This window comes from Lottia gigantea, assembly GCF_000327385.1.
Source record: "Lottia gigantea unplaced genomic scaffold LOTGIsca_2, whole genome shotgun sequence".
In the NCBI taxonomy this organism is placed as follows: domain Eukaryota; kingdom Metazoa; phylum Mollusca; class Gastropoda; family Lottiidae; genus Lottia; species Lottia gigantea.
Genome location: NW_008708400.1, coordinates 4603168 through 4675256, shown reverse-complemented (window position 1 = coordinate 4675256; position 72089 = coordinate 4603168). Strand labels below are relative to the sequence as shown.

Genomic DNA, 72089 nt, shown 5'->3' with positions numbered 1-72089 from the left:
ATTGTTCTTTAATTGATTACAAAGTTTTAAGATGCGATGGCCACAATTTCTACATGCTGTTATCAACCGTGTAACGGACGAGGTTCTCTTTCGTTCCGACATAGGGCAATTTCCGCTTTGCACAGATAACAGAGAATATTGTGATAAGATATTTTCTTGACAAATCTTTCATCTCAAAACCTCAGACATATCAAGGGCAATAAATCTTGGTTCATTCGATTGAGGGGAAGCTGGAAAGGGAACCGCGCAGCTGTGCTCTTGAGTAATGGCGGCTTGGGCCGCTTTAATGTGACAGCATTATGGTCAGTTATTGGAAAAGTGTCATCGGAAGTTTCTAATGGTCAATACTGATGTTGATTTGTGAGTTTTCTGTTTGCCTTGTGATCGTCCGTACCAGTTCATGATAGAACTTATTCTGATAAAGTTTTCTAGATTGTAATAAATGATATAAACGTCACTTGATGAACCCCTTTACCTTTTTATAGTAATATAGTCCAATTTTATGTGGTTATGTGTTTAAGGGTAGAAAATTGAAGGTTTTCTTTTAGAATTTCAGCTATTGGAGGTGGGCTATCATCCAAACCAACAGACCCGGAAAATTATGGGAATGATAAAGAAACTTGTGTTTGTCTCTGACAAACACCCACCACGAAAGTTCCACTTCGCTCTCAAACACATAGCTTTACAGCAGTTGACGAATGGAAGCACAATAAAGTAAAATAATAATTGTATTTTGTACATTTGTTACTGTTACAGACAAGTTTCACTTCTCCATATTATATCATCAATCAGGGGCGATTATGATTTTTTTTATATAGTTTTGGAAATCGTAAAAAGAGTAGTTAAATTGCTGTGTCTGTATGACACATCCTTATTATCCTTATAAGGCACAAACCCAATACACCACGAAACGTTTACTCTAAATGCACTGAAATTGCACTGGTTTAACCAGTAATGACTGGCCATTTTTAATCAAAAGAATTTTTCAAACTTATTTAATACATAACAAACAATGACGTCATATAAAATAAAACACACATATAAACTGCTTTAAACGTCAGTGTAACATCATCAAAGTGAAATATAATAATTCATAATGATGACAGTTTTGAGTATTCTCATGGAGACAAAGCCTTTGATCAGGTACATATATTTCTTTTAAGAATGTAATAACAAAAAATGAATAAAGGACATCTTGGTCTAGTGTTAACCTACATTCTAAACAAACGTGGGCGTTGAATTTTGGGGCGACATCATTTGTATGCATCTTTCAAAAATACAGGAAAGAATGTCTTAGCAATTTGAGCTTATATACTACCAGTCCTGACAAAAACCTCTTCCATTTGACTTAAATTTCATATAATTTGTTTTGTTGAGAATGTCGTTAGCTAGCACGCCCTTTCAGAACAGACAGACTTCAGAACTTCAAGTCTATAATGAGAATTCTATTACTCGGTCTTTGTCTTATTTCAAGGAAACAGATCCTAAACACAACTTATATTAGACAATCTTTCCAAGAACAGATCACTTACACACCCATTCATTCAGCATTCATGGAAATACCGGATTATAAACACGTGTCAGCATTTTTGGCGTAAACAGATCACTAACAAAAGTCAGCAATTTGGAGTAAACAGATCACTAACACATATCAGTATTCTATCAGTCTTGGAAAAAACAGATTACCGGCACAAGTCAGTCTTCAGCAATCTTGGAAATAACGGATCACTAACACATGTCAGCACTCTTGGCAATAACAGATCACTAACACATGTCAGCACTCTTGGCAATAACAGATTACTAACACGTCAGCACTCTAGGCAATAACATATCACTAACACATGTCAGCATTCTTGGCACTTCAGACATCTTACACACGTTTTCATGCAAGTCAGCATTCTGTATGGATGTCCCTGCTCGTAGTATTTCGGTGTTTTGAGGAACTGCACACTCCATTTCAAAACGAAGTGTCGATACACATGTTAGCACGATTATTGTAATCTTCCCGATGTCGCTTTAATCCCACTGCTTTCATTTTAATTTCTTCTAAAGGGTTCATATTTTCTTCAATAATAATTTTTTTAAGTGGATAAATGTAATGATTTCCAGATTTTTCTTTCACCGGTTCACTGTTATTTTTGGATGTGTTGTACTGTTCAGGTTTAGGGGACGTTGTGAAGTCATCATCTGAAGGGAACACTTTATCAAATCCCTGTTTACCTTCCAAGAAATACGTTGTCATTGCTCCCTTTCCTTTGACTTGAATTTCACCACGACAATGTAAATAATACCCACTCTCATACGCTGACAGTTTCTCGGCAGATAGCGGACTAAGATGAATCTTCAAGGCTGGAAATATAAAACTTGCCTTTAAATTTCCAAAATGGTTTGAATTAAAATTTTTGTTAAGTTCAGTAATCTTTTGTTTGGCAGTTTTAACTAAAGATTTCAGTAAGTTCTTGCTGGGGATCACGAGGAGAAAACGACATGTACCCATTCACACCGCAATTAATAGTCATCCTTGGTCAATTGTATCCGAAATCTGCGTCGACAGCATAATATCTGGTCCTAGACCTAAGTACATGTATTGAAGATCCTAACCGTGAAACGAGACTGGATATCCAGCCAACAGATTGGCAATAATAGATTATATAAGTTACTTACGCACTCCCGTTGATTCCATTCTAGATCCCGTATTAACTGTATCACCGAATAAACAATATCTAGGCATAGCTAATCCTACTACACCAGCAACTACTGGACCAGTATGTATACCTAATAATATAAAACAGACAATTTGCCAGACAATGTAACATATACGCCCATGGCAATTTTAAGCCACGGGAAAAAAATAGTTCTAGTTTGCAGTATTACTTGATGGTCGTCAGTACTTCTGAAGGCTATATACAATTATTCAAGATCCAAATCAACCCCCAAAAATGCTGTTCCCTATTAATAGAGAACCATACTCACCAATTCTGATTCTAATTTTTTTATTGGGTTGATGAGGAATACTGAAGGTAGTTATAGAAGACAGGATGTCCATAGAACAATCGGCTATTTCTTTGATATGTTTATCGCCGTTACGTTTAGGTAGACCACTAGCTAACATGTAGGCATCTCCTATTGTCTCAACTTTATATACATCATAATTGGTTATAATATCATCAAATAATGTATACAGACTGTTTAACAAGTTTACAACCTGAAAAATATTAAAGGTAAGATTTAAATACAACGGAGTGGTAATAACACCATGTAAAAAATATTGTACATACTGTGTTGTATATCACTTGACCCGAATTTCACAGTGCCTTCTGTATCACGATATTAGCATTTGATGAACAGGAATGACAAGTATCATACTATATAATACAACGATACAAGTGAACAAGGCTGTCAGTTCCTGTTCGTGAAGGAACCATAGACATTTTCGAGAATAAATAGCCAGGTACTAATGGATAAACAATTTATTTGAAACTGTTTTTGAGAGAACTATACAGATTATACTCAAATTTTGCACCTATGTATAGTATTTTTAATTTGCCATATATTTTCACTTGAAAACTTAATAATATCGCCTCACATTACGGAATAATAACTGTGCTATTTAAATGAATGTGGACGACAATTTATGTGCTCTAGAAACATACAGAGAAATAGAGAAGTACATGTAATACTCTGTTGCATGTTAAAATGCAGCATTCAAAAATTTGAATTTGATACATGGAATCATAAAATAATCTTCAAGAAATCACATAAAGAATACAAAATTTGATATTTTAATTCGTTTAGTAATGTCGGTCAACATCTGAAGCTCAGTCAAACTCAAGATAAGTCATATTTTCTAACACAGCTGTAGGGTTTTCTGGGAAAGTACCTTTGTCAAGAGGTTGGTCAAGAAGTTTCTGAATAAAAGGTTTCTCAAGAAACCTTTGTTTTCCTTCAATTCTCTTTTTGTCCCAAATTTCTTTCACTTACCTCAATCGGGGTACTTTCAGAACAGATTTTAGTAAAACCGACAATATCTGAGAAATATATACTGACTTCATCAAATAATTCGGCTTTCACTGGTTTTCCTAACTTTAAATCTTCAGCTACTGATCTGAAATGATAACATATACTGAGTTACAGAAACTGTTACTAGAGAAAAGAACATCTGCAAAACTGTCAGTCAGTGAAGGCGAAAAAAACCCCGGACATTCAAAATGCCACCATCCATAAACAAGGCGATGATTTTGAAGTCGATAATTTTCTTCGCTTTCACAGAGTAAACGATTCTTAAAAATCTCTATTTCTGTTTTTGAGACACAAAGAAATCAAATTTTATGTTTTCGTGAATATCGGCTCCAAAAGCCATTGCAAACACGATGTATTCTATTACATTACATGTCATGTATACGCATACATTTCCGATTCAGAAAAGGAGTGTGCAATGATTGCAATGTGTAATTATTGAGCGTGCATGGCCTCTTTCATAATATCAACCCTTTTTCAGTTTCAGATTTTTATTATAACAAAGTTATTATAAAGTTACTAGTACAAATTTGTACTCTCGATTTTGATTAACGGAAGTGTCTTGCTTGAACAGATTGATTTTGTATCACAATATATACAATTTTGAAAAACATAGGAATTAAATACTTCAACCAAATGTGGAATCGATTAAAATTTTGTTTAATTCATATTGCAAGACTGTTTTAGTACCACTTCTGATAAATCGTGATGAACAGACTTTAAAGGATCCAAAAAGAACGGCATGAACATGACTGAAAACTTACTGAGGTAACATTCTATATAGAAGATTTTCAGTCTTTTTCTTCTCTACATCTAGTTCACTGGTTCTTTCTGCTACCAATTCTTCTAAATGATTGGCATATTTCTCTAACATAGCTATCATATTATCTATCATAGTTTTATGTCTGAAATGGAAACGAAAACATGATTGAGTTATAAATTTTTCCAATTATTTATTCAATGGCTTTTTAGGTTTAGCTTAAGTTTCATTTCGATTTTCGATCCCATCATTGCTGATTGCTGATGGCCATGTCTCACACATGAGAAGTCACTCTAATTATAGAGTGGTTCTGTAGGAAGTAGGCAATGAACTGACACGGATATCAACAATCAAATCGTGACGGTAGAGAAAGACAAAGACCAGAAGGCGGAACAAGAATGCTACGATCGATCCCCTAATCCCCTCGGCGTCACCACGTAATTGGTCTTGTGCGAATTTTTGCAAGACGGAATTGTGAGTATTTTTATAACTTGCCAACGTTTAGATCCTCCCAGGAAATGTATCATGTGCATTTTCTAAACGTATCGCCACAAACTGTACAAAGCGGAAAGATAAATGGTAATATGAAACGTGAAGTATAACAGAAGCATACTTGGATGGATTAACTCTATGTAGTGTTTTTAAAACTCGTGAAGCAGACGGCCTAACACCAGGATCTTCTGACCAACAATCTTCAATCAGGGACGTTAACTCTCCATTTTGACGTATTTCTCGGGTTAAAAACGGCCGGAATAATGATCCATGTGTAGAGTATCGAACTTTGTCAAGAATTTCTGAAAGGAAATAAAAAAAAAATAACTATTACGACTTTTTCAAATCTCATAGTGCGAAAATAAATAAGTCATTTTAGTACTTTATCTTGACCAAATTCAACGATCAGATAAGCTGAATCCTATTTGAGCTGTTTTACTAGACCTTTATAACTGCTTGAACGTTTACTCTTCTGACCCATATCTCGACTTTTCACTTGTGTTTATCTATCTGAATACAATGTTTATTTATTTGGTATATTCAGTACTCACCAGCCGAGTTCAAGAATCCGAACTCTGAATATGGACCAGATCTCGTGAACACCTCTTTAACAACAATACCTAACGCATAGATATCAACCTTCTGAAAATCAACATTTCTTTCACTTCTTAAAACTTCTGGTGCTGTCCATAGCTTTTCTGAAAGCAACAGATTAAGAAGTTTAAGCAATCACTCAGAAAACAGAATTCATAAATGGCAGAATATAGGGTTAAAATGGGATTGTGTAGCTCGAAAACCTTTCTGAATGTAATATTATGTGGCTACATGTGTTATTCTCCCTAAAAGATGAGTAGCCTCCTCTCAATAAGATGGTGTCGAAGGTATTCTTAAAATGTTCTTTACTCGTTCCATAAGTTTGCTTGCAAAGCAATTCTTACCTAATTCGTAAAAAAGAGCTGTCTTATATCTACAACAAATAAACATGGTATTGAAATGCACCGGAAGTACTTACTATCACTCGCTTCTTCATTGGGTATAGAAGCCTTTTCCATGGCCCTGAGTCTAGGAACACCAAAATCAGTTAATTTACAGGTCCATCTACTGTCAACTACACAGTTACAGCTCTTTAAATTACCATGGTAACCAACACAACTTTTATGGATATATTCCAGACCCTAAAACAATTGAAAATAAATTCCGTAAAAATAAATTTTGAAGATATAATATTGAGTGCTTATGTTTATATTTTCATCAACTCAATGACATTCTAAGACTAACAGTAGGGGCTACTATTCTAAGGCTGATATTCCAATTATCATCAAAATAAAAAGCATACAAAGGAAAACGAATCCAAAAACTTTTAACGTTGCATAGACAATAGCAGATTTCTCATCTTAGCGTTTGAGCATTTAAGGTGAAAATTTTCAAGGATCCGAACCACCAGCTTTTGGCTATGATATTTGTTATACTATCCTATGATATGAGTATTGATTAAAGAAGATATTTCTAGGGCAAAGAAACAAAACGTGAGACTTTTTAGAGCTTCGTCAAAAGTATCTTCGATTTCAAATCATTGTGATCAATCTGTACTCTCAAAAATACGGAAAATGTAAAGCTAATTACAACAAAAACATACCTTTGCAACATCTTGACACAATGCAAATTTAAACAGCTGATCTAGTTTGATATTTGCATTCCAGATGATATCCTGTAGCAGAAAATGGATTTAAAGACTTACAAGTATATCACATGGGTTAGAATTACAGATACACAATAATTTGTCTCTTATAATCTTAAGGTAGGCGAGAATATATCATTGAAACCATACAAGCATACATACATGTATATTTTGTCTATTCTGAATGTCATTGAGATCGTCAAGGATAATTTTACGGAAATTTTCTTCCCGTTACCGACAAATAAGATACCATGAAAGGTTTGTCAACTTGCCTTCCATTTCGTCCAGTCCGCAGAATTAAAATGCCCGTATTTGGTTATACTTCGATAGGAAATGTGCATTTTCACACAGTTATAAACCCCGAGAGTAACTGACAAATCAATTGATGATGCTATTTGTTTAGATATACCGACCTGTAAACTACCTTTAGGGCAATATTCCCATATGACTATTATTCGACCAGGATCTAAACAAGCTCCAACAAACGCACAAACATTCTGATGCTTCAATTCCATCAGCTAGAATAGAAAGTGTGCGAAATAATATTTTAGAAGTTTGTTTATTTCTGTAGAGATTTTAGGCAGATGAACTTGTTGCTATTGAACAGAACACGATTTCGACATCCTCTTACTAGGGTCAGCCATACTATAATTTGTAGGCTATAGACGAGGTTATCATAAATACTCACATGTACTTTCAAAAAATCCCAAATAGATAAAAGTTAAGGAATTGCCACTGTGAGTGTCATTAAGATCTTTTGATTTCAAAATCATTAAATATAAATATATTTGTCCTTTTCTTGATTTAAACTACCATTAATTGTAAATTGAGTTCTAGATTTGATCTTTAATTTTCTAGGTTTTAAAACGCGATTTTTCCTCACTTTTATAATTTGAAATTTAAGGAGAAATATGACGGTATTAAAACATGTGTTCAAGCCCCGAGCTATAGTAATATATTGTCTGAATGACAACAGTGAAAACATTGTTTCTGTACCTGATTTAATTCTTGAAGAACTTCTTTTGTTAAACTGACGTTATTTTTAGACAGTCTTTTTACTGATACCAAACTTCCTGCAAAAAATACGATTTTCTTAAGCTAAAGTGACAGAGATTTCACTGATTCCAGAGCCACGTTTATAGATAAAAAGAATAAGAAACAATTTCAGATTTATTGGCTACATTACTAAGTTCCAGTTTCCATCGTTTCTTTTCTAGTATGTTGATTACTAACCTCTGATATAAGCTACCGAGCCAAACATTGTAGTTCCAGTTTCTATCAGGTGATTCGAACGCGGCGAGGCCTCTGCTACAAAAGTAACTGACGTTCTGCTTTTAGTGATCACCGAAGTCTTTTTAGAACTTCTTCTTCTTTGTAAGTTTTTGAAACTGGCCTACAATATTTTAAGAATGTTGATTTCAAACGATAAATCTGAAGGTTGTGCAACAGCATTACATATATAGATGATTGACTATCATGATATTTCTTTCGAACAAAGATCCTATCCATTCTTTTGATTGATTCAAGCTAGGATCGGTAGAGTTTGCTTTATTTGTGAAACGAGTTAAAATTTTGCTATAACAGATGTCTTTGGTATTACAAGACTTATTATAGAAAGTAAATCGTAACTAAATTTTAGGTGTTCTAGATGACGACATTCTTCTCTAATAAACCAAGTTCATCAGAGCGTCCTTGACGTGATTTATTTCATAAACTATGCAAAACTATCAAAAACCGCAGTTAAAAACTATCTTACAGTACCAGTATGTGGTAAAATGGAATAACAAAGTATTTGTTGTTTACATTATTACTCATCTTATGACTTAAAAAAAATATACAATGCTATAAATAAAAAAAAAAATTCAATCAACATCTAATTTAGATTGTGACCAAAATGTTTAAACTTACACGAATACTTCCACATAACAGAGCTGTGACGAAATCGATCTCTTCAAATTTAATCTGCCAGATCATACTAGCTAATTGACGTTGGCGCCGATATCTTCTAAAAATGAGACATATACCTCGTTAAATATTTAGATAAGTTAAAATGTACACATTTAAAATAATTATGATCATCATAATCCGTTAAGTGAATATTATAATGAACATGTGACCTAGAATATCGTATAATGTCAGTATTTCGACGTATATCAATAATCATTATGCATTATGCCAAATTGCCAAATTGACCGAACAGCAATAGGAATCATGTAACATTTTAACTGTAAAATATATACGAGAGTCAAATTATGTATGAATGCATACTGGAATAAGTTTTCATAAAATTCATTTTACAAGATAATCCCATTCGCAATTGCTATGTATAAAGAAACGCACGGGTCTCTTATTTTGTATTTATATGTATATGCATCCAGGTAAGAATACAAAATACTAGGTTAGTCCCCTCGTGGTTGTCTACCATAAAGGCTAATATGAGGTCATCACCATGAACAAAATGCTGTACAGCCAACTTAGTTCTATTGCAAGCTAAGACATTCAAAGAGTTGCTCAAAACTCTTCACCCGACCTACGTAGTTTACGAAGTTCATCAAATAGAGAATCGTATCTTTGTTTCTTGACATCTCTCAAAATTGCCGTGAGTAACAACTGTACAAAAATCAGGACCATGGTGAAGAAGTTTAGGAAAAACTGACCTAAGCAAAAACTGGACACCAAGCGCTACAAACAGAACAAATGACGAACCGGCTGCAGCCCCAATAATAGTATCAGTATACACTGTTTGTGGTTCTGGATCTGTAACATACAAAGTAAAGTTTCAATTAACATCCAGTACAAAGAATGCAATGCCACAGTATAACTGAAACACTGGCAAAATGTTATTTCTTATTAATTACACCATAAAGCTGTTAGCAAAGTATAAAAAGAACGAAAAAAGCAAAAGGTTTATTTTATCCTGTCTATTAGCTGGTTTTGCTGGTCGTCGTGGCCAAAAAGTGTTTAAGATACTGGTAGAAATGGTCAGAACCAAAATAAAAGACAATAAAACATACCCTTTTTACAGAATTCGCCTTCAAAACCACAGGCAGGAGTATCAGGTGGTGCGTTTTTTCTTCCAACCAAACCATTAGGCCAACGTACTTTTATATTTTCTGTCATGGACTAAAAGTAAAAGTAAAGGGTAAACATATTGTGTATATTTACTACAACGATATATATAGCTTTATTTTAACGTCGCTATCCCAAGCACTATTCAAGTCAACTGTTTTTGCGAATTAGTGAAGTCACCTCTTCGTAGGGAAATCGGAGGGGTACTGATAGAAGCTATAAATATTCCCTATACACATACTAGAAAATTTTAGAAAACCGCTTTAAAATCACTCAAATATAAGACTAATCTCACCGTATAAACCATTCCACCATTCAAAGTATTAGAGATTTTGACAATGGCTGTAAAGTTGCCACTTTCCTGCATGTCTAGAATCCAGATGTTGACCAACCTATCACAATTCTGATCTAATACCAACATACCAGTTACACCTATAGATTGAAAAGATGAAAAATGATAGTAAAATAGGTCAATAAGCCAATACGTTTTTAGGCTTTATTATTTTTCATATTTCAATGAGCAATGCATGAACAAAAAGACAGCATGAAGATGCTTTGGAATCGTACAATTTGTTTTTATTTAATAAAGCCTCAAAGCATTTTCACTAATTTCGTATATCAAAGAAGATACAATTTCGCAAATATGAAAAAAAATGTTTTTCTAGGATCGGATAAAGCTAAACATCTGTCACTGCAATGTTAATTCATAAAGATAAGGCTTAAGCAATGATCATCACTCTAAACATAATAACCTAGCGTGATTAGGATATCAGTAATGTGTATTATACATGTATGTATTTAGAAATAATAAAACAAATATAAATGCATTGAGAGTTTCACGCTGTGCGTTTTTATTATATATCTTCATAACAATAAATGTATTTTCAATGAATATACAAAGCATGGAATATTCTGATGTTTCTATATACATATATTGTTTGTATATTTGGATACTTGTGGTTAAAATATCAGTATGACTCACCATGTGTTTCTGCCATCTGTGCCTGTTGAAAAATATGACTACCATTCCTAGGATTCAAACCAGCATGAAGAGTTTTATTTACTAGTTGAGCCCAAACAATTGATGCATCGTAAATAAATGGAGCATAAGCATCAAGCTGAAAATTAACCAAAGTACAATATAATCATTTAACGGACACAAACAGACTTTCCAGTTCAAATCACAAAATCAGAATTATAGCCGAAGAAAACACAATACAATGATACCACCGAAATCTATCAGGAACTCTAATTGAAATGTAATCATAACGTAAACGATAAAATTAAGGCGGGGAAAGCAGCAGATGCAAATATTTCAAAAGGAAAGGTTGATGCATATGAATCTGGAATGAATGTGCTGACAGCAGGGACTGAAAAGGTACGAAAACTCAGCTGATTCCAATACGAACTGACAGGCCCGTGGCAAGAGTTGATTGGTTGCAAGGGCAAGTAACATACAGAGGGGTATGGTTATAGATTACCACTTCCTTCGCTCCTGTGGATACGAGTCTTCAAACTGATGATCTATAATTACCTCGTCACCTTCCGGTAACTCCCAATGTGGTGACGTCAATCCACCAGTTCTGCTAACCAGGTTTTTGAATGTACGGAACGTTGTAGCATCTGTAGCCGCCATTATGACCTGGATAAAAGGATCATGCTCATACATCAACTACATTCTATCAAATTTTGTAACATCAGTTGATCACAGAGCGACCTTCCGTGGACGTTGCAAAGAAACGCGTTTGTTGTTATGCTACCCTCCCAAAACGTGACATTCAAGAGGCTCCGTTGAGACCTAAGGATGCACAAGCTGTATTATAACAAGAATACCATTTCCCTCTTTTGTTTTACTCCTGTATGATTGTCTAAAGATTCATCTCTCAATAAATATTCAATAAATTCCAATAATGCCTCTGCATTGTTGTAAAAACCCAAACCTCCACACCACAAAAGCACGAAAACTTACGTGGATAACTGATTCAAATGCAAATCTGGCTTTTTCATCGAACTCGTCTCCTCTCTTCCAACCGCGGTTTGACATTACGTCATTTTCTAAAGCTTGTCCGGTATATACCTACAAATAATATAAAAATAATAATCTGCAATCACAAATTAGTCTACTGGGACCAATTTTCAGCTGTGGTTGTCACAATCCGTTGTAATGACTTTTTGTTATGGATTTATTCTGAAGGTTTGTGGCCAGGCTGACCCCACGCTCGTAGTCTTCAATAGTTCTTATGTTTAGATTTGACCATATCTGAGTCGGTAATTGTACACCAAATTCCAAAATTTTAACGTTCTTCAAGGGCATTTCTGAATCATTTTGTTTGTGCCGCTCCCCTAATTAAGCTATATCATTAGAAGGTGCAGCCAGACAACTTTGATCTGACTTTTGTAATCGTGAATAACCATATATCATAATCGCGGTATTCCATTTGACAAAACTTTGGACATTGAAATAAAAGGTGTAGTCCTAGCAAAATATAGCTTGTTTGTATACTTACATCTCCATTTATACAAAGAAAAACAAATTCGCCATTGGTCATACCAAGCCTATGGGCAACTAACATATATTTTCTTAGACTTAGCCACGGCACTGCCAGTACTATCACTAAAAAAGAGATGACTTGCAATAATCAATTCATAATTAAGATAATTTAGTGGAACTATGTCAGAATCTCGTATGATTAAAGATATAACTAGGCTAGGCCTATGAATTAATTTCTGAAGCTTTAGATTCTTTAGAATGACGTGAAACTATTTTTGGAATTTTAATTAAAAACATTTTTTTTTTTCCCAGAAAAGACAATTTAATTTGAAAACAGATGGTTTTTGTATGGTGGCCAAAACGTGCCTCTTTCTGTTGATATAGCTAGATTCCGTATGGTTTGTCCAGGGTTGTAAAGAAATTTTTATATTACATTGCGCTATAGGACCACCATACACTTAAAAGTTTTCCAGAAAACAATAACATAGATTGTTTCTAGACAATCTAGACGGTTAAAGCGGATAAAGAGGATTTGTCATTATGACTTTTATTGACTCATCTATAAATATACAGATTTTATAATGATATAAATTTAAGGAGTAAAATTGATGATGTTAATATCGTTTATAATAGTAACAGAAAATATTAGAAATAAACCAAAGCCATTTGAGCGTTGCTGCGCAGGTGACATCCATGTGGTTTTAAATCAGCTACCACACTATAGGCTAAGTTTAGGGTTTATTTTTATATTGAAAAACATACAAGTGCCCTACCTCTAGCATATTTTCTGATCTGCATAAATATTTCTTCAACTTCATGATCTGGCATGGTCTGCATGACCTTATGTGTCGATGCTAGAGTATAGTTATCAGCATCTAGAGCGTTAGATATTGCGACACCTACAGCACCATAGGCATCATCTTCATCTTTTATCATTGCAAACCGCTTCCACGAGAACATACTCGATACATATCTCATTAGAGTGGCTACAAAAACAAAAGGTTTACATGTATACTAAAATGAAACACAATAGAAATATGTATAATTTATAGAATTAAACATCTAAATTGTTGAAGGGTCAGTTTGAATTTACAGATCAGGATCACTTGCTAATATCCTCATTCCACCAAGAATTGTTTTGGTTTTTTAATCGACCCTATCTCGTTCCCTATGACACATTTCTTAGATTGTCATCTCGGATCGCCTCTTGTCGCTCGAACGACCCAAAAAATAATCGGGTACCAAAATAATGCTTGGTCAAATGGGGGTATAAAACAAGATTTTGGTGTAACCACAGACTACTATTTGAAAACAAAGCATCTTGTGCATCACATCTAGAGCAAGTATGTTAGATTCTAAAGTATACTATGAATCTAAATCTCTTTATCAAAAAAATGAAGAAACTGCGAGGTTCGTGTCTAAAGTATTGTATGGAAGAGTTTTAAAGTAGGTTTTAAGTAAATGTAAATAGCGGAACAGAATCGATGTAAAGTCGTTTCTTCCGAGCATGTTTTATTTATCATGTATGACTGACATCAAACTTTTCTGTTATTTTATTCTATTTGTGATAATTGAAACTTTGCTTTGTACTTTTAATAACAAAATATAAAGGTTTAATGTTCCAGAATAGATAATGAGATCTAAAACGTGAGATAACGTATATAAATTTATAAAGCACATTTCCTATACATAACAGAAATATTCATTTCTAAAGTGATATTTAGAAAGGTTCTCTACATTGTCGTTTTCTTGATATATATATATGTGTGTTCAGAGCGATAAAGTCAAGTTACCTTAATATCGAACCCGGCATGAAGCCCGACTTGGGGGAGAAAGTAATATATCCAATGATGCATGATGTTTAGTTGCAGTAATGGAATTGATGTAAGTAATGGATTGTCAGAATTTTTTCAGGGATTAAATCCATTTTGCAGAGGAGGGGAGAATTGCCCACCCTTGCCGCCCCTTGCCTCCCTGTAGCTACGGGCCTGTATCAAACTGGAAGTATGCATTGATTCACGTGATAAATAATTAACAAATATATGTTTAGTCTCAACGCAGACTTTTACTGCCAGAACTTTTGCTGACACTCTTCCTTAACATTGTTCTTTGAGCCTATAATGGAATATTTGATAAGATGCATCAATACTAACTATATCATATTGTTTAACAATGTATGAGTAGCTGGTACGAGCTCTCTGATGTATGTTATTTTGAGGTTGCAAAAAGTCTTTGAGCAGTACCTTGTATTCTTTCGTTTACAGTTCTTAAGAACTCCGGATTGCTTGAACGGACCTATAGAGACCTAAATTATTTAGCTTTTATTACACAATAAATAATGAACCACTTACAAAATTGATTTAAAGGTCCTAGGAGACGAACTAGTGTGGAATATGTCTTTCTATCTCTCAGATCCACATCGTTTGACACCCAACCAAATACTGGAATATTCCAATGGGAAGCCAACTGAGCTACTCCCCTCATTCCTGAAAAATAGGTCACATGTCACTCATCATCTTCAAAGAATTAAGAGGTTTGATTAATCAATACGCGAGGGGCGGGACTGTTAATTTAATTTTTTTTTAAATTGTTAACGGTGGGTGGAGGGGGGCAGGGTAGAGTGGTATTGTGGTCAACGAGAGAGAAAGCTAATTCTTTATTTGTGTGCCCGGCCCTTTCCGTAAATTGTAAGTACACAAAAAAATCAGAAAAACGTGAACAGTTTTTATTCACAAAGAGGAAGATAACTTCAAAAAATCTTATTCTGAGGGGAATTTTCCTAATTTCTTTTAAAAAAGAAAGTTAAGGTCATGTTTGACACATTATGTCAAGCAATGACAGGATTGTCACTCTGTAAAATATAGATAAATCAACATAATTTATACTTTTAACTCAAGTACTATTTATAGACATTCATATCACCGTAAAGAATCTACCATTTACCATACACACACTTTTACACAATCATACAACCACACCAGGTGTAGCCCTGGATAGTCATAGTCATAACTTGCAAGGTTGCTTATTCAAAATAACATATGATAAAATAACAAACTGTGCTTTCATATTAGGCAGTACTTCATAATCTTTGAACCACGATTAATGCATCTTACAAATGTCAAGGTATTACGAACTGCGCCTTATTCCTAGACTGCAATAGCCACCTTTCTTGTATGTGCATGTATACAGCCTTTCTGTCTCAGTTGTATCGGCTAGCGTAGGCCCTACAGTCCAATCATTGCATTCAAGAAAGGTGTCTATTGCAGTCATGGTGTAAGACGCTGTTCGTTAAAGCTTGAAATTGTGAAGATGCGGTCAATGCCATGTCCAATGTTTACTTATCATTAACTTTCAAGATCTAACGTAGTTGACACAATCAACATATTACATCACAGACAAGCTTAAAACGGCGGGAACGGTTTGTCTCTGAACACATGCTATAAAAAGTATTTCACATATTAGTTTGGTCTCTTTAAATAATAGCCTCAGGGTAGTCCTATCTGTTAACATTTCAAATTTCAAAGCCAGTTTTGTCTGTTTAAACTTTTAAGATTCAACATAAAAACATTCACGAGTGATAAAAGACTTTATAAAATGCAGTAAATGCATCATACATACATTAGCCCTAGGCTTGAGGTTAATTTTGAAAGTTTTGAAAATAGGTTAAAATTAAAGGTAGTCAAGGAATAAATCCGGTGTCTATATTCTGGTGAAGATATCCGTTGAAATAGCATGATAAATAAATAAATAATAATAAAGAAGGGGCGCAACTTATGCGTTCAAGACTCAGTCAGTTTATCAACCAGTGAGTTAGACTTTTGAAGGCTTTGAAACTTGGGCAAAATGATGCACCTGCTAACTCGTGGAAATTTAACTCTACCTACTTAATTTGCTAATGCCTTCAGTAAAGAAAGAAAAGGAAACTGAAATGAATGAACTTATACGTCCTACAGTGAGGCGGAGAAGTCAATGTTCCTGGATCCCATAAGCAATACAAAATATAAGACAAAACGCATCGACCGAACACAACTTCTACCTAAAACTCGTTAACGCTGTCCACTGGAGATCTTTATTGTTTATAAATCCAAAACATTCTCGAGACGTTTTCTAGCAAAGGGGTGCAACTCGTATCTACAAATGTGATTAATTAAAAAACGACAAGTGGGCTAGACTTTATATTGGAGTCAAGATTATTAGAAATAATTACTAATCTTGTGAATCTTCTCTGATATTTTAAGTGAAAGGGAATTTACGTGATAAAATGAAAAAAAAACATGAATGATTAAGTGTATAGCACCAACCAGGGAGGTGAGTCTATCGATTAATTTCACCTGTAAACCACCTACATGTATTTAAACATTATAATATAACAAAAACGAAACCATTAAAATAATAAATGATATTTCTTAACTAATGAAAATTTCTTTTTTGTTATTTTCTTGTTTCTCATTATAGTTAACTCATTATTTTTTTCCTTTTCTGGAATTGTAAAATACTTTTCTTTTTGATTACTTAAAGTGCCAGATTCGCCATTTTCGGTTGTTGATTTGGGTCTTAAATATATATCAAATGGCGAACCTGTACCTTTAAAAATGCAATGCAAGTAAGAGAACTGGTATTTACCTGCTGAACATGGTGGTCCAAGAAAAAGATCAGGATCGAAATATTCCTTGGCATCAACAGCTGCTGTTAAAGCAGCTTTAGAATTACAATCTGAATCATACCATTTTACTCTGAAATTTAAAATACCGATATTAGCGCGTTGACTTTCCAATTGGGAATGCGTACAACCATAGTCGCAATAGTCGAACCGTGACAACAGTAGATCTTCAAATTTCGAACTGGAACACACTCAAATTTGTTCTCTTTTTAACTAAAGACGAGGTCAGTGACAAAGCCGGAGTATCAATTCTCTTACTTCATTCAGAGACAGAACTCATTTAAGCGTAAGAAAAACTTGGTTGAATTCGAATAAATCTGAGAATAAAATACAGATCCAAGAGGACATTTAAGAAAATTGACTCTGATTCTGTTTTTATGGAAATGCCTATAAAGCAAGACATACAGTTGGCTAGATATTGCTAAATAATTTCTAATTTCAGTTATCTATATCGCTTTTCGGAATAAGTTCCAAGAGCTGTGAACATCAGAGAATAATGTTTAGTTTTCTTGACTACGCTGTAGCCTTAAAAGATTTATAATGAACAGTTGTCATAGCTATAATGTACATTTAGAGAGTTTCATCTTTTGTTCGGTGACAATGGTACCGTCATACTTTCCAGCAATATTTTTTTATTTTTTACTCTTTTTCTGTGACGCAGGTCCGATAATGAAGAAACAGTCTGTACGTGTCACGTTTTTAAGATTTCCAACTTCATAAGCCCAATAAAGAGCAGAACAATAAACTTCTCATTGTTTATTAGAAAATCTGATAAAACACATGTATAATTATCACATGTCTATTTATAAATACAGCTAAACAAACAACTGATTTGTCTCGCTAATTTTTCCCGGGGCAGAAATTTTCCTCGGCACGTGACATGTCATAGAAAATCTGGTGAAGACATATTAATTGTAGGGATTTAATATATAAGTACCATCAGATATTAGTAATAAATACCTATTATGTAGGCCAATATACCTTGACATGACGAGGGCACTTGGTCAATGGATTCATTGTTTTTACGGTAATTTATGTCAGGACAATCCCATAGACAAGTTTCAGATTCTTTTTATCTTCCTTAGTGACTTGATAATGTTCATAATACATACATTTTGATGTAAGAGTCAGGTCATATATTTGCATATTTACTAGGTCAAATCTAGGTATAACCAAGCCCAATTCTGCTCGTAACGATTGACAAACCTTACATCCAATTTTCAAAGCGTAAAGTAAATGTAAAGTTCTGTTTATTTAAAACTAAGACTCAGTAAATTTTTAATTGAATGAAAAAAACCCTATCACCGATTTGTCGACGTCACATATCCCTTAAAATAAGAGAAATTAAAAGGTTAAAAAAATGTCATCATTACCCCAAGATTAGCATATACTAACTTTAAAGAAACTCGCTATGATTTATGTTTAATGCCAAAAAATTGGCATAACTAGTTTAAGTTATTGACAAGAACAATTATATTTGGATCAAAAAAATATGCTAAATTTCAAGATAAAGAAATAACTGCAAATGGGGTCAATTTGTTCTGTTTTTCATTATGCTAATTAAGAATGGCATATCCATGCTGTGTACTTCAAAAAATCTGTCTAAGTCAATGGCTATATACCTAGATCGCATATTTGTCCTCAATTACCATTCAATTGCGCATTGCATAAGAAATACTAAATTTGACATATATTGTAAAAACATTTGTGCTGTTGGTTTCTCATACAGCAGGATTCTTCCACATTTGTTGGTAAGGAAACACCCGTTAAAACTCCATCAACGTATCAGAGTGTTCACAATTTCAATTTTATCTGGTGTATGCAGCCAACCATTTTCGCCGGAATTTCCAGGATATTTTTAACAGTGTCAGTAGTAAAATATAAAGGCAAGATTCTTAACTTTAACTTTAATCAGTGAAATCTCGGTATATTATGTGATTAATGGCATTTCCATTTTGAAGAATCTTAGCTGCCTTTGTTTTTATCAACTCAGACGTGATGTAAATGAGTATTAATACATGCATATTTCATCGCGTGGGAATTATAAAAATAAATCTAATCTCATCTTTCTTTCTGTTAATTGCAAAATTTAAAGAGATACTAAACTAAAATAACTAACTAGTACTATAGACCGGTTTCAGTTGTGTTACATATGGATCATTAGGTGGAGTGGGGTCGAGCCTTTTTTCTGGCCACCCTGTAGAAACGTCACTATGGCAAACGAATAGAACTTACATTCCACTCACGAATCACAGTTCAAGACTTTTTATTTAATTGATTAAAATCGGATCTTTGACTTCACATAATACTAGATAATAGACTTACGTTTTACGAATAATGAAAGTGTTCAGTTGCATGAGAGTATCGTTAGAAACTTATGACTATTGTTATTCACAAACATACGCAACTTGTGATCGGTATGGTATGAGGGTCTCTTTATTGATATTTGAACTCAATCAAACTCGCCCAATTACAGGAATGCATTCCCTTAGTTCAACGGAGAATTGGGTCTAAGAAAGATTTCTAAGATAATGGATGAATCACAGGAAACTCGTCAATCCAAAGATAAAGCAGGTTATAAAAGATAATGCACTAAAATCCTTTTAAAAGATTGTAAATCCTTTGACGTGCTATAAGGAAGACGAATTGAATTACAAATCTTTATTATTGTCCACAAAATCTTTATGTTTTAATATTCCTTATTCTTATTTGATTGAAAGTATAATTTATATGTAAGCCGTTTGCCAATAAATTCAATTTTGAGACGAAAACTGTTAATAGAAATACCATACAATCGTTATTAGCTGGAAAGGAAGGAATGCCGACATGACAAACCGAATACCAAAAGGCATCGGCTATACTACTTTACTAGTAATAACTGAATAATGTATTGTTTTCAAAGGAAATTCCATTCAATTTTTCATCGGATCCAATAAACCAATATTTTGATACTATTCTTAAATCGATAACGTTACAAATGGTAACCTTGTCGTAAACCTTGTTTATGAACTAACTAACTACTAGCTTAAATCTGTGTTAAAAGTGAAAATCTGTGAAAAATCGATGGATTGTCCGTACATCAATTTAATAATTGACAACTTACCCGTAAGTCAAACTCATAAAGTGTCAGAATTACACAATAATGACAATGATCCCGTGTTGATAGCCAATACATCACTATTTCATCTGTACACATGTCATTGCGGAATGAATCTTTTAGTGTCACCTCGAAATATGGCAACGTATTTTTCTTTTGAAACAAATCTGAAATACTTTTTTTCATTTGATTTTCTTGTAAATCAAAAAAAAAAATGAATTTCAGATTCGGTTCAAAAGAAAATTACGTTGCCATATTTGAAGTGATATTAAAAATTGTCCTTCATACTACAAAATGAGCCCGTTTTATATGAATCTAAAAGTTATGTTTTTCTTTGAATCGACTCTTGCCCACGTCCATACCTCTTTACTGATCTAACATTTTCAAAGTCAGCCCTTACACAATAATCACACAAGATGCCAAATATAGTGTTTGTTTTCTATACACAAAAAGAGAATACTTGTTTTGTCGATTTAAATACATTTCGAATCTTTAATCGTTAAGGGCCCAAATCTGACCAAATTACGGAACAAAATATGAATAGAAAACCAATGATACAGCTATGAAAAAAATGACTTACTTCAGAGGATGTCCTTGTAGATATTTCGACCTGATATATTCCAAAGCTAATTTAAGAGGTCCGACGGTTGAAGCTGCACTGAAATTATTATATTCCTTTTTAGGGGCCATCCAGGCAATACGGAATTCCCTTTTGGGTTTGACCTCCTCTGCCGAGAATACAGAGAGGTAAAATAGGAGAACTAGCCCCACTGAGTACATAGTGAATAATGTAAGTATGAGACAATAACAAAAACTCTCAGATCATACATCAAATGACAGTGACAGTTGACAGCTATGGGCGCTCTAAACTTAAATCTCCGAAGATAGATGACGTGAAATCCGTGTTACTTAAAACAAGTTTCAAACGTAATTTTGATATTTTAGTCGGTATATAAAGAAACAGAAAGAAATGTTGCGTTCTTTAATTCTAATTGTTTAGCTTTAATCTAAAACTCCATTATTTCCAAATCTATAATAATTCCTAAAAATAGTACGGGTTGGAATAACTACAAATTAAAAGAGTTCTTCTTATAACCGTCTCTAGATCGGTAGGTAGTGAGCCAGTTCCGAAATTTAACCCTTCAATCAACAGGTTTTTCCCCACTACAGTGTGATGAGCTGAGACCTTAGTAGGCGACCATTAAGAAGCACCACCAGCGATCATTTAGATCTCAAGATGACACTATTTGCAAGCTGTATGTAGTATGGAACTTGGTCTCAAATTAAGCTCGTAATCTAAATAGTATTAAATCTTATAATGAGAGGATCATAAATTGATCACAGGTGCTTCATAATATACTTTAAATAACATTAAATGGTACCCATCCTTGAACAGTATCTTAACATGTCACTTTATTAATTCTAGAAACTTCCGTAATACAATTGAAAATCTTTTCTATTCCATGAGTGAACACCATGAGTAGGAGACCAAAGGGCTGTACACCCCTACCTCCCCACTACTAGTCGATCAATCATTGAAAACATATTGAGAAAAAATTTCCAAGGTTGTATCATTTGTCATCTTTAAAGACTAATTATTTTGATAAAGTCATTAAATTAGATACAAGAAGAAAATGAAATTTTTTCATACGCTTGTTGAGAACCCAACTTTAATAATAACTACAAAAATATGAAAAAAAACCCACAAAAATAAAATCACTTTGACTTCAGGTTTTTAAATCCATCTATCAAAGAAATTATAAAAGATTGCACAACGCCATTAAAATAGTATACTAAAACTTTGAAGTGACAATAGTCTCCATTATATTTTTAAAAAAATTTTTGTTTTAGTTGTAATATGGATGGCTTACATATATTTAGCACAGTAGGTCGAACAAAAAATGACAACGGAAATTTACTGATAATATATTTTCTTAAAGATCTTATGAAATGAATAAAGAGCTTTGTATGCTCTTGCTTAAGGGATAGCAATTTTTTTTTTAATATTTCTCTTATCATAACCATCACTCTTCATGGAAACACATGTACGTCCACGGCCCCCAAATGTTGTAGAGGAACAATATATCTTTCACCGTTCAAATAATCTTTGAGCTTCAGTGTTGGTGTATGTCTTCGCAGTTTTGTTCTTACACGGCAATAGTCATTTATTATCTGTGAATCTGTTGATCACTTTATGAAAGTAGGAAAACGCGAGAGGGAAGTTATTAATTAACGTCCACCAAAATACTTGACTTGATATGTCCGAATGTCCAAATGACCAAACAAAACGCGCATACGTATGGTGACGAAAACATATACATCAGGATATAAGTTTCCTCTTTGCACACGAACAAACCAGATTATATTTTGTAACGTGTGATGAAAATGAATGTGTGTGATTTATTTATTTACATATGATAGCTGACTACGCCCACTTCTCATTACATTCAATCAAATCTTTTTTTATTGCTTGTATTGAAGTATCAAATGAATAAATCAATAAGGTCTATCGTATTTATTACATACATGCATTTATTTATGCCATGTATCAATACTTAAACAGAACCTGAAACACGTTGTTACTCCACAATTAAAATATATTCGTTATTGCATGCCATATATTACTCAATTGCGGAGCATATATTATTCATGTATTAAGAGTGAATTTTATTGGTTGAATTTTTCGGCCTGAAACTTAACATTTCAGTCATGTTTTCAGATAAGATGTTAAAGTTAAGTAATGCTAATGAAAGGTTAAAATGAAGTATCCAGAGCTATCAAATTTCAATACTAAGACCCACTCTGTGTTGTTTTATTTTTAGATATTCGTGCTCGTTTCCAACAATAAAAGCAATTTCTTAAACTTTTGACATTAGAGAAATAGCTGAATTCAAATTATTTCAAAAGCCACAGACGTCCATTATCGATGAATTTAATCTTATTGAATTCATCTTGTTTTACGAACACGTGAACGGAAGGCCAATTTTCACACTACTTACTTCGGGCTATATATACCTTGGTGATTATTGGCAGTGGTCTGTCGGTCCTGAACTTTTCTGATAATATATCATGCCAATAATTATTGACGGAAGTCAGTCAGTCTTGAACATGCTGATAGTAACCATTGCCGTAGGTCGATATTATTGCTGTGAAGCCCACATAATACGAAGAAAAGGGGCCCCAAAAAGGATATCGGAAAGCACGGTGATTCGAATTCATTATGTGGTGCAAAATACCAAACACTTCACGAAGAGAAGAAACTACGAATGAATTTATCAACACCGGAAGTGATAAAAAGTATGCCAGAACATTAAAAACTGGAAGTACTCCAAGGAACCAAACAGAATTCGAAAAAGAGATTTGTTCTACGAAACCCGGATCTAACATTAAATTAATGTCACTGTCGGTAAATACGTTCAAGATTAGTACACAATATTGTTCCTAGGTCGAAACATCCTGTCTTTCAATGCCGTCGGCAGCAAACCAGAGTCTATGAATAAATCTGGAAATATCGCAACCAATTTGGTTGAAATATTCTTCTTTCTTGATGTTTTTTCCCCAAAACACCGACAATTTTCTTGTTTGTTATGAGGTCATCTCCATACCATCCCTTTTTTCGACTGAATAAACCACTAATTGTTGTCTCTAATCTAAGTTAAAATATTCAAGCGTGGAGCTATTTTTATCTAATATTTTACAAAATTTACTGTTTTTACAAAATTTACAATAGTATAATTTAGAATCAACTTGTCGATCTATATTGTTTTATGCATAGACATTCAGATCGAAAAACATCAGAGTATATGCAATCTACATATTGTATGTGTGATCCTGTTTAATGTCAGGGAAATAGAATTCATTTATCTGTTGGTGATATTTTGTAAAAAGGTGACAAGTTATTATGGAAGTATTATTTGTCAATAAAAATGTGCCTTGTGTTTTTGTTATATTTACCACTCGCTTCTAAATGTCGTTAACACATCATACAATCATGTCTCATTCAGACTGCATCACCTCATGAAAAGTTTCTCATGGAGCATCTTCTCCCAGGAAAGTTTTCGGGAAAATTAAATTGATTTTGGTGCATTCTGACACATATTTTTGGGCAAAATGTATAAAATCTTACTTTTTAAAATTGTTAAAAATACAGTGGTTGTACAATTCGGGGTACCCCCAATGGATTCAGTATTGTACACATACATAATCATCTACTAGGAGAAAATAAACAGAATGAAAGATCTAACTCTTCATTTTAAAAATGGATACAATCGGCATTTTCGGAAGTCGATTTATGACATATGATCTACATTACTAGAACTGTTACTTACGGCAACGATTAGGTTTATTCGTGTTGTTGCCTTTAACATCTTCCTCTTGCCATGGCCATCTGTATTGCCGTCATCGTCACCAAGTACTCACGAAGTTTGAACAACAGAATGAAACGTAGTGAAATCACGGTTGCAACGCACACGAACCAATGCGCCCGACCAGAATGAAATGACTAACCTAGTTAACCGCCATCCTAAAGGCGTGACTCTTTGCCTCATTCGAATACCTAAAAGGTTTTCTCCATATCAATCACTCTGATTGCTGTCGCAATTGCCAGCCCTGTTACTAAAATAGGTGATGATGTATGGAATATAACAGATTTGCTTGCTTTTGCTTTGGAAAAGGTTAAAAGGTCACCTTCCATCTAATAGTATTTAGTATCTTCAGGTGGAAACAGAGCATTAATCAAATCTGGTAAAAATAGTTTCTTTATCCTAATTTTAGTATCTACAAATAACAGTAAATTAAAAAGAATTGAGAAGGAATGCCGTGAGTTGTATCTGAAAATAGGCTGCGTCTAGTAAACCACATCTTCATATTATATGTTAGTCTACATGGTCTGAAACTATGACTGTTGAAATCACGATACCATGGCATGGCCAAAATAAATCTAATAATTTTACATTAAAGTGACTGCTGACCAAATGAAGCATACCATTTCAAACGCAAATGCAGGGTCGTAACCAAAGAGTCTTTCTATGAGGGATTTTTGGCGAGCGTAATGAGGTGACAAATTTTATGGGCCAGTGGTCTAGATAGGATTTGCTTCATTTGCTTACATATTATTTTTTAATTACGGCACTGAAGAAATTTCAAGTAAAAGTGATTTGAACTTCATTTTTATGCTTCACTGTAACATGGAAATTATCCCTTTCATGATGTTTTATGATTTCATTCATCTTACTAACACTATATTATGTGGCCTATGATTTCTTGACCGCTATTGGCTATCCATTAAACGCGTTATACTCATTCTCATACATAGTTAGGCCTTCTAATGACTGTCAAATAGCCTGGTACTAAACATAACTTTAGGAATGGTTTTGTTGTTCAAGTATGATAAATACCTGGGATTGAAGTAGCATTTATTCAATTATTTACATATATATGTGAGATACCAAGCAAAAACAACATTTAGCAAATAAGTGGGACTATGTGCTAATTTACAAGAATTACTCCTTAAGCCGTACGATTTATCTGTGTATCAAAAGGAGACAATAACCAGCCTTAATTAATTTGAAGCTAATACATAACCACCCTTTTATTCAAAGCTTTTTTGGTACAAATCGGAACAATATAACATTTTAAATATATCAAGAGTGATATTGTATTTATAAAAATGGTGGCTCAGTACTTCCGTGTCACATACATAGATACATATTGTTGTATGTGGCTTAAGGTTATATCAATTCTAATTAACGATACTTCTCGTTAACCTGTCATCTTTATGAGATTAACAGGATATATGTTTCCGTCGGTGGTACTGCGTTCTTCTCAAGTCGTACAGACTTTCAACCTTCGAGTCTTCCTTGCTCTAAGAATGGTTGACTAACTCTCTCACTTTTACCTGTTCACAAAATCATTCTTTATTTCTCACTGTTGATCGTTGTTACTTCTATTATGTTCCATTATCAAAATATATATAATTTTATTTTGAGCAATATTGTTCATTTAGAATAGAAACCATTGCTACTACAAAAATAGCAGGACAAGCGTAAATTGTTACCAGACTGATGTTAATCATTATACCTAGTATTTAGTCTACAAGAAATTATCTTGATTCTCTAGATTCGGTCAGTCGATATCATCGCCATTACACCTTTCCCCCTTTCCTGCTATCTTTAGATAAATACTTAATGTAACTAATCGGCAATAATAAGTTTCGTATAGTACCTTATCTTGACGCTATAGAAGGCATACCACACCAGCCGTGGTACATTATTGATAATAGTCCAAGAGCACTATTTACAACCTGTAGTTTCCTTACAGTTGAAGTTTTAATAGAATAGAAGTCATCTAGTGATAAAATATAGCTACTAAATCCAAGCGGTCATTCACAAATAAGGAATATGTCACATGCATCATCGAACGACGAATGGAAGAACGTTACATAAAGGGAAGTTGATATATGGTGTAGAATTAAATTCTTAGCTATGTGACAGTGAAATATTGAATTAGACCTAGTTGTATATACAATAGGATAAACAGAGTATATTAGAAATGGAAATAGTTTGTGTCGAATTCAGGAATTGATAATGATTCTGTGTCATTATTTTGCTCTTTATTTGAGATTAATTATGTAAATGTGCTAGCTAAATCGACGTCGGAAACTGGAATCGAATTTTTATTAATGATCAGTGAAATAGATACGTCACCAAATCAAATGTTTGTATATAGACAATTTGAAGTATCGCATCACTCTGGAGCCTTGCTCTGTCCAGATAAGATGAACGTCTAAGAGGTTCAATACATCACATTCCGAAACCCATATACGGATTAAGATTAACATTATTGTGATAAGGAATACCAAAATAGGCATACCTGTGATAAAACAGCCATCTGGCAGCACGTCACTTCTTCAATGATGGAATTGGTACAAATCAACGTTGGTGGAAAAGTGTTTTTAACTACCAAATCAACACTGTCAAAGATTCCCAATACCAAACTCTCTGATTTAAAAGAAACATCATCTCATTACCGCACCGAGTTCAAAGACTTTTATTTTGATCGAGATCCAGAAGCGTTTTCATGTATTTTGAATCTGTATCGAACATCAGAGCTGCATCTAACATACAAAGTGTGTGGTAACGCCATCAGAACAGAACTCGAGTATTGGGGAATCGACGTGAACATTGTCCGCAGTTGCTGCTGGAAAAAGCTTTTCGAAGTCGACGAAGATGAAACCATCTTGAAAACGTTAAAGAAAGGAATTTCTACTTGCGATGTAATGTATGGCGATCATAGTTCGTCTAAAAGACAAATTTTGAAAAATAGAATATGGATTTTACTGGATAAACCAAATTCCTCCACAGCTGCCAAGGTGAGTCCTGATTCAATTTGCAAATCGTTCCACATTATATCATATTACATTGGTTGTTCACTGCTAGATATTCAAAAATATACACATCGTATTCAGCTGGTAAGCTGATATTGCTTTAGACATTGAAAAGAAATCTAGTAACTCATATTGCTCATAATTCATTAGTCTGATAAGGTTTAGAAAAACGATACTCGAAACACTTATTCGTCCAATTATTCATTGAGCGCTTAACCGATGGTCGTAAGTTCTAACTGTAACTTCACATTTCAAATCTTAGATGTATCAGGTTATAAAATATTATAGTTATAGATATAAATGTATATTGGTTTCTTATACATAATAAATAGCTAATCAAGATAAGTAAGGCGTCTCCAGACTCAATTGTACTAAGAGAAGTGATGTCAGGAACAAATTCAAACTGATCATCCAGTTGATTATTTTGGTTTTTAAGGTATTATTTAGTACGTACAGAACTTATAAATGTTTTGGTTTAAAAAAGAATTGGCGATATTATGATAAAACCATTAATGAAATTTTACTTGCAAATTGATATACACTTTAAAAACAGAATGATTTACAGATAAGGAGACTATTAGTATATAGTTAATAAATATTAATTATTTATTAGTAATCTGAATTATAAGGGTGTAAAATATGTACATTACTAATAATTGGCTACCTTTGATGAAAATTCTCCTGAATAATTGCTTATATTGTCTTGAAAACATTAAGGATTTACAGATAAACAGACTTTAAATAGCTGATAAACTGTAAAGGGTAAATGTTCGTGGTCTGAATTATTCTAATATAAAATGTGAACACGACTAATGAAACCGTAAATAAAATTCTCCTAAATGCTCATATTATTGTCTTTAGAACAGAATGATTGTAAATAAGCAGTGGTTAAAGTGACAGATTTGCCAATCGTATACCTTGGTCTCAGAAACGGATTTTTTTTACATAAGCTAATTAATAATAGTGTTCACAGCTCGAAATTTAAGTCTTCATATCCATGTAGTCCATAATATGAAAGGTATCGTCAAGTATCGATACACGGCGTCGCGATACGATACACGTATCGTGGCATGTCTTATCGCAATAGATCGATTCACAGATATATCGTGTTAGAACTAATATTTATACATGTAAACATAAAAAATTGAAACCTTTAATGAAATTCTCATTAATAATTGGTCTTACAAACCTATAGACTTACGGCTTAAAATTCCATTGTTAATAGTCGATTGCCGTAAATCCTTATTAATTTCATTGTAAGTAAAACGAATATATAAGATATGAAATGTATATACTGCTGATGAAATCTTTAATGAAATTCTCCTGCTGACATAAAACAGGAAAAATTGCCGTTTAACAGACGAGAATTAGTTGAAAACGTTGAACTGTAAATGATCGTGAACTTAATCGTAAAGGTGTACATATCACATCTAATTGAAATCTTTAATGAAATTATTCTAAATAATAAGTCAGACCTAAAACAGGAAGAATATGTACTTTACTAATGAAGCCTTTAATGAAATAGGTCATTCCGACTCAAACCATTTCCCATTAAGCAGACTTTAATTAGTTGATAAAAGTTAAACGTTAATAATTGAAATGTTTTTGATCTGAATTATAAAGGTGTTATATTTGAATTAATGTAACCTTTGATGAAATTCCTTATTAATTGGTGATACCGACAATAAACAGGAGGAATTGTGGCTAAACAATTTATAGTTGATAAACGTAAATTCTTATTAATATTGTTAGTAATCAGTATATAAAGACGTGAATTGTGTACTGTACTAATGAAACCTTTACTAAAATCGGTCATTCCAACCTTAAGACTATGAATTACCGCTTACCAGACCGTCTGTTGTTCGTAAATCATTAGCGTTAAATACAATCAATTTTGTTGATATATAAACGATATAGATTCATTATAAACTCATTAAATATTGTAATAAATCTAAATTTCCATCAGTAAACCATATAGATATGTAAAAATATAAACAGAAACAGTTAACAGAAGTTGGTTCGTCTGACTGGTGTTCTGTTAATGTTCTTATTTAATTTCAATTTGTTATACTTGTATATAGAAAATATGCGCAACTGACACACTTCGACTTGCTATAACGGTATAATTATATTTATACCTCAATTAAAGAATGAAATTAATTACCAAACTCTCACAATATGCTTAAGACATAAAAAAAAAACCACCTCGAAAATACTCGACTTTACATTATACGAAATATGACGAGGAATCTGTGTATTGTATTCCGATCTGTTGTGTTATGATTCTGTTTGTAAAGTAACTAGGAAATAAGATAAGATATATTAAAGATAAGATATAAAATATGAAAAGATGATACATGTATATCGTATCATCACAGCATGCAAAAAAACATATACATTATTCAATAATACAATACTGAAAAGAGATTTCAATGTGATAAAGATTGTGATAAAAAAAACCCCTCTATTTTATGATTAACGTGTGATATGAAAATAACGAGATCATAATAGTTTGAAATATGACATATTATATTGAACCGTTATTAGCAATATAATTACAAGTATCGTTGAAACGTAAAGATATAAACATAGAGATATAAACATAGAGATATAAACATAGAGATATAAACATAAAGATATAATCATGCAGGAGCTAACCACTCACTGTTGTTGCTGTGCGCTAGAGTTTACCTGTTTATTTCATGTACAGCCTCTCCCAGGCATGTACATTTAGGAGCATCAAATCCCCCCTTCTCCTTAATTTAATACAATTGTACAACTCTTAGAAAGTCCAAACACGGTTACGCAGACAGTTACGTCATTGTTTTGACCAATCATACCTTAGTTTCACAGAAACTGATTTTTTTAGCTAAGCCAATCAGTAATAGTGTTCACAGCTCACCTTCGAAATTATAGCCTTCAATTCCACGTGAATCAAGTATTATCCCCCTTGGAAAGTTAAAAGGACGACTCGTCTTGAGACATTGCCATATATAGAAAAGACATCTATAGATATGGGATATTTTTGAAGGAAATAAGCTATTTTCCTATATTTCTAGGACTATCTGAAGACTGACTATTTACATATCAAGAGTCAAATCAACCTCCTCAAATGGCTTTTCTGAAGCTCAGTGGCTTTAAAATGAAAGAGGTACATGTGCTCGGTGGATCAAGTAGGGTTTTAAATGAATTAGTTTAAACAAAACCAGAAAGCTATATTTATAATTATCTCAAAAATTATTTTTATCTATATCTTGTAATTCACACTGTGCAGTAGATCAGACAACAACATGTTGCAAAGATCTAAGACATCGCTTATCAAAACCAGCCGAAAAAGCTTCACTGCATAGGCCATTGAACAACAGGATATAAAGAAACATAAATTGATCTCGTCCATTGCAGGCCAAACTTGTTAGCGGTTATCTTTGTAGGATTTCTTGTACAATTTTTAGCTGATTACTAATTCAAGGTCAAGACATTCGAAGGCCCATGAAGATAAAGTCCATGCCTCGACAACCAGTGGAGATATACGTGTCTTCAAGATAGAGATTCTACATAACGCTGATTATTTCAGCTCCCTGCGAAGTGAAGTATCAGACGGTCTCTTCTATTAACTCCAATGGATATTAGATTCACTTTCTACGTGATTTCCGCATATAATGTTCTCCACAACGAACCACTTTGACTTTGAAAGTTAATAATTTAACTCAGAATGTCTATCCATGATAATTATTTGACATGCTTCCAACAATATCATCGTCTGAAATCTTGCTAATTCGTATCGATTAATCCTTAGCTTGCAGAGAGTCATATAAATCTAATACACCTTAATAGCTGTGTGACTTTTCAGAATATTGCTAGAAATAAGAATTGTCAGCGTTTTTATACGATATCATACATAGAGATAGCTTCCAGCTGGTAAATCGTTTTTATACGATATCGTACATAGAGATAGCTGCCAGCTGGTAAAGAGTTTTTATACGATATCATACATAGAGATAACTGCCAGCTGGTAAAGAGTTTTTATACGATATCATACATAGAGACAGCTGCCAGCTGGTAAAGAGTTTTTATACGATATCATACATAGAGATAGCTACCAGCTGGTAAATCGTTTTTATACATCATACATATAGAAATAGCTGCCAGCTGGTAAAGTTGTTTTTATACGATATCATACATAGAGACAGCTGCCTGCTGGTAAAGCGTTTTTTTTATACGATATCATACATAGAGATAGCTACCAGCGGGTAAAGAGTTTTTATACGATATCATACATAGAGATAGCTACCAGCTGGTAAATCGTTTTTATACGATATCATACATAGAGACAGCTGCCAGCTGGTAAAGCGTTTTATACGATATCATACATAGAGATAGCTACCAGCGGGTAAAGAGTTTTTATACGATACCATACATAGAGATAGCTACCAGCTGGTAAATCGTTTTTTTACGATATCATACATAGAGACAGCTGCCTGCTGGTAAATCGTTTTTTTATACGATATCATACATAGAGATAACTGCCATCTGGTAAAGCGTTTTATACAATATCATACATAGAGATAGCTTCCAGCTGGTAAATCGTTTTTTTATACGATATCATACATAGAGATAACTGCCATCTGGTAAAGCGTTTTATACAATATCATACATAGAGATAGCTTCCAGCTGGTAAATCGTTTTTATACGATATCATACATAGAGATAGCCGCCGGCTGGTAAAGCGTTTTCTTGAAATTGACGTCAACGTCACTTTAATAAAACCATCACCAGCACACAGAAACCTTGTACAATATTTACTTTTATGTTTTCAGTAAATATTCTTTTAATTGAAATTAATTAAACAAGAAATGTGTGGAATTGAAACCAATAATTAATTCGAAACTCTAACTTACAAGTTCTTTTATTTCTTCTATTTCCTTGAAATATCACGACAAAATCATGTATTAGCAAAAGAATCATCATCTAAAATCATCATCACAGATCATGATAGATCATCATCCTTCATCATCGTTATGAATTATTGTACTAAAACTGAGATCATCATGTATCATTCTGATCTTTTGCTCAGCAATGAAGCCATCTACACAATGTCAAGCTTATACGAGCTGCGTACTTATACCTTGACTGTAAAAATGGCTATTCTTGAATAACGGAATGCAGGGATTCGATTGGATTTTATGCCAGTGAATACAGCCAATCAAACTCATAATCAAAGTCATATACGAAATACAATAAAAAAAACTTTTAATGAAACAATTAGTTTCTTAAGTCATTATGACAGATGCTATAACATTTTACAAGATTGAATTTTCATGACTTCCCAACATGAAGTATCCTCTTAAAGGGACAGATTTGTCATACGTTTGACCAATCCTTGAGCGGTATGAAGGCGCAATACACGCGTAGCAAAGAAGCCTCAAAAACGTTCAAACGAGATATGGTCGCAGAGCTTGCGGTATGATGTCGACTGTTTTAAGTTTGTGATTGTAAGTTTGGGATTTTCCCTCACGTTTGACCGTGGCTGGTACATTCCATGTCGAAGTATGATCGCATATGGTCACAGTCTCAGAAAAGGTTTTAGCTAAGATTATCAGTAATAGTGTTTACCGTCGAAATTTTGGGCCTCTCCCTTCAACAATGACATTAGTACTGTACAATGAACCTAGTAGTTTAAGTTATATTCGAGATTAGAGAACTATATTTAATCAATATTTCACGAACGGACATTTTAAGAGAATTTCCATAGATGTGTCATTGAATGTTTCCAATCCTCCCTGGATGTACTTTCAGAAGAGAAACTTGCATTCATCCTATTAAATATGTTATTGTACTCATAATATATATATATAGCATGATATTTTGCAACCTATACCTCTACCGCCATACTTTCTCAGGTAGGAAACATTTTATATTAATGAAAAACTCGTTTCTTTCATTGGCGTCTTTGATTAAAAACAAACATAAATATTGATATATTATCGAATATCAGTTTTGAATGCCATTGGTCACAGATGGTAATAACAGCCGCTTGATTTACATTCTGGCCACAGAGAGACTACCATTGGGCCTAACCTGTTCTCTATAGCTTTGATCATTGATGGTAGATCGTATCTGGTATTGTGGCGTGGCTTAGACCTTAAACGAAGCACTATTCCGAGAGCGGAATATGAAACGAAAGTATTCACCATTTTTGCATTCTTCAATAGTTGTTCGTAATGAAATTGTATTTAAATCAGTTGTTTTCTTTTAGAATATAGACAGGAACCGAGGTCAACCTTACAAAAGTTGATATATAAACACGGGTTAATGGAACAACAACCATTGGAAGTTTAATGCAACATTATGTACATTATGTGCCTGAGGACGACGGGATAAACACGTCGAATAGTTGCATACTTTGTTAAATTTATATACACATATGTATGCAATTTGATTGTAGGTGAACATTTTCAGAAACATGAATACGCTTGTCCAAATATTTCGGTCAAAGTGTGCTTTTAGAGATGTTTAATATTACAACGGTAAGGTTAGAGGCGTATTTTACCATTTTGAGATCAATGGTGGCTCGATGACCTCGTGTATAAAGGAATAAGCTTCTGCAACACCAAAATAAAAATAGCGCTTTTTTTCATGCTGAACCGAGTTCTGGCTTTCTGACTTCTTTGAGTGGTATTCAGTAGTTGACAATTATTTGGATAACAGTTACTTTAATAAATTACCTGCTACGCTTTGATGATGGCACATGCACTTTCGTCTTTATCAATGGTTTTTTTCACTACTTTGACTGATGACTATGTTTGTGTACATTTGATAAATTAACAGGAAATGTAAACTAACAAGTTTCCTTCTGGCGGATAAACTATTGAATAACCAGGATGTTGGTAATATTTGATTTAGATAATGATGAATATCGAAACTGGGAACTTTTCCTGGTCATACTTAAGAGATATACTCTTTCTTTATACATGTACGTGCAATCGATGATCTGAAGAAAGTATCATGTAAGACGTGTTCTTAATATTTCTGATAATTCAACGTGAGTAATTCTAGGACATTTATTGATGAACGTTGTAATGCAATTCTGATCGTAGTCTTGAGTAGCTACTAAAAAAGAATTTCGTCAGATCATGGCTAAGAATCTGGATCAGATTATACAGATTTTCACAATTGTTTACAACAAAAAGCTTAGATTGTCTATGCTAAGAATAACATTAAAAGTGTTGCAATACCTTTCATAAGTCATTGAGTTCCTAGAAGATATAGGACATAAACAAAAAAATTGCCAGGAGCAGTTATCATTTCACACCTCTTCAAGGCATTCATGTATTATAATTGGTTCGTGTATAAAGAAATTAACGAGTTTAAACGTTTTGTTCTGTTTATAATTCACAATGGTTTATGAATCTAATGAGGTTGTATAAGCATCACAAGTTGATATCTCAAAGGTATTCTAGTCAGTTTCTTCAGTTAACCTTTGATACAACAGCACGATAATCACTTAAAACTAATAACATCCTCGGCCAATTATCTATAATCATGCATATATAAAATATAGCTGTCAAAACTTGCGACCTGTCTGGAAATCAGAAGGGAAATTATTGTTGCTTTGCATCTTATTGGTGTATAAATCCTTTACCTATAAAAAAGGGTTTTTTTTCTCTGTTTCTCTAATATATATGTACATGTATTTTTTTTAAAATCAGCCCACTACTCGTTATTTACACATTTTGTAATTTATTTGTTCGGGAATTCAAATATGTGTAAAATAACATAAAATGAATAGGCTACATTACATGTAATAAGATATAAAGACAGGCTACCGTGCGATCTCAACATGGCACTATACATATCTAACTAAGACGCAAAAATACAGCTGCCAACCTGTCATCCCTAATGGAATTTAAAAGAAATGAGTTTCTATTGACAGCTAACTTGTCTTGCCAGAACCAGAGGCTATTTGTAATTTGTATAAGAAAACCTATTCGAGTCACATATCCTGCTGACAATTGCGTTTGATCCCAGAGGAAAAGGTTATTTATGACATAGTTGACTATGATATAGATCAGATAGATAGAAATACCATGCTTTGTTCTTGGTAGATTTAACCTACATATTACAAGTTACTTAATTGACAGCAACTACCACTGTCCTTATTCAACTAACTAACCGTATAGTGGTCGTGATGGAATCAAGAATGCTATTAAAATTGGCGACACTTTTAGAATCATTTTAGTGCATTCCTTGAGAAAAAAGCCTGCACCTGTCTAAAAGATGTCAATTGATGCGCATGGCCTTGATACCAAAAATTGTACACGGGGTTTCTTTGTTGGAAAGAACAAAAACTAGAGACTATTATCGATAATTATGATTGAAACATTGAAAAATACTGTATGACTATAATATCAAAACAAACAGAGAAGAGACAAAAACGCTGTAGAATTGATATTATATCACACAGTTTGTGTTTGTGAAGCGTTGATGAGATCTGTTATCAGTTTACTTCTACAGAAAAATAACATTTATTTGCTGATATTCATTACTGTTATTGTATAAATGCACAATACCTTGTGCAATCGGTAGAAATGGAATAGACTGGAATAGGGTCTGGCTATTTAGTTTACTGTTTGTTTTTCAATGTAATTGTAATAAATAAGACAAATTGCCGTGACAATCAAGAATTGAACTTTGATAGATATTTCTTATATTATTGATGAAATGTACGAGAAAAAGGCTTAATCGGGTGCACAAATAAATGTGATAGAATGGTAAAAGACAAGTGAAAGAGCCATGTAGTCATTTTGATAGGTAAATATTAAATTGTGAAGAACTTTTCGCCTTTTCTTTCTTTCAACTTACGTCTTCTTGATCAGGTTGTGTTTGACCAAGTTTTTATTGTCACACTTTGCTAGTGGCAACCAATCTTTATAAATGAAATCTTATTAAGTATAAATATTTTCCACACGATATAACATGGACAACGACACTTCAAGAACACTGGGAATAGTCATCTTTCATCCTGTATCAATCAATATTTCTTTAGAAATTCTCTTACTATTTTAAGAAGGCCTATATACTTCAAGTTCCATTTATCATACTGTTGAAACTTTATGCCAGTTGTCAATTTTCTCGTGGATGCTTGTTACATTAGTAATTTAATATGTACCTTCAATGTTTTCTTCACCGCAGCAGTAAACCTTTACTGAGATGTTCTGGATCCATTGGTAAAGCTTTGCCGAAGTAATATACTTAGATCATACGAATGCTGGCGATATCGCACTTGAAGAAATAGTATATAGGTTTTCTAAACTTTTTATGTTTATCAGGGTCACTGATATCATCGATTTGTATTCCAATTTTCAATCAGACGTCTGATGTTCTTGCAATTATATTAAAAGTAAGCGTTTTGTGACATCACTATCACTAAAGCTGCTATTTACATCTAAGGACCATTGTGATAGTAGCGTTATAAAAAGTATAATTTAAATGGAATTACTGGAAAAGTCGTCAGAATGAAAATTGGAATGGTGCAAATCGACGTTGTCATTGTTACACATAAAATTTCAGAAAACCTCTTTACAATCCCTTTAAATATACATCTACGCTCGTTCACATTTAATGTACCAGACAATATAATATTGGGATGGTTGGCCTTGTCAATATTCTTTGTGTTTTTATTAATGTAGTTTACAGTATAGGTTAATAATGATGTCTATATCGTACAATATAAGTCTGAATTTCATTATCCTAACGACTTACTTCATCTAATACCAGACAATGTAGTATATTTCTAATTAAAATATCAATTATATCACAATAAGACCTGCTGAAACGGATAATCTGGTTTAAATATACATAATATCTTGGAAGTAGATTGGCCAATAATTATGCATCATCCTCCTTACAAAGTTTAAATCATTTCTTATCCAACCACATTCATGAGTCCACTCTACTCCACTAAAATAATGATTTATATTTATGGGTGTCACCAGAACGATCTGGTCCATCTGGTGCTCTATCTAGGTACAGAATAAGAAGAAGAAGAAGAAGATTCATTCAGTTACTTTAAGACAATATGTCTACAAATATATCGACGATATACGAATTGTAACAAACAATCCCATGTGCAAAATAATGTTTAAAGGTGAAAAATAAATAAATTAGTATAGATAGAATTAATCTGAGTGTAATTTAACATAACAATAAAACTAGTGATTTGAATTGTGTACAGAATATACAAATATCATAGAACCTTGGTTTCAGGATTTCTGATCGCCTTACATTATGTAGACAAAGAACGAACTATATTTGGATCATGGCTGTTTAACAATCTGATAACATTTTCTTCCGGTGGGCATTTGTTTAGCCATGTGGGTAGGAAATTTATCCTGAGATCTTTAAGTATAGGGCAGATTAATATAAAGTGTAATTCGTCACCTAATTGTTAAGCATTAAAAATATTCGATCTTCTCTTGTAACATCATGTTGGCGGCCTTGTTCAATCTCTAAGTGGTGAGTTGAACATCTTAGATTAACAAGACAAAAAACGAAGTTTATGAGTCAAAGAACTAGATAATTAAAATTCAGCATAAATACTAGATTTGATGTTGTGGTAGAATTAACAGCTAGGGGATTGAGATATGAAATCCTGCCATGTTTGAAAATTTATATCTCTAATGCGTTCATCCACACAGGACCAAAACCAGAACTTAATAAAATAATACGTACAGATGAGCACCAGTTGAACATACCATGTATATCGTATTCGTGTAGCATTCGATAACACAATTTTGGCAATCTACCGTCGCTCATACTTTGGATGGTAAGGAAATTTGTAACCGGTTTAATAATTTACATAAAGCTCTAGTCTATCACACTCTGCTCTTTATTTGTTATTTATTTACAGAATGGTGTTTATTTAAAAAAAATTGATTAGTAAGCTTCTAATTGCTACTAATTGCCACTGGGAATTTAATGAATCTGATTACAAACGCCGTATTTTTCTTATACTTAAAAAGAATATCTACTAATTACACAAATACGCATTGATTGAAAAGATGTGTTCATCAAAAATACTCATTGGTTGGAAAAATATTTTTTTTGAGAAGCATATTTTAAAACAAAATATATCTTTCTGAATATGTGTAAAGAAACTCGTCAAACTTGCATATATCGATATCACTATCCATAGGTTATGTGTTTGTAATGATCGTTTATCGGAAGTCGAAGAAAAAAACTAATCTAGACTGTACATATACTAAATAATACTTAATCTTTTTCAATGGAGCAAACATTAGTTCAAAGGAATCTTTTTAAAGAAGGTGCATAAAGAATACATGTTAATGATATTTTAATCTCGTTCAATTGAGGTGTGGAAACATGGATTTGGAGGATTTGGGTGTGATAAAAAATCCCGTTTTTTGAGACTGAGGTACGATTGGTCCAACGAATGGCGAATCTGTCCCTTTAATATCTAATTAATAAGATAAAAAGTGCTATCTTATCAAATTGTCAAGTTATAATTCATAAACAATCGCTATAAGAGATCAAATTTGTGTACTTCGAGACAATATGGCTAAAAATATAATAAGCAAACAGTTGATTGTCTCCCGTTACAGTTAATGATCAAATATTTAAAATTAATTGTTTATCGATATTCCAATCTCTTAAATCGGAAGTAAAACGGATATAATAATTATATGCACACCTTTACCTGTATATTATCCGATTTCTACTAGAGAGTCTATTGTTAAGTTACTATTGTTGTAATAATTCAATTTACTTGGAAAAACCTCTCAGTGCATCGAGATTCGATATTACTAGTTAGATCGTCCAGCATTTAAGCGATTAATCAACAAGAAAGCAGGGTCGTAGCTATCTCTTTCGTAGTACCATCTCCCTATCACTTAGACAAACAGAAATAAGCATTTTGTGCGTAACATTTGATGAAAATGAAATACTTTATGTCTGTTCTTGTTATATTTTATGCTCCATTTTCCGAATTATTTGTTTAATTTTGTCTAAGATTAAATAAGAGTTGGGTTTTTTAGTAGTGAAATTAGCTCTGTAAACATTCTGTAAACACATTTTTTTTTAACTATTTTCAGATTTGGAACTGGATCTACTTGCTACTGGTGATAATATCAGCAGGCATATTCTGTTTAGAAACCATCGCTTTCCGGGTGCCTAAAAGTCAAATTGATGGTACCAATTCAACAGAAGTCTTCAATGTCAGCAATCCTAAAATACGAGAATTTATTTCCACTGAACTCCATCCCGCCTTAATGATTATCGAGATCATCTGTTTAATTGTGTTTACGTTAGAATTGGCCTTACGTTCACTGTGCTGCCCTGCTGGGACAGCATTCTTAAAGTCATTTTTGAATATCGTCGATATTTTGACGGTGTTGGTCGGATGGACAGCAGTGATCGTTGATATGTTTTTCTTCTTTACAGGAGAATTAGAAACGTTATTATTGGCTAATGTTTCATTCGGACTGCGGTGCTGTTATATATTGCGTCTCTTCAGGTTCTTCCGATTGAAGGAGAAATATATCGGGTTGAAGGTCATGTGGCTGGCGATTTTACAGTCAAAAGACGAATTGATGCTTTTAGTCATCTCCTCGTTAATTCTTTCCACCATATTAGGCTCCACCACATATTACTGTGAATTGGAAAATCCCGTGTTTTCATCCATACCACAGGCAATATGGTGGGCCATTATTACCATGACGACTGTGGGATATGGTGATATATATCCTATATCACCTATAGGGAAATGTGTGGGTACAGTATGTTCGCTCTGTGGTCTGTTGATAATCTCCATGCCTATAGCCATTATAGCAGCTAATTTCAACCAATATCACCGCCAGAATAAACAATTACAGTGTATCCTTAATGATCGATACCGATCACAGATTAAAACTAAGAAAGAGACTCACATTAGTGGCTGTTTATAACCGGGGTCGTATCGACCAAGACTGTAAATAGTCATCAATGACCAAAGGGGGGATAACTAAGTGCTTTAACTGCCTTGAAATGATTTGTAACTATAGCTTTAATGAAAGGAGTATAACTTTGTATATTATGTTCGTTTAATCGACTGATAGAACTCAGAATGAACTACGAGTAGTACTTATTGCAATCAAAAACGTTTCGTTAATCCATTAATATTTGACAAGACCTGTTCTTCTGAAAATTGAAATGAAATTGGATTATTATTACACTCGTCGTTTTGTTCAATAAAAACAATGTGCAACGGGAATGTGACAGTCATATCACATAGTATAAATATATATATTTAGATTGCTTTAGCTTTAATGATTGATTAAGTGAACAGAATATATGAATTATTGTAAATAATTTTAATACTGTATAATCAGCTGTTACTGTTTAAATCTGCAAAGTTTACAATGTTTATTATTATTATTCTATTAAAGTTATTCATCTGTATATGCAGCGTTGATCATTACTATTATTTCGTAATCCTCTAGTCATTTCATCTTGACGCAGTGCTTCCCAACCTTTTTCAGCCTTCATATCCCTGGAGCAATCACCTGGACCTTTCACACAACCCAAAATTTGTTTTATCCATATTTCCAGCATATGATAATGTGAGGTGCTCTCTCAATTGCAAATGAGTTCTTCTCCTACACCAGTTGGCCACATCCCCGACACCCTAGTCCCTACGTGGGGAACTGGGATATAACGTTTCAACATCCAACAAGATCTAAAGAGTCTAGCTCCCTGGTTCACTGGCACGAGTTACACCCCTTTGACGAAAAGTGATTCTGCATAAGAAATATTGTTGACTTTTATTCAATTGGTAATTTCCGCCATTAGCACGTGCAAATTGTGTTCCGGTGGTACGTTCTGGTTCGCGATATTATAAGTTGTCAAATGAACAGTATTGTTACTTCCCTTCCCTCCGACAGAAATTATTCGTAGTACGCGAATGACATGCCCGGATACAAGGAAAATCTAAAGAAAAATGTGGTAGTTTCATCATCTTTACAAATAGATAGTCTAGCTCACCGGTCTCCGATATCTAAATTATCAAGTTTTGTAGACACGAGTTGCACCCCTTATTTTTATTTATTGTTTTACTTAAGATCACCTACTACAAGCGGTATCCTACATATTTACAACTGTAGATAGAATTTTGAGGGAAGAATTTACAATTAATGGAATATCTCATAGATAGTAACGCCTATTGTGGCTATGTGATTATTTTATATGTAAGTATCGGTAATTCTATTTCATCATTAATCATTAAATAGATGAAAATGTGTGTTGATGGGAATTTGTCGGATGAATAGATTGATTACATACTGTAAAAGCATTTATAACATGTAACATGTGTCAGTTGATTTAAAAAAAAAAAGAGAGAATAACAAAAATAAGACCACTAGTCTTGCTGGTTATAGTGCTACAGGTTATATAGTTGAAGATCCCTCGACAGTCTGCATTCGAAAAAGAGAAGCTTGATGACAATGTCTTGGCAAAATTTAGTTAACTACACACTGCATGGCGTTACCCGTCTTCATTTACCCAATTTAGTTCAGAAAAATAGGACGTAAAACCATAGTCTATTTAATTCCATTGCTATTTGCTATGAATACATAACCATGAATTATTTATGAATTTCTGATATTTATCAAATATGTATAATCTACCATAATAATATTTTCACGGTACAGAAATTACTACGCTAGTCACGTTTAGTTTGCAATCAATACATCTCGTATATTTTATGTTACTTGCCACAGAAAATTCTATTTGAGACACTTACAGTTCTCTGTAACTTCTAGCATCCATGTAATTTTTCAAAAGAGTAGAGTATAGAGTGGGCCGACTTTACCCTCTCCCCACCCCCGCCTTCACCTGTGGCTACTGCTCGGCCCTATCACCTGCTTTATCCTAAAATCGCCATTGCTCAGAGAGGATTCGATAATATATCTTGCAATTTGTATATAAATATTTTTGATTCTCTGGGAAATTTCATCAATAAATGCTTATTCATTAACAACTCATCGATAATACCAAACATAACCAAATCCATTTTCTTCCCGAGCAGATTTTACAAATCCAGTGATAGTCACTTTTACCCTTAGTGAAACATTTATACATATCATCGTAGTATTTAATAATATGTATTTTCCGTCTTAAGCTCACATAAGAAATTTACCCAATTCAAAATCAAGCAAGTAAAGGCAGATCATTTCATTATCCAGTCGATGTCTAAAAACTTTTTCTTTGCATTTTGTGTCTTACAGAAGTTATCAATCAATTAATAATTCTGACTATAATGAATCGATAGAAATAGTTTTTAACAACAATATTCCTGGTTAATTGGATATTCTATTAAAACATAATCATATCAACAAATCAATTGAATTATTGGTTCCATTTTCGTCATCGTACCAATAATTATTTTGATTGTTCCTATTGATTTATGTAAAATAATAGATAATCATATAATAACAAATAGAACACTAGAATGGAATAGTTATAAATCTATATAATGACTAGTGTATATGGTATATATTCCATATAATACCTTGACATCATTGGACACTATTCTTATATCACGGAAGTTTGTAAGTGCAGCGACTTGATTGGTTTGTAAGCTAGCAAATTCAGCTATGTTATTCTCTAATATACAAAAAAGTACCCTTCAAATCAAATGACGCGTCATGTTGTCATCACAAAAATATTTCGAGTTTCCACTAGATGATTTCTCGATATCATATCATAATTAACTTTAGTCCAACTTCAAGCGAGGGCAGCCTTTTTATAAACAAACAATTCAAACTAGAACTGTGAACAGCTCCGAGCGTGGCACGAAGCCGTTGATGTTTAGACCTTTTGAAACTTTTAGCCTGTTAGCTTTCAACCTCGTGGCTTTACTATTAGCAACAAGAAAGTAAAACTCTCGGGTATCTGTATCAAGTATATAATAACATTCCAGAAATGTCACCTCAAAATTCTCAAGTTATTCTCAAAGAATAATATATAAAAGGTTAGTCGTTAGAGGCGTAAAAAATCATCGTTAACATAAGCGAACAAATACAAGCGAATTTGTTATGCGATTTTAAAATTCGCCGCGATTGGTTTGGCCTAACGAACATAGATCTGGCATAGATTCACCCGAAGGAAATGTCAAAGAAATAATTGTATGAGATTAAAAATAGCCTACCATTTGTAAATAAGAAAACTTGATTGTAATGATCGTTTACATCGTTTCACGCCCAGCTAACTGGGCACGATGATGCGTTTAGGAGGCATGTAGTTTCGAGGCATGCTCATCGACAGATGACAATTTCAGAATGAATTTCGATTTGAAAGAACCTGACGCCAGAGTTCTGCACTGTACTCTACGACCCCACAAATGTGTTTCCGGCCCATGCGACCCTTTGAGTGTGTGCAAGCTACCCAATTTTAGATAAATAGATATAAATAACATATTATGAATATTTTCAAGTATAATTTAACGTTTTAGATCATGAAAATTTTGCAAACTTTCCTATCAGATCGTTGCAAATCGGTTTGGCCAACGTCTAGGTGACGTAAGTTTTCATGATATATTATGGTTCTTTCTTTCTAAACAGCCATCACTTCCGTCACTTATTTCATATCCCTTTCTAAATAAAAACTATACTAATTAGTCAATATTTATGAAAATGAATTCAATCAAAAACAAATAACTGAAGAGTATTATTCCTTTTTCTACGTAAACACAAGTATTTAAAGGGACATTTCGCTTTCTTGTAAAAAAGTTTTCAATAACAAAAACGTTGTAAATTATACCTGAAAATATTTCTAAAGTATGCTATTTCTATCTATGTAACTTCTTGATTGAAATGAATTTGTTTTAAAGGGGTTAAAAACGGAGAGTACTAATTGTCAATTAGGCGTTTATATTACTAAAATCCGTACAGTAGCTTTTTAAAAAGCATAACGAAATATCTTTGGCGCTGAAAAATTAATGGCTGGATTTTTTTAGTTAAAACTTTCAAATTCGTTAAACGGCACATTTCTTTAGATTTCGTATATAGTATTAACACTTTTTTCGATCTACTAAAAAAGCGAAATGCCCCCTTAAAAGCGTCCAACTTTCGAGATAACTGCTATACAACATAGACACGAACGATGGAACGAGTTGGTTTGCTTGCGATCTTGGCTATATGTTTGGTTCTTGCAAATTGCAAATACATTGAAGGTAATATTTATTTAAAATGCTTTCAATGAACTGAATTTCACAGAGTTCCTTAGATTCATAAGATATGCTCAGTTTTCAAATGCCAAGTCTCCGGCTTAATAGGGCTGTTAAATTCAAATGTCATTTTTAGAAACCGTATAATTGTGAATATAATGCACAAGAGTGTATAATGCGCACCCTTTTCCTACATTCAACATAATTAAAGATGCTCCGATCAACTTCAGAATTTGAGTTTTGAAAATTCTATTTTGATCTGTACATTTTTTTGCAAAAAAAAAAAAGATCCGGTTTACTTTATTTCCCAATGATCTTGATGTTTTATGCCAGTTTTGACTACCTGAAGTTAACACTTTACCGTATGCATTGTGGGAAACATGATCTCATCCGTGGTTTAGCCTTTTACTAATTTAAATTTGAAGGTGGACTTTAAAAGGAGAATTATTGCCTTTGCCTATGCTACAAGCGTTTTAAAATCTGTAGTTAATTTATTCATTTAACACCACAAATGCGTGTTCACTACAGCAATTTGAAAATGTTTAGGATCACCTTGCCATTGACCTGCTACTAGCTATGATTTATGGCCTTTGAAAAACGCCTTTTGGCCTTTGTCTACTAACTTTCGGCCTACTAACGTTCTAGAATCCGTGGCTCATATACGCTACTAGCACGGAAAACGAACAGGATTAGGTTGCTGATTTAACACCATTAGTAAACTATTTTGGTTGAGATAAATGTTTGACAATGCGGCGCTTAATAGGAACAAGATTAATTAATAGAACCTTGAACATTTCACTAAAAATCTTAGTGTACTATCCGGATCATTTATAGATTCAGATTCAACGGGAGTTTACTAAGATCAACTGAGAACATATAAGCATCAAAATTCTTAAATTAAAGTTTTCGTAAAGCTAAATCTGTCTTGGTAATAAATGGTAGATTCGTTGTCTGGGGGGTCTAGACCATTACTTCCCACATTTCACAATTATTTGGCAAGTGATAGTTTGATATTGCGCTCTGAATATACGCAGTTCTTGTTTATATTGACTTTGTTTATAAATGCTTGTTATCCTCGTGGTGTTTGAACTACAGGAATCGCATGATAACGTGCCAATCTGAACATAGTTGCTGTAGTCATTTCCTGTCAGTGATGTGTTGCAGAGAGATATCACAACTTTCATTGTTTGACACGACAAAGATACACAAACCTTATCCTTAGTTGAATTGAAAATTAAGGTCATCGCAAGCGAATAAGCAAAGTTAAGAGGCTCAATGAAAAGCTTGAATCACTTCTCTGTTTTTTCGCTTTGCAAGTTGTATCAAATATACAGGTATGTTCTTTTATTCCTCTGAATAATAAATAACTTGCCTATTTATTTTTACAGCAGATGTAAACAGGATAGTGGACAAATTAGGACTGGACTTCGTTGAAATTTGGCAAGCATATGTACGGTCTTATGACAATTTGGAACTGGCAGCTAAATTCAACATTAATGGGTAAGTATAACAATGGCGCAATTGTACATATTTCATATACCGGTATGAACTTAATAAAAATAGTTCGAAGTTTAGTTCAGTCTCTTTTTTCAACAAAGTTTCAGGTCCGTGGATTCCCCAAGCTTTAGTTGCTTTGATTCTTTCCGGTGCTAATACACAAACTCAAGAGAATAGAAGTTATTCATAATTTAGTCATTATATCGAGCTTAATTTGACCAAAACAATGCGGCGATACATCTTTATCATTTTATTCATAATTCTTATGTCAAAAGAAATAGAAGCGAGAAGAAAAAGGTTGTCAAGAGGTGGTTTATTTTGTACACCCACAACTCCGTCGACAAATGGGTGAGGTCTGAATCCCTTCAATTGGTAACTTATTACTTGGATGGAAGCAGTCCTATCAAGGTAGGTCCAAAACAGTGGCGAAGCCAGTATTTTATTGACGAGGGTACTAGTCAAGGTACCGTTGAAATTTAAGCCTTTTTATACTTGTGAATCCATTATTATTCGTGTAAAATTTATATTGACGAGACGCCATTTATTTCATTTGTTTAATACCCATTTTATTACCTTCTTAGGTGACAACTCTGCATGAAAATGGAACAATGGAAGTCATGTACATTGGAAGTTTGTTGGATAAAAGATGTGAAATACTCAATTGTCAATATGAATTTATTCAACCAGTTGGTTCCACAATGAAAGAAGAGATTTTCGATGCAGAAGGTTGGGCTGTTATAAGTGCTGTCACTTCACCCGGTCGTAAGTTATTATAATGATGATGTTAAAATGAGAATGTTGTTGTGTTGCTCTGATCTGTCTTCATCTAGCTAGCAATATTGGGCTTGGTAAATTAATGAAATGAATAACCGAATACATCATCTGTACGGTACTTCCAGTTGTTTGTTATCTTTAACGTAACCCGGCTGTTTGTCATCTTTAACGTAACCCAGCTGTTTGTTATAGCCGTAAATAAGTTTTTTTGTACTAATCTTATTTTCGCTTTTATTGTGTAGGAATAATCATATAGATGTGACAAAAAGGTGAAATGTGTATCAGTAATTGCTGATACAGCTTTAGATATCAATCAAATACTTCGTTATGAGTTGTTCCGACAAGCCACTGCGACACCTTACATCAAATGAAATTTTGACACAATGCAGATCACTGAAATTGTTCAAGTAGAGGCTATGTATGTCTATTCGCATGGAAAGGATAGGTAAATTCTATATACACATTTTTGTCACATTTTTATAACACTTTTGCAATTATTTCTATTTTCAGTTGAAGGCTCGGAGGGTCTTTCCATAATATTTGATTCTGAATTGACATGTAGTCTATAAAGTCTAGAACCAATTTCTTTCTGAAGAATAAATTGTCATGCATCATTTGTGTTTATTATTACACGCCAATGCGTAGTCCAAAACATGCCGACTCCTTTATATATGTAGGGCTTTGTCTCCCTCTGACAGTACAGTTTTTTACTGTTCACAAATAGATATTGGTAAAAGTCTCCATGGTTCTGGTGATCTTCTAAAATGAGTCAATTAATAGTCACAGAAATAACACAGTGACTCAAACCTTAGTTGGGCGATATTGGTCAAAAGTGTCGAAGAAATTTTTCAAAACATTGTGTAGAATGAATGTTATTAATATTTGAATTAGTCCATATCTCGTTAACTCTCGACAATAGATGTGGTATTTCGTGATTAATAACTACCATTTAAACCATTATAATAAACAGAAATGACTAAAATGTATAGTATTTCAATAAATTAGTTAAATATAAAAGCTCTGTCCACTTAATACAGTAGTTAAAACACATGAAATGAAACGGGGCTCACTTCGAGGGTACAACAAAATAAATAGAAAATTGTTGATTGTCTCCCCTTACAGTAACGATCATGTGAATCGTTTATCAATATCAATCTCTCAAACCGGAAGTAGAATGAGTGTATTAAAGTAAGCATAAATAAATATATAAACACTTCAATAACCTTCAGGTAGAAATATTCATGGCATTAAACGTCTAATCATTTTACTTTATTGCAATCCTGTATAGTCAAAACAGATGCAGTGTTCACCTCATCAAAGACATAAATATTTCTATATATGTCCAAAACAAGGGTGTAACGACTCTTGATTGTTGTAAAACAAAATACCATGTCACCCCCTGTTCTGACTGTCAAAAATATCTATCAGAGGCTCGAATAGAGGCAGTGGTTTCAGACTAAGATTTTCTTCGTCATGAATGTTATTTCTCTTGCAAACACAGACTGTTAAACAGTCCTACGTTCGACCAATCGTAAGTACTTTCAGAAACAGGATATTTTTTTTAGGTAAGTATTTTTCAGTAATAGTGTGCACAGTTCACCGTCGAAATAAGAGACTTTAAATCTACTTGTGTCTAGAATTTTCACGTTTTAAAATTAACCTCCGAAAATGGCCAACCATATCCTTTTATTAATGTTGGATATAATGCAAATATCGGTTATCAGGTGAGTTTCGTGGTCATTGACAAAATTCTAAAATACAGATTCTTTCCATATTAATTTAAAAGATGCAGTACCGGCTCTCACCTAAGAACACGTAGATTTTCGTTGATGTTGCTGACGGTGATGGGGAGTGAGCACCGGATCCCTGTATAGACGACGACAAGACAGGTCCTGGGAAAATAACTGCCGGATTTAATGTATAATATCCCCTGGATTTTACATGAAATCTCTTGATATTTCATAAATATCACCTCAAAATTCTCAATTTGCAAAGAATAATTACTAGGTTACTAGATAGGGGCGTAAAAAATCGTCGTCGACACAATCGAGCCCAAGCGATTTATTTTATGGCGATTTTAAAATTCACGGCAATCGGGCGATAAAATATACTCGTCTGCCCAAGCATAAGAAAGTATTCGGGTGAAGAGTTATCTATATGTTATCATTCATTATAGATACCAATATCATCTTGGTTTGGTTTGACGTCCATTTTATGGGTAACTTTAAGTGGCCTTATTATGCCCAAAAAACTATTGCTACAGCTGACGTAATAATCATGTATTACATAGAGTGACTATGTTATAGACAAAAATTTCATAATGGCATAGATTCATGAGATTATACAAATAGTCTTCTATTTGTGAACAAGAAATTAGAATTCTTAAATCTGGATACATGGGTTTGATTATTATAGTAACAACTTAATTGTGATTATTTCAATGTCTGACGCATACGACGGACTTTTTTCGTGCACGTTAGCAAGAAATATTTTTTTGTTTCAAAAAACATTTGTTTGAAATAATGAAAATCAAACTTGAATTCTGGACAAATGTTTTGCAAACAATTGTTTCGAGACTGTCGTGTGCTTTGAAAAAATAAATCCGTCCCCATCCAATCAAAATATAATATCAATTCACGTGCAATAACATTATATATGAATCTCATAGTCACGTGAGACAAAAGTCGTTTGACAACGTAATGTTTCTTTAGAACAATGTCCATCGTGTGCTGCTAATGGAAACTTGAACACATGGAATGACAAAATGCTGAAATTTCACATACTTTCATAGTTCATAAGTTATGTCCAGTTTCCAAATTTCAAGTCTTTGGCTTAATAGGTCTGTTAAATTCAAATTTCATCTTTTGAAAACAAATAATTGCGAATATAATACACAGCGTGTATAATGCGCACCCCTTCCTTACATTCGATATAATTGAAGTGCAACTTTGAAATTTAGATAGTTCTCTTGCAATCTGTGCATTTTTTTCGCAATTTCTCTCCGATCCGGTTTACTTTATTTCTCACTTATCTTCATGTATAAAAAAATCTTCACACTGGCCGTATCGTTATGCTAGTTTTTGACTACCGGATTCTGAAATATTCCCCGCCACCACTAACATGCTACCTTTTTGCAGGGTGGGAAAAATTACCACACGGTGTTGCAATTTTTCAATTTTTAGTCGCAAGCTATGTTGGTGTTTCCATAACATTTGATTCTGAATTGACATGTAGTCTATAAAGTCTAGAACCAATTGCTATCTGAAGAAAAAAATGTCAAATATCCCTCATTGCACAGTGTGTGGCGTTGTCAGTTTTCATTTGCCAATCAAGTGCAGAGAAGTAGGGCGTAAAACTCCATTCATGTCATTTCTAAGACAATCTTTTATTGTTACCAGTCGATTTAATTCAAAAAGTAGAACTTGGCATGAATCTAGTAAGCACAGCGTCAAGGAAAATTCCATATATTTCTAGCTGGATTGCCTATAGTCCTATAGTTCATTTTAAACCAGGCATTATCTGAATAAATTAAATATTTGATGAACATCGCCAATCGAATCACATTTCCATAACTATATTGTTCATGACAAAACGAAAAGTACTTTCATATATCTCTGTTGATTGTTGGCTGTTTTTTTTATTTGTACCATTTTTTATGAGTACCATGCTTCCAGATTATGATACGATAGCAATGAGCAACAAATTCAAAATTTAGGAAAATAATGTAAAAATGTCAAATTGATACAAAAAACCACCAAAATATCTAAACTATCAAAAGTTGCCACCATTTAAAAGATTGCAAACGTTTTTCTATTACAAATTATAAATCACAATTTTCTGTATAGAATTACTCACATAACTTTGGGAACAGTTGCGTGACTAAATTATCGAATCAAATGACTTGCAGGCCTGCTCCGGAAACGGAAACCCTCAATTTTGTTAATTTGATTAGTGCGCCTATTTTTATCTTCTTTAAGTCATTTTATCTTCCACTACGGTACCAATAATTGCTATAGTATGTAAATTGATGAAATAGTAGCTATTTGTTATTGAGTAGTTATAATTTATATGGTATTTTATGAGTCCTAAATCTATGCTAGAATAGCAATGAAAATAAATCAACATAATTGCTCCGTCCAGAACGTTTCTGACTTTGTCATTTGATGTATTCTGAACACAAAAACCGGCATTGTGTCAAGGAAAGCTCTCTGTAGCGTTGAGTATCCATGTTGGAATGAGAAACTAGTGAAAGTAACAATAAAAAACATTTATCGACATTTTATTTGATCAATAATTTCTCCTGTATTTTTTGGTGTTCTGGTTTTCAAAACTGGGACGTCTCAGTAAGCGGGCAGGTAAATTAAGATAATTTAGAAAAAAACTACAGTTAATTTAAGTAAGAAAACTAGTTTGATTAAAGTATAACTGAGCCATCAATTAAAGTGGAGTGTCTTCGTATTGTAGAATATTCTCGTGATCGACTTTTTGATACTGTTCAATGAGTTCACTCACTTTGATCACCACTAATTTCGGGAAGTTCCAATTTCAAATCAGTCCTCCTGATGGGGATTGTTTTGAAACTTTACCCATGACAGTATGTATGTGTATGGAAGCCGACTGCTGCCATATCTACCCCTGACTCCTCGCTTTGGTCTTCTTTTTGTGGTCTCTCGACTAGCTGTGGTCGGCGTTCATATGTGCTAGCATAATAACAAAGAAAGTCTTTTCTGGTAGACTATGTAGGCCTATTGAATATACATATAGAAACATGTTGAGTATTTAATAATTTTTCTCAAGGTTAAGTATAATAGCATTATCGCGAAATAATCCTCGTTCAACAAGTATTGTTATTTAAATCTTTATTGGTGTCAAAAAGTCAAAGGTAAGTAGTCAAATGACCAAAGACTAGACTTCGATATTAAAGAGAGGAGTGCAGCTGGACACAATTTCACTCCAATAAATCTAACGTTAAAAATATAATAAAATCACCTTGCTGAAGTAAAGTTTATTTCCCTTTAAGGTACGTTATACGAAAAATCGAATGACATGACTGTGGTTTTGGGTTTTCTTGGGACGGACTAAAAATCAACCAATCAAATCGCGCTAAGACATCTTGATACTACAAAAAGGTAAACGTGCATTTAGAAAGGTTTCCCGGTGTAAGCAATGCTTTGATGGACCAATTAATATTGTCCGCTCTCAGATATGAGATTGCCTAAATGCAAAATCAAATGCAAATTCAAATGTAAATTCGCTGTACAGTTTGTATTGAAGACGCAAATATAAAGATACCGATATCCCTTTTAATAGGATTGTTTGATTTAAAGAAAAAATAGAATTATTATTAACACTATATGCTCTCCAGCATTTTTTTCTAGGGTCTGGGCTACCTTGCGGGTGGGGACAAGTTGACTTGGATCAATCAGTCCCTATGACAGTTAAGCCACTGTTTATCCCTTTAGTCCTGGTGTACTTAAACATTGACGGTCACTAATATTCAAAACGTATATCAATGCTGTCTTATAATCTATTTATATATTTATATAGACTAATATTGTATCTTAACAATAAAACTACATACTATTCTTCAGTCATTCTTGTTGCTTATACAAATTAGTTCACATTCTATAAATAGAATAAGCGGACCATCCCTAAACAGATCAAATAGCGAAAGGGTATTATGAAATATTTGACAGTTTTATAACAAGATACTTAAGTCAAATGTCGTCATAGCTTCTGGAAATTTCGTTTACAAGGTAAGGCTATCGTTATTTTTGAATTTTATATTGTATATGATCATAGTTTACGTCAAAGTAAAAGATAAAGTCTTACCTCAAATACACACGGAGGTTTATTTGAAAATATGTCAAAAATCTTCCGTAACATATGTTTTAAGAGTGACAAAGCACGTTTATATACATCTCTGAAATTGATGTAGGTTCTGGTTTCGTTTGCACAAAGTGATCAATATAAAATTTTTAATACTGTATAGCATCGTGTATTTTTATGGATATAAACTTCTATTTATAAATATATTCTGTATGATGTATACTATGTAGCAAGTTTATTCTGTACCAGGTGCATTTTGTATCATATAATTATACTATGTTGGAGGTGTATCTTGTATACTTTGTATTTGTTATATTCCTTATCTTATATTATACTTTGTAGCAGATTATAATTTCGTGAAATTCCGCATCATATATACTATGTAGCAGGTGTATACTGTATCTTATATACTATGTAGCAGGTGTATACTGTATCTTGTATACTTTGTAGCAGGTGTATACTGTATCTTGTATACTTTGTAGCAGGTGTATAATTCTGTATCATGTATACTTTATAGCAGGTGTATTTTGTATCATGTTTACTTTGTAGCACGTGAATGTCGTATCACGAGTTTGTTGCAGCCGTGTAGTATCATAGTATTTACTCTGTATCATGTTTACCTTGTTGTATTTTTTGTAGCCGATGTATTCTTTATCTTGAATACCTTGTAGTTGTAATATTCCGTATCTTATATACTTTGAAGTCAATGTATTCTGTATCATATATCCTTTGTAGAAGGTTTATTCTGTATCACGTATACTTTGTAGTGGGTTTATTCTGTATCGCGTATATAATTTATAGATGGTGTAGTCTGTATCATGTATACTTTGTAGCTGGTGTATTTGTATCTTGTATCCTTTGTAGAAGGTGTATTCTGCATTGAGTATCCTTTGTACTGGGTGTATTCTGTATCATTTATTCTTTGTGGCAGGTGTATTCTGTATCATTTATACTTTGTAGCTGGTGTATTTGTATCTTGTATCCTTTGTAGAAGGAGGTGTATTCTGCATTGAGTATCCTTTGTACTGGGTGTATTCTGTTTCATGTATACTTTATAGCAGGTCTATTATGTATCATGTATTATTTGTGGCAGGTGTATTCTGTATCAGGTATACTTTATAGCAGGTGTATTCTATATCAAGTATACTTTATAACTGGTGTATTATGTATCATGTATTCTTTGCAGCAGGTGTATTATGTATTTATACTTTATATCAGGTGTATTATGTATCAGGTATTCTCTATAGCTGGTGTATTCTATATCATGTATACTTCATAACTGGTGTATTATGTATCATGTATTCTGTGCAGCAGGTGTACTATGTATTTATACTTTATACCAGGTGTATTATGTATCATGTATCCTCTGTAGCATGTATATTCTGTATCACATTAACTTTGTAGCTGACGTATTCTGTATCAGGTATCCTTTGCAGCATGTGTATCCCGTATCACATTAACTTTGTAGCTGTTGTATGCTGTATCATTTATAGCTGATATATTCTGTATCTTGTATACTTTGTAGTTGTTATATTCCGTATATCATATTCTTTGTAGTGGTGTATTCTGTATCATGTATACTTTATAGCAGGTCTAATATGTATCAGGTATTCTTTGTAACAGGTGTATTCTGTCTCAGGTATATATACTTTAAAGCAGGTGCATTATGTATCATGTATCCTTTGTAGCATATGTATTCTGTATCATGTAAACTTTGTAGCTTGTGCATTCTGTACCACGTTTACTTTGTAACGTATGTATACTGTATCATGTATGCTTTGTAGTCGGTATACGCTATATAGATCGGGTATATTTAGAAGTCGGTATATTCTGTATTATGCGTTCATGGTAGTCGGGTAGCGGTGTATTTTATATACTTTGTCGTAGGTGTTTTCTGTTTCATGTATACTCTGTAGCAAATTGACACATGTAGCATAACCGTAAAAGTGTGCTATTTTTAATGATTAGTTGATAACGTTTTAATCATTTTTTTTAATGTTAATTAATCTGCTTATACAATGCTATTCTAATTAGGTGAATAAGATTAAAGAAGACAAGGTGAGACACGTAATACTGGTAAATATATTGTGTTCAACTATATAGTAACAAGAGCCATGCAATAATCCTCTCTAATCTGGTGTCAGATTACATGTTAATGGACTAGTTATAGGTTTTTGAAGAATAGTTCAGTGGATTAGCTGAGGAAGATTAACTCGACTAAAGGGTGAATTGACGTACCCAAATAGAAATTTTAATATGTGTCTTTTAACTTGATATGAAAGTCATAAGTTAGGCATTATATGTTTCAATAATAATTGCATTGTGTAAGCTACTATTATATTTATCAATTTCCTGCAAAAGATAAATGGAACTAAACAGGTAGGTAGGTAGATGACAAGTTAATGTTCTCTTCCAGCGGAAGCTGAATGGAACTAAACATTCAATTTGTTGTATTTCATTCAGATTCAATAATGTCGTCATTTATTGAGTCACCAGAATCAGAGTTTGAATACAAAGAAAAACGTTTTTATTATTACATTATCTTTTTACGTTATTTGTTATTCAGTGCAGATAACAAGTAGATAAGTAAACACAAACATTGTTCAGCGACATAAAACTTCCGGACCTTCCTCAAGGCTGTCAGATTCGGGACAATTACGTACACGATAGGCTTAACCGTTATGTTATAAATAACTCTATCTCCAGTCCGCATTTTAATTATTTAATACAATTCTCATGAATATGGTAAGAGGTTTTAGTGAAATTACATAAGCTGAACCATCTTATTTGTAGGACTATTGGCTTTTTTGTCTAGAATAATAAAATTGTTGGATGTTTATGGAGGAGATAGTGAGCAATTGGGGTGAGTAGGGAGACTGAAGGATGACTAGACTTGTTGATTTGAGTTGGGGGTGGGGAAGTAGGGTCGACAGCTTGATAAGAAGTCTTAAAAGGAGTAGACCTTCAATCTGACATGAGTGAAATTAAAGTAATTGGAAATGTATTTGGCATGTCAAAGGGACTTGGTTAAGAAAGTTGGTGCTATACTTAGTTGAATTGATCGTTTGGTTTCTCAAACTGACGAATTAAAAGCGGAAGAACGATTATTCTCAATCCAATCAAAATTACGTTTTTCGCCAAAAGAGACGCGTTTGGTTAAATAAAACGCTATTTGAACTGGACTGCGATAGAAAACTAGTTAGATTATAATGAAGACGAAAAATATCAGAAATTGTGATTTGATTTGATATGATTGAATTATTCTATAGTATATCACTGACATTGGATAAGTATTAAGTTATGAAGTGAAAGTTTAATGCGTTTGATTTAATGGTCAGATATGATATCGAAATCAACGACCGTAAATATTGAAATACTTTATCGTGTTGAAGAGCACGATCACATTTAGGTCAATTCTATATTGTGTAATATTTAGGACTGTTTGTTACTATGTTAATGTGAAGATTCTAGATTCTCTAGTCCGCTCATTTTAATTTAACTAATACAGTTTAAACTTAGTAGGAAGAGGGTATTAAGATATCTATGACAGGTTTGTTCATTTCACTGTTTTATACAGAAATAAAAACATGGCCTAGTTGTTACCTTGTTTAAAAGTTTTTGAGGCATAAGTTTATCAACAATTGCTTAAATGGCTGAAAAGGTATTCACTGACATGTACTTTTGTTTGTAACCAGTGATTGTTTGTCATAAACGGTTTAACAGGAAACTAAACTTTAAATCATTTAGATTTGATGGTCCTTAATGATCAAATGTCGTTAGTGAAAGGATGACGAAATATCCTTAAAATGCCTTCATCATTGTGACGACTTAATATTGAATTTCGAAAACATCACATGAAAAGGCATTCTGCTTGGTTAATCATCCTGAAACGTACTTTGACTATATTTTTGTTGACGCTACAATGGTTTATTTACCTTTTGAATGTTTACCTCGAGAGAGGTCATGACTTGATAAAAAATGAACATGGGTATTTGTCACTAGTAGTATTAAAAGTTTCCTTATATAACCGACTTATAAGGACTAAACAAGACGTGTACGATATTAACAATAAAACTTGAACTTTACCTGATATACATCGTGCTTTATTGTCATTTCTTTGCCCACTCTGTGACAAGGTAGGTCAGAATTTATACAGAATATAGGAAGAAAACTTTAATTCGTAAAGATCGCTAATTGTCTAATCAGTGTTAAGACAATCTTGGCAGTATTCGCTGATCAAAATAAATTAATATGTATATGACACTTTTCTTTTTTCCAGAATTGTTTACGTTATTTGGTATTAGTTTTTTTGTTTACCAATTCAACATTGATGATATGTGCAGATGTTTATGAATATATTTCTTGATGTTTGAATTATATATAAATTATATATCTATTTTTAGATGTCTAATCGATTTCTAATCTTTTCCCAGATCTCATATCTATTTTCTATTGATCAATTTCCAACTATCTATTCTATTGCCTAATCCTAATATCTAACATATTCATAGATATATTTTCAGACAATTTCAGACGTCTAATCTATTTATTAACCTATTTTCAAATGTCAAACCTAATATATTAATATACAAGTATTTTCAGAATGTACGTATAAATGTCTTTATCAATTTATTTATTAATCTGTTTTCAGATGTCTTACCAATTTATTAATCTAATTTCGAATATTTTACCAATTTATTAATCTATTTTCGAATGTTTTACCAATCTATTAATCTGTTTTCAGATGTCTTACCAATCTATTAATCTAATTTCGAATATTTTACCAATTTATTAATCTATTTTCGAATGTTTTACTAATCTATTAATCTATTTTAGAATGTTTTACCAATTTATTAATCTATTTTCGAATATCTGACCGATTTATGTACTATTTCTCAGATATCTCATATAGTTTCCAATCTAATTTTAAATCCAGAGATCTGTGTCCATTTGTCTCATCTATTTCCAAATGTTTAATCGAAATATAAATTTATTTTCAGATGTCTTACTTATTTTCAAAACTATTTTCAGATTTTCAGTCTGACATATCCATGGATCAGTGACTGTCTAATCTATTTCTAAATATTTGATTTGTCTATAAATCTATTTTCAGATGTCTAATCTATCGCATGATGTCTAACCTATTCATCAATTAATGTTTTCAGACGTATAATTTATTTTTTTAATCTATTTTAAGATGTGTAAACTATCCATGGATCTGTTTCCATCTGTCTAATCTACTTCCAAATGACTAATCTATTTATCATCTATTTCTAGGTGTCTAACTTATCCATTGATCTGTGCCCATTTGTCTAATCTATTGTTATATATTCAAGCTATTTTTTAATCTATTTTCAGATGTCTAATCTATACAACACCGCTGTATATTTATTAGTGATAATATTACCAGTCAGTATAATATGTTGTTGTATTGGTCTGTGTAGAAGATATCTATGTAATAATGCTAATAAACGACAAACTCAGATGCAACACATAATTACGGGTAGGTTAATACGGGCAGAACTTCATCAATTCGATATATAAACTAATTTTATGGCCTTGAAACGCGTCAAGCAGAAACACAGGTTCCTGGAGACAACTACGGAATAGTTACTCCTATCCATAAGCACAAGGAGTTGTAATATTGTAATATTTGCCAAAGACAGGACGATCTATCGTTTACCCTGTGTAGGTAAAAAAGAGGTAGATATTTGTATATCTATATTTAAGGATTGTGGTTCTAGAAACACAACTATGAGGTTATACCATAGATAACCCCGAAAAGTCATTTCTATTTCAATATATTAACAGGTCAATACACAATGTATTGTCCTGAATTGACCTCAAGGGGATCGATGAGATTATAATGAGAGCAATGCTATGTCCGCTGAATAAACCTGTCATTTATAGTTATGGTTTTTTGGTCATTTGGATTTTCAATAAGTTAGCAATGATAATATTTAGATTATTCAATACACAGACTTTGTCTTGTTCAGATCTACAAAAAATAAGATCACTTTGAATCCATACTACAATTGAATTTTATAGTTTCAGGACAAGTTCCATCAAATTCCACAACTCCAAGATATGTTCAAGAAGATCCAATACCAGCGTACTTGCAAGGACCTCCAGATTATACGGAAGTTAGCATGCCACCACCTTCATATGAAGAAGTAATGAAACATACCTCATCTTACGACACCAAAGGCACTTCCGATTCCACTAGTTATGAGACATAACTCTTAACAAACTTATGCCGAAAACCAATGAAAGCTGAAATGGTTGTGACCATATATTCCAGGGTTTAAATGAAATCCAAAATATTGGACACATTATGGATCTCTGATATCGAAAAGTGTCTTGAAAACCATTGGTTATACCCTACATGATTAGCAAGGGTATATACCCATTCGACTGTGATGGCTGGTTTATATATCTTTTTTAAAAGTAATTATTAGAGACTAGCAATATGTATAAGTTGTTAGTATAAATGTGTATATAGGAATATATAAATTGTGTGTACTGATATATGGTTAATACGCATAATAATAGACTAAGAGAGTATAATATTCAAGGAAGCGAGCGAGTCGGCAAACCTTCAACCAAGCCCATTATAAAGGAAATTGCGTCATCTTCCTAAGCCAGTGATACAATTTATTAGTGTGCTTCTTATTTGCCCCAGGGACCTGAAAGCCAAGGATGTAAAGTGTCCTACATTTTTATATGACAATCCTGCGAATCTGTATTACCATCCGTGTATATGTGTGGTTCTAAAAACGTCTTAAAAGTATATTGTGGACAATAATGCTATTATATTATCTAACTGCCTAATTTTAGACACAGGATAGTATTTTTGTTACAAAGAACAATGGTGTAATATTAACGTCATAATGCGGTGGACTTTATCATAACCATACAAAATTTGCGTGCATTTTGAATGAATGAAGTATTTACCAATTGTATGGCTGATATTAACCCTTGTGTGTCTGCTGTTTTTACATTGACTGTTTTATACGAAATCTATAGGTCTATTTATATTTGTATATGTTCAGTTTCTTGTAAATAATGTTGTTATTGACTGTTATTCATTTATTATGCATAGTTTGTTAAGAAACATTCATTGTTATCATCCCATTTACCAATAAAATCTGTTGACAACAACATGTTTACATTTAAAAGGCGAAATTATATTTTGTATTTACACAGTTTCGAACTTATTATGACCAATATAAAACAATAGGCCTAATATGTTAGGAATAAACGAATAGAAACAGTATTGTGGTATATACCGTGTGGTGCACATGAATATCTGGTGATGTTCGTATGGACTCATTAATGGTTCAGCTTTGTATGGACACCAAAAATTATGCCAAATCAGGCCTTTGTCATGGTGAAAATTCTGAAAAATTAGCGATCCAAAGATTTCATGTCTAATCGGAAACATCTGCCTCTATTCCAGCTCTAGTCTAGCCTGTCCCTAAGCGTTATGATATCCTGTCCGTATATCACGTTCGAGGAATGGGTTGGGTCAGATTTGTCGGGCTTCTTTTAAATTGAAAGGGTTGCTATTTTCCTCCTGGAATAGTCAGAAGGCGATAACTTGTAGATGTGATCCATCCGGATTGAATGGCAATCTTGATGTTTCTGCAGTTTACTTAGGCCTACAAATATATTATATCAAATCGCCCAGAAAAGGAGACGCATATAAAATTTAATAAGATCACGGATGGCAAGGCAAGTGGTGTCACCCTCAGAAATAACACGAAACATCCAGTGTCATTCGAATCAGACTGGATATCTCAATATCAGCCCAAGGGAAACAACTCAAAAAAAAAAAATATAACAGAAACAAGACTATCAATGGTAGTTTTTCTTGAAAAGCGGTCTGTTTAACAAGTATAGGCCCATATGTTTACAGGATGGACAAAATAGCTTGATTCTAAAACTATTCTTAGACCTAGGTCATCTATTAAATATTCTAGACCTATATCTATTCGTTATTGGCCTCGAGTAAATATCAGTCAACAGTAGGCTACCTGGCTAGGAGAATATTGTCATGTCGCGACACCAGTCCTGTATCTTCAGTTCACTGAGAATGAAAATTGCGCCATGTTAATCAGATTGTTCGAAAATCAAGGGAGGTAATACTGTTTTAAAAAAGAAAGCACTGAAAAAAGTCAAGTTTAAGGGAGATGACTCAGACGCCAAAAAGTTACAATTTATACTGTTGAAGCATAAAAATCCTGTTTCTATAGGATACCGTATTAAGAAGGCTTAAGGTAGGGGAAATTCGATTCTTTAATTGTCATTAAGTTGTTGTCTTCTTCAGAGAGCAGTTCAAATATCTTGCTTTATTAAACAACTTAGTTTCAAGTTTCGTTATAATGCAGCCGACGTTGATTGGATCTGCTGAAAAAATAAATATGGAAGAATTGTCATGTAAATTTTATTATGAAAATGTAAATATAAAGTTTATACAAGAAAAACTGTATGTATAATATGGAACATTCTTATTAAAATAGCTATATACACAAATGTGGCAATTTACTGGAAATTTTGAAAAAGTTATAACAGTTTAAAAAGTTATGTGGATTGTTCTAGAATGAATCACATTTAAAGGTCATGAAGTTTAAAAAAAATATCTATATGATTTAAAAATCAATCAGAAATTTAAATTTTCAAGTAGGCCTACAATCCAAAACCATCCCAGTTATTGATCTAAAATATTTCTTGCAAGGCAAATTGGATTGTAAGTTTAGGACAAGCTAAGGAAACAGTCTCCAGATCACTGATGTAGTCTTACAAATAATAATACCGGTACATCAAAGTGTACTGTATCATAATAATCAGATGAAAAAAAAGGATGAAAATACCATAAAATTATGTTTTGCCAATTAAAATATTGTAAAAATATAGAGAACACAAAATCATGAATTAAAATTAATATCTGATGCACTTTATATACACAAATGAACTATTGAACTTGAAGAACACAAGATTATGGATGATGAAGCTCAATTAGTTCAAGACTCTATATACTGTAAACAATAAAGAACACAGGATCTGAAGTACCGTCCAGGAATTCTCAGCTTCAGTTAGAAAATACTCTAAATACAGTGAACAATAATGAACACAGGATCATGAAATAATTCAAGGGGAGATAAGAAGCTGAATTGCAATTGTCAGTGCTACATAAACATTTTACTACTACACCACCATTAGCTGATGTTCCTGTACAACCATCAGAATAACCAGTTCTTCTTTCACATGTTCTTGTTACTACTACAGACTCTAAAAATATCACAATAACTTTATTAACTATGTGGACTTCAGATGAAAAATTCGCAAAATGGCTTGATGATTTTCAAGAAAAGAAACATGGATCAATGAGACAAAATGGAATTTTGTTCCAGTGTGCCATAGCCGTAGTATTAAGGTCAATACATTCCATTTAACTACAGTTTACTGTGCAAATGAGGAAAATTGGTATCTTTCATCCCACCATTTTGTTGGAAGGACACAGCACTTTTAAAGTGGGTATATATTCAACAGGGCAAAGCTCAGTTTGTAGCTGTGAGCAAAGAGTTATCTTAGTTTCAAATTCTTATAAAGATAAGAGCAATTTAAATTGCAACTGCCAGTGCTTTCAATAGCCTGGATGGTGTATGTGCTCAAATAGAAGTAACATACATACCTCTACTTTCTCCATCAATATAACCAGTATCTCGTAGTTGTATGACTGTTTTATATTTAACACAATGTGTATGTTTGTCTTCACAATCATCTAAATTATCTTCACCATAAGGATCTAAACAAGTAGGTGACTCTAATGTTGTACATTGTTGGCACTGTAGGCAGGTCCCTGTGAAATAACAAGACAATTGTTATTAGGACAAATTGACAGTCAGTTGGTTTTGTTTAATTCGGTGTATTTTCTCAATACCATAATGGGATAATCAACTCCATAACACAGGATAGGGTAGTATTATGTATTTGGAATATAAAAATAATTTTAAGTAAAGCGGTTTTCGCTAAGGAATGTTTTTGACTCAATTTATGTGTCATTCTGATAGTTTATTTATATCAATAAAATATCAATATTAGTCAAATAAAACAACATGCGAATGTTTCAACTTTAGACAATTAAAATGGTGTTTTGTATATGTCAACTCGCCTACAAAATGAGATAACTCATCTACAAGCTGAAAATTCTACTATTTTTTTTTTTTTATAGAAATCAGGTTTACAGGAAAACTGCATTCCATAATGAGTCACTTGTGACCTAATTTCAAAATTGCATTTCTTCACTACTATACTTTACCTTTTAGGCTCAACTGAAGCTGAATTTCGATTATTTTTTTAATTATATCATAGTATAGGCCTACTCTTAAGACAAAACTCGGGTATTTGTTGAATGTATCCTAAGCATAAGAAGATATAATGAGCAGTATTAGTTTCACAGGTGGCTGAATGTTTTGATGAGCCATTCAAATAGAATTATGTTAAAAGTTACAATATCAAGATAAAATCAATTGAAAACATACGAAATTAACACAAAAACTTCAAAGAACTCACCTATTGTTATTAACAAACTAAAACTAAAGAAATATATCACTAATTTTTCCATTTTCTTCAAATTTTAGTTCAATTGTGTCTAAAAATGGTTAATAACTATAGCGCGCCCTCTATATCAGTTTTGTTACCTGAGAGGTAATTATTTGAGAGTTCCCTCCCCTTATACAGGTAAGCTGTCAACATATCACAGAGACTTGCACAAAGATAATTCATCGGTTACTCTTCATAAACATGACTCTAAATCGAATTTTACTGCTTATTTCTAAGTGATTGCAACTATCAATAATACTGATAGACTTTGAAAAGTAAAGCGTTTATCAAAAAACAAATTTTGTAAGCTTACATTTAATAAGAATTTTTTTTCATTAACGTAGCTTTGACATCATCAATATTTCAATTTTTGATATTCAAATTCATTTAACGATGGTCGGTAAAATTCGATTTAACGATCACAGTTCGAACGTATGTTTTGCATAACAAAAATTAAAAAATAAAAATATTAAAAAAATTGATATATTATTTTTAAAAAATCATTACAAAACGTGATAGGATGTTAATGTTATTTACAAGGATACAAAAACGAAATGGATCTTAAAACAGAGAATATTTTACGAAGACAATATTGCTCTAAGATACTTCAGAAATAACAAAATTGAAATATGTTTATATTCAAATCGCTTATTATGAATATGAACTGAAAAGCTTTAAAGCTGATTGATTATTGATGACAAAAGCACTGCATATGCATCTGAAAAGAAATGGTATTTGGTAATATGAATGAATATTTCTTGAAAACTTTCTTATAAAATGATAATGCTTGAGTTCTTTATGAAATATCCTTTGTTGATTACAGAGACCACAGACACAGAACTGATCTTTATTGACGATGGCACTGTAATTGTATAACGTCACAATTCACTAGGAATAAGAGATTGGTAACAGTAGTAGTATCCGTTGCATAGCTGTGGATGGAATTATAATATTTTTTATATTAACGATTCTGACACATTCAGAAGCGTTGCTCTCTACTATAATGCACAAGAGCTGTCGTTGATGATTGGTTAGTTAGCCTAAGACATCCAAAGGGGTTATGAAAAGAATGATGAAGTTAAAATAGTCTGTAACCAAAGGCACAGGAAGAGTTGTGGTAGGTATGAAGTTAAGGAATGATTCACATTATGCCGGAACGTGAAAAACTGATTCTACGCTATCATGAGTAAAGATTCCGCTTAAACTCACAATTCGAACCAAATTGTTGGTTTTTCAACAGGAAATCAGATAATGTTATGGAGGGTATGATGAAGTCAATGACTGAAGATCGACTTTATGTAAAAATACAATGAAACACTGACACCAACTCTGTCACGAGTAACACTTTAATCAAAAAGTAACCAAATTGAGTGTTTTCAGACTAAGAAATCGGAAAATGTTTTAGATGGTATGATGAAGTCAAAGAATGATTCTAGTTATGCTAAAATAAGTTGAAACACTGCCACAAACGCTGTCACGAGTAACATCGGCTTCCACTGAATTCCATTAGCACTATTACAGTTATCATTGTAACAATAACACTGTTCTGTATATCCACCATTGTTAGTGTTATAGTAACATCCGTTTTCTCGGAGTTTGGTTGTAGCGGTTTTCCTGATACACAGTCTCGATTCGAAAACAGATTCTGAAACATTAGAAACAAAATGTTAACACAACAGTGAAAGTTATGTCATAGCATAACGTTATAGATAATGTTATCATTACATGCAACATAACATAAGGGTTATTTCTAAAAACATATTTGGTTTAAAACACTGTTATAGATGAGTTCGCGCTGTTTAGGCCTACTGCGGGCTCCTTGGTGAAACTCTATTTGGCGTCAATTGATTTAAAATAAACAGTAACATTTCAAATATTATATTATACTAGTATCAAACTTTTGTTAACTTGAGAAGATTTTGCTTTGACTCTGTGGAGTATCCGAAGCTAAGTTAAAGTGCCGAGTGGACAACCTTCAAGTGTTTTTAAAACACGCTCCAACAAAATCAAGAAAGACAACTCTAACTTTACCTTTTGTATTTCTCCAGCTCTCGTGGTTAACTATTTTAGTATAGGTTTTAAGACAGGCTGTACAATCATCAACATATTTTGGATCGTCACAATTATTGTTGGAGCCTTTCACTACGATATTACATTGTAGACACTTGATTGCCTCTGAAAATATAAACATAATTTAAATGCAATTAACAGGGTATAATTATGGGACCATACAGCGGCCGAATCTTAGAGAAGAAATAATTTACCATCAGAAAAGGATCGACAAAATATCAAAGTTATTGTTCCGTGCCTAAACCTCCATAAAATAGCTTTAAATTATTCATAAATCCAGTTCAGTGCCAAAAATATAAGAGAATCCACTTTTTATTGGGGAGCGTCCATGGATTACTTATCCGAGGATCCTTCTCACAGGGGGTCCTCATTGAACTTTCCTGAAATATTCGTACTTTTTGTAGATGAGTTGATTTCGATAATATGAGAAAAGATGGCTCAAGGTCTTCAGGCTTCCTCAGGTTGTCTGCAATTAGAACTTACGAGTAGGAAATGCTCTATCTGCTTATTGATATGTGAAAACAATGCCCCAAATATTTAATATTGCATAGCAATGTTTATACCAAGTATTACATTGGATGTGCAAAAACAGCGTGGTTTCCTGTGTTATTCAAATCTTTAACTATTTGTCACGAAACACAACTGATTCAAACTGATATTTGTTTTTAACATCACATTGAGAAGGCACGTACATGTTTCTGTAAATCATCAACGGATCTTTTCATCAATTCTTAACCCAAACTTGTGACATTTTACCACTTACTTTGTCAGAAATTTAAGATTTTGAAGAGGTTTTAGGCTGTGGTTAACTCGAGTTTGTTCAAACAAATTAACGATGGTATGTGGAGGACTAAAGGAGATAGTTTTACAACGAAAATGAAATAAACTCCAAAAACACATAATTAACTTTGAAGAAAGCCGAACTGATGAAAATGTCACTACCCATACCTAGTTTACGAAAGTAAAGTTGGAAGTTGGAAGATCATATTTTGAGAATCAAAACGGAGAGCTGCACATGTTTCTCAATCTTATCTTTAAAATTACAATGCCAACATTTTACAGAAAAGCATAAGCGGAAAATAAGACGCAAAGCTCTATTACATTTAATTCACCCGTGTAAGTCTCAATCCACAGTATTGTTTAAATTAGGTCACAGATTGCAAGTCATTGACACGCATTCACCAAATATGATCTTATCATACAGGATGTTAAACCTATTCAATTCGATCAAAAATGCATGAGGGTACTTTGCGTCGTATCGTCAAAGATTGCAAAACCTTGCAATTCATTGTCCAGAATCCAAAAAGTACGACTGTATTGTATCAATTATGTGGCATAAGAATAAAAATTATCGTGAAAGGAAGATCTTCATCAATATTTTGCTGATAATATAGATTGGTGTTTGTGCCTTAACAGATGTTATATTTTTCATGCTTTGATATCTGAGGATAAGAAGATGTAAATGTATATCTAACATGTAGAAATGAAACAATATTTAGAAGTAGAAGTAGAAGTTGTGCCGGTATACTCGGTAAATTTCCAAATATATATATTATATATATATTGACCATCGGGAGACAGAATGTAAGTCATAATCCCCTTTGATCAGAGACCATTTGAAATTGAGATATTTCTTTCAGAACTGGAAATATTACCAAGGTAGAAAATTTTTACCTTCAATGCTATTAAAACATATTTAAATCACTATATCACAAGTAACGTTTTCCCCACCCCCATTGAAATATATTTGGCATTAGTATTGTTCTAGAACAGAATGACTGGCCCCGATAGCGAGGTTCAAGAATGATATAAGTGATATTTCAACTGTAATATTTGATTTATTACATGCAATAAAAAGGACAGAATTATTAGTCAAACTCACTTCAAAAACTACTCGATTTTTATGAGCCAATGTTTTATCTGTACACTCTAAAAACTCAAACATAGAACTATAGATTTAAATTGTAGTGACACAGATATCTTAATTGGACAGTTAAAGAAAAAATGCGGTATTTCCAGGAGAAAAGTTTACCTAGGTCTCAGTAATAATGTGCACAGAATGTTCGAAATTTGAGCCTTCATTTCCAAGTGGACCGAGTTTAGACTTGAATATTTGAATTCTGTCGAAGACGTCATGACTGTGTATACCGTGGATTAAAATAAAATTTAATTAATTTTTTTCGTTTTCAGTTTTAAAAAAACATTTCACATCTCGGAAAGATTTCAAATCGAACCCTACTTCCAAAAGTACAATAAAGTGTCCAAAGCTTCAATGGCAATTTCAAATCTAAAGCACAACAATAGCCTAGTTTGATCATTCTCGTTAATGATATTTTATGACACAGTTCCTCGTATGAAATTTCAAACGTCAAGGAAGTATTTTACTTTTAACTGTTTCACATGTTCTTAGATCAGGTACAAAAAATCTATACGACAAATCAACCTTGAAATCTGTATTTCTACGAGGTGACCCTTGTAATATCTAATATTCATGTACACAAAAGCGAAAGTGACATGGACCAATGTGTGACCCTTGGTTTATACAAGATTACAATTGAGATTGACCAAACATGTAAGAAATCCTCAAAATTGGCTTTCGTCACAAACAATAAACAGATCGGGTTTCGACTAATTTTAGGTTAATTTATTCATACCTTTATCCATGGTCAACCTACAATTTTCGTGTCTCGTGTATTGCTCTTACGAACCAGTTTTTAAACAGATGGTTATTTGGAATACTAAATAAATGGAATGTGGAAGAATAAATCTGTATTTGCACTGCAACGTGAATTTTAATATTTGTTATAGCTGCCAGATATAAATGCTACCAGTTATGTTATGGGACCCAAAATATGCCGGGGGAGGTCGGGAAGATGGAAAACCTTTCTCGTATCCCCTTTGAGTATGACAGAACTTATTTATCATATAATCTATGTCACTCTGCATGAGTACCGACCCATCAAATCAAACTATTCATCAAATTCTAACAAAGGAAACAGAACAATTTGAAGCTTGATAAATAAAAGAATTGAAGCGTATCTTATACCTAGAGTTTCTTTGTATCAATTGATTCATTAATCTTCTGAAAACTGTTTTTTGTAGATTTCTATTGATTTTATACTTTTTATATTCAAGTGTTCAAAAACCAATCCGGCTGTTGACAATAACCTTTTCGGACTCGAACACAAAAGAGTCGAACGTTTGGTTTTAAGTCATATTCCGCCTGATCACATTGTAATAAAATAATGTGAAGAGCCATTACATACCATTCTATAACCCTTTTGGACTCGGAACAAAAGACGAAAAGTCAAGTGCTTTGCTTTGTGGACCTACAAGGTTTTTTTCTAAAAGTGCTTCACATTTTTGGTGTTTATGAGAGCAAACTCATCGGCAACGTTACCTACTGCGTTCTTTTTTGACCAACTTAAGACTTTTAAAGATTTCGAAACAAAAGCCTCGAAATGAATTACATATTCATCAAATTTAATTTATTCACTTTCACGGAAAGTTCTCTTTCTATTGTACATTCAAGGTATTGTGAAGGACTATTAGTTTTCTTACCTTCTTGAACTTAACACATCGATACAGAAACACGTGGTTTACATTTTTGCCTTTGGGATTATGAATGTTGTCCATCCAACTGCAATGTTTATCCAACAACTGTTGATGGAGGGAGATGAAGGAGGGGGGGGGGGGAGGTTGTGGCTGGTCCGCCCGTAATTTTCTGATGAATTTTACCTGTATTTTTCTTTGTTTTCGGGTTGTTGCCTGATTTTTTCGGACGCCGCCGCCGGATAATATTTAATAAAGGGTCATCTTTAATTGGGTGTTTCACGACAGAAGTGAATATTGCATGTATTATCAGGTTTAAGTCCCCGTAATTACATGTAAAGTCAATTTATGTAACTTGTACATTGAGCTAATAGATGTCAATAGCAGACCAGGGCATAATGACATATTTAACAATTAGTCACTGCGTCACTCCCAACTATAGGCCTACTTGCAAATAAAATTAATTCTAAAGGGACAGTTGCAGGGTTGATTGTAGTCTTGAAGTTATGTAAAAAGTCTTCAGAAGTACTAGAAATATACTAAAATCGCACAATTCCTTTAAAACTTGGGCATTTTACCCATTATTTCTAATATGTCTTTTCTGTATATCACAGAGTATCATTTTTGTCATTTTAACATTCAAACACGGATAATTCCGGACACACGTGGATTTGAAGGCTCAAATTTCGACAGGTAGCTGTGAACACTATTACTGATTGGTTTAACTAAGAAATCCCCGCCTCGCGAGACTAATTAGTCAAAAAAATAGAGCCCCTGTACAACCCTTGATATTCCGTTTTTTTCAAAATTAAAGATTGTTTTAGTTAAAATATTATGATATGTGAGGTTTTCACAAATTTGAGCATACAAAAAAGTGGCATGTCCCTTTAAACAGCAAGAATATTGACTTCACGCAAACGATGCTCTATTTAACGCATAGTATCTTGAATTTCGACAAACCATGTAAAGAGTATTAATAGAATATAGAATTGGGTTTGGCAACTTCTTAAAGAGACCGTCTCAGATGCTATAAATGACAGTCTGTTATAACATTAAATGGGTCTAATCGTCTAAATATGCACTTCATGTTCATATCCACTTTAGAATTCAATTCCAGCAAGAAATATACGAATTGTATTTCAGCGTGAAATCTTTAGACCTTTTTTATTACTCTTAAAGAAAAACTTGTAACCCAAACGCAACTTTGCAAATGATATGGATAGTAGTAAATGAATTAGATCAGCTTGTAAGTGAAATATTTAGACGTTTATGTTCCTTTAAGATTGGAATCCGCTTGCTGTTATGATTTATTAGTTCGGATGCTTGTCATATTGTCAATAAATTAATCAGTTTATTTCAATTAAACCTTTCACATTATAGATATTTAAGGCATGGCACTTGTGAACAATACTAATGAAAAACGGTGATGCATCCAACACCACTCTGCAGCACCAAAATTGAAAATTCTGAGTAATATGAAATTGAAATATAAAACAAGATTCCACTATGTTGACTTACAAACAGGGACGATGATGGCATTTCCTGTCACAGAAGTAGCCTAATGTGACGTGTATCCGTATAGAGGAGTTTCAAAATCTCTGCAGAAGAACAACAAATCTCAGTATTTTCAGGTGTTTTCAAATGAACAGAATAACCTGTAGTCAGATGACCAGAAAAGCTTGTTGTCAGATGACCAGAAAAGCTTGTTGTCAGATGACCAGAAAAGCTTGTTGTCAGATGACCAGAAAAGCTTGTTGTCAGATGACCAGAAAAGCTTGTTTTCAAATGGCTAGAAAAGCTTGTTGTCAGATGACCAGAAAAGCTTGTTGTCATATGACCAGAAAAGCTTGTTGTCAGATGACCAGAAATGCTTGTTGTCATATGACCAGAAAAGCTTGTTGTCATATGACCAGAAAAGCTTGTTGTCAGATGACCAGAAACGCTTGGTGCTTTCAGATGACTAGAGTAGCTTGGTGTTTACAGATGAACAGAAATCCTTAGTTTGTTCAGATGAAAATATGCTGGTGCTTTCAAATGAACAGCCAAGCTTGGTGTTTTCATATAAACAGAAAAGCGTTGTGTTTTCAGATATAATCATAAAGTAGACACATGCTGGGATACCATTGAGTTCAGGATAATACCACATCATATTATGCCGTATGAATAGTAACCACTTTTAAAATTCTATGTTCTTTTCTTGAGGCTAAGAATAAAATTGGTCAAGAAGTATACTTAACACTGACGGACATATTTCAAATTACCGGACCATTTAGTAAATATCAATAGTACCTTTCAGCCGAATGTTTTGCAATGCTTGGTTGGCCATAAAGATAACAGCAAATATACTTTCCATCTTGAAAGCAACTTACAGCTGGTACTTTGAAATAGGAGGAAGGATTAATTTGATGAATGTATGTTAATATCCTGTTAAACGTAAGTGAAATTGACAACTATAAATATTACAATTAGCCCAGAGAAGCCAAACTATGTACTTGACATTACAGGCTATTTAGTTGTTGGTTTTTGTTAACCTTCCATCGTTTAAGAAAGTTATCCTGATTGCTGATCTATTTTATGATCCATCTGCAGAATTCGGGGATTTTATGGATATAAGTCGAAAGTTTTATCCGCATCGCTTTTCAGAATGAATATCATATTAAATAAACACGGACAATGATATTGAAATTATTTTAGTCGTCATCGTCCAACGTTTTTTTGCAAAAATTTAACGAAATATAGTCATTTCGTCTATTAACGTTTCTGCTATGATGAATCCATTGCGTCTCAAACACCTTAACGGACCTTCGTAGAAACAGATACCATACACATATATAGGCCAATACATGTCAATTATCATGTCGACATACATAAAAAAATAATTCAAGTAAAGTATCAT

At 33.1% G+C, this 72089-nt stretch overlaps 6 protein-coding genes across 6 annotated transcripts; 3 read left to right on the top strand and 3 right to left on the bottom strand.

Annotated features, from left to right (window-relative positions):
• Positions 1–1957: 1957 nt before the first annotated feature.
• LOTGIDRAFT_104429 (hypothetical protein) lies at positions 1958–8003 on the bottom strand (the record flags this gene model as incomplete). Its single annotated transcript, XM_009053424.1, has 11 exons — positions 1958–2349; positions 2665–2775; positions 2974–3205; positions 3982–4105; positions 4782–4922; positions 5391–5571; positions 5821–5967; positions 6282–6444; positions 6906–6977; positions 7361–7465; positions 7944–8003. Coding segments are annotated over 11 exons (1728 nt in total), but the record flags the coding sequence as incomplete, so codon positions are not given.
• Positions 8004–27177: 19174 nt separating this feature from the next.
• On the top strand, positions 27178–40610 carry LOTGIDRAFT_103410 (hypothetical protein; the record flags this gene model as incomplete). The annotated part of the gene is made up of 2 exons (XM_009053423.1): positions 27178–27633; positions 39759–40610. 2 exons carry the CDS (start codon positions 27178–27180, stop codon positions 40608–40610), a joined length of 1308 nt encoding a protein of 435 aa, XP_009051671.1.
• Positions 40611–44802: 4192 nt separating this feature from the next.
• LOTGIDRAFT_228380 (hypothetical protein) lies at positions 44803–47750 on the top strand (the record flags this gene model as incomplete). Its single annotated transcript, XM_009053422.1, has 5 exons — positions 44803–44872; positions 46255–46366; positions 46639–46771; positions 46945–47125; positions 47648–47750. 5 exons carry the CDS (start codon positions 44803–44805, stop codon positions 47704–47706), a joined length of 555 nt encoding a protein of 184 aa, XP_009051670.1. The 3' UTR covers positions 47707–47750.
• Positions 47751–48805: 1055 nt separating this feature from the next.
• On the top strand, positions 48806–59205 carry LOTGIDRAFT_152930 (hypothetical protein; the record flags this gene model as incomplete). The annotated part of the gene is made up of 4 exons (XM_009053421.1): positions 48806–48861; positions 54492–54573; positions 58325–58469; positions 59021–59205. 4 exons carry the CDS (start codon positions 48806–48808, stop codon positions 59203–59205), a joined length of 468 nt encoding a protein of 155 aa, XP_009051669.1.
• A 2195-nt stretch (positions 59206–61400) lies between these two features.
• Positions 61401–63653, bottom strand: LOTGIDRAFT_228378 (hypothetical protein). Its single transcript, XM_009053420.1, has 4 exons — positions 63542–63653; positions 62661–62828; positions 61919–62257; positions 61401–61883 (listed from the first exon to the last, which is right to left on the bottom strand). The coding sequence occupies exons 1-3, from the start codon at positions 63591–63593 to the stop codon at positions 62058–62060; spliced, it is 420 nt and encodes a 139-aa protein (XP_009051668.1). The 5' UTR covers positions 63594–63653; the 3' UTR covers positions 61401–61883; positions 61919–62057.
• Positions 63654–65007: 1354 nt separating this feature from the next.
• On the bottom strand, positions 65008–68305 carry LOTGIDRAFT_152928 (hypothetical protein; the record flags this gene model as incomplete). The annotated part of the gene is made up of 3 exons (XM_009053419.1): positions 65008–65216; positions 65603–65746; positions 68296–68305. The coding sequence occupies 3 exons, from the start codon at positions 68303–68305 to the stop codon at positions 65008–65010; spliced, it is 363 nt and encodes a 120-aa protein (XP_009051667.1).
• Positions 68306–72089: the final 3784 nt, after the last annotated feature.

What these genes read in the sequence shown, in the direction of transcription:
- LOTGIDRAFT_228378 (XM_009053420.1), bottom strand. Translation starts at nt 63,593, where the DNA reads ATGGAAAAATTAGTGATATATTTCTTTAGTTTTAGTTTGTTAATAACA. An exon ending in TAGTTTGTTAATAACAATAG is followed by an intron (nt 62,829 to 63,541) that starts GTGAGTTCTTTG and finishes GTTATTTCACAG; the next exon opens with GGACCTGCCTACAGTGCCAA. An exon ending in TATTGATGGAGAAAGTAGAG is followed by an intron (nt 62,258 to 62,660) that starts GTATGTATGTTA and finishes TGATATTTTTAG; the next exon opens with AGTCTGTAGTAGTAACAAGA.